This window comes from Carcharodon carcharias, chromosome 4, assembly GCF_017639515.1.
Source record: "Carcharodon carcharias isolate sCarCar2 chromosome 4, sCarCar2.pri, whole genome shotgun sequence".
Lineage (NCBI taxonomy): Eukaryota > Metazoa > Chordata > Chondrichthyes > Lamniformes > Lamnidae > Carcharodon > Carcharodon carcharias.
In genome coordinates, this window is record NC_054470.1 from 182,210,465 (window position 1) to 182,282,553 (window position 72,089).

The following is a 72,089-nucleotide window of genomic DNA, read 5'->3' on the forward strand; positions in this document are numbered from 1 at the left end:
ATAAGGCCGCTTAGCCCATTCCACCACCAGATTAGATCATGTCTGATCTTTATCTCAGGTCCCCCATCCTGATTTGTCTACTCTTTCAGAACAAAGAGGGTTAACACTGCAATAAAACACTCCTTCACTTTGGCATCCCTAATCAGCAAATACGCCGAATGATTTCAAATATTGACATTAAAGATTTACAGTGTGGTAATGACTAGATAACCTGTTTTTGTGATGTTAATTGAGGAATAAATATTGCCCAGGGCACTGGAGATAGCTCCCCTGCTCTTCTTGAAAATAGTGCCATGGGATCTTTTAAGTCCACCTGAGCAGGCAATTTGCACACAGCAATGTGAATAATGACCTGGACATTTGTCAGCTTTGTCTCAGTGTGTAGCACTTGTGCCTCTGAGTCACACAGTTCCAGTTTCCAGGCCCACTCCAGGGCTTGTACACAGAAGTCATGGCTGACACTGCAGTGCATTACTGATGGAATGCTGCATTGTCTGAGGTGCCATCTGTCGGATGAGATGAGTAATCAAAGGTCTCCCTTCTTAGGCGGTAAAATACCCCCATAACACGTTTTCAAAGAAGAGCAGGCACATTCTCCCCCACCTGGTGACCTGGCCACTATTTATCCCTCAAACACCATAAGAACACATTATCTGGTCATTATCACATTACTGTGAGAGTTTGCTGCGCACATATTGGCTGCTGTGTTTTCTACATCACAACAGTGACTACACTTGCAAAGTACTTCCTTGGCTGTAAAGTATTTTCAGATGTCCACTGGTCATGAAAAGCACTGTACAAATGCAATTTTTCTTCCTTTTTAAAATTTTTAAAAATTCATTCAAGGGATGAGGGCTTCGCTGGCTAGGCCAGCATTTATTGCCCATCCCTAATTGCCCTTGTTGGTTGAGGAGTAAATATTGGCCAGGACAATGGGAAAAAACTCACCTGCTCTTTTTTGAAATAGTGCCATGATGGATCTCTGAAAGGGCTTCAGTTTAACATCTAAACTGAAAGTGTGGTTATGGTGCCATGTCGATTGTTGTAAAAACCCATCTGGTTCACTAATGTCCTTTAGGGAAGGAAATCTGTTGTCCTTACCTGGTCTGGCCTACATGTGACTCCAGAACCACAGCAAGGTGGTTGACTCTTAAATGGCTTCTGAACAAAGGCAATTAGGGATGGGCAATAAATGCAGGCCTAGCCAGCGATGCCCACATCCCATGAACGAATAAAAAAAACACTCAAGAAACTTGATGCACCTCTTTACCACAGGGCTCAGTACCCATCTCTTCAGCACTCACACACTGGCTGCAGTGTCCACTATTCGACTGGATGTATTGCAACAACTTAGCAAGCTTATTTCAACAGTGCTTCCCAACTCCTTGAACTCAGCCATCAAGAAGGACTAGCGACAATATCATGGGAACACCATAAGATCCCTCCTCAGTCATACATTTGGATAAACATAGTTTTTGTTTCAGCATTTCTTAGTTAATTCTGAGAGGAAAATAAGCACCACAGGAATGATAGGAAGCTAGTCAGCCGGTTTGAAAGTGAGCTTCAATTTCTATAAGAAAACAACAATATCCAGCCGCCCTGGTACGAAGTTGATTCACAAGGACGGTAGCACCCATAAATGCACCCTATGGTGAAATATCCCGAGGGTCTTTGATACAGTGAATCGGCTGGTATGCTCTCTGGGCTGTTGTGCATCGGTCAGTAGAGGGCAGAGCATCTCTCCCTTCATCTACCCAACTATGAAAGAAAAGAGCTCACTCAGCTTTCCTACGCCTTGCGAGATTCTTTCGCTTTGGATGATGTGAAATGCTGATTGCCAGACTGTGTGTGTCTTTTTTTCCATTTCTCTCTACGATCCACATGCGTGTAATTGGCTTCGACAATGATAGAAACAGCTCACCAGACATGTCGCCATATTGTGGAAAACATGAAACAGCTGTAGCAAAAAAAAATGTCCGGACAAAGCTCTTGGTTGGTGATTGACACCCTTGCAGAGAATGGCTTTCTGCTTCCACACTTGCACGAACTGAAGCTTGTCCAACTTCACCTATAATCCTACCAGCCGTCAGTGTTATTTCGAGGCTTCAGGGAAACAGTTCAAAGTGAGCCCCTTCTTTCAGGCTCAGAACCAACATTCTGCAAGTCACCCCAGAGTGTTTAAAAGCCTAATAAGGTGAAAACAATCACAAAATAACTTGCAACGGAGGAGAGAAAGCCGCATGCATTGAAAAGAAAAACAAAATAGCCAGCTCACTTAAAATAGAAACACGTGGGGCAAAAGGAAATGCCCTCTTGTCAAATTTGGCCTTTTCTATCTCACTCGATTCGTCAAATGCCAGGCGGGGTTGTTAAATCGTAGAACCGCGCGGCGCAGGAGGTCACTCGGCCCACCGGGCCTATACTGGCTCACCGCAAGGGAGCCCCACTCCTCTTTCCCTATAGCCCTTCAAGTGTTTCCTTTTTAAATAGATGGGCTTCCTTCATTTCAGCGGCTAGACTGGCCAAGAGGCAGGTCTGTAAAGGAGTGAGGAACAAAGGCAAGCTTTCAGCTGGATGGATCTTAATTCTACCTTCCAAACCTGAACTGCAAAGCGGGTTCATTAAGCAGAAGATAATGCAAAGTATTACACATAACTCAGACCCCTCACGAGGGAAGGGGGGGGGGAGTTCATCATCTCTCCTGCTTGTGTGCATTGGCTGTTTCTTCCCAAAATTAAGTGATTGTTTCTTTTCTCTCAACACGATGCCCCCCCACCCGATCTTGGCTGTTAAAGTGAGCTAGCTAGTTATTTATAATCCCTGGATAGCTGGGGGGCGGGGGGTGGGAGAGAGAGAGACTGTATACCTTGGCTATAACCCGACCAGCACAAAGCCCCGATTGTGGCTGTCTTTTCCAACCCACACTGAGAGGGAGAGTCTAGGCGTCCACGTCTGTCCTCTTCAGCTGTAGGCACACACCACTCCAGAAAGGTAAGTGATCTTTAAACCACATATCCAAACAGATGCTCTTAAATATAAACCAATGTGTATTCAAAATCCTGAGTTCAGTATATGAAAAAAAGAGCAAAGCAACAATTTCTTAGCGGCTCATCTTTAAAGTAATGCATCTCTGCTCCAGCCAATTCTCTTTGAAATCTGCACAATTTAAGACTCTCTAAATGTTAAAGGCTAATTTGAAAATGAAGGTTATGGCTAGGAATCTATTCAATTATGCTCTTTTGTTTTTTTTAAAAAAAGTCTTGATTCCATACATGGGTTGCTAGTGAATGTGCTTTCCCCCCTCTTTAATTTCTCACAATAGAATATTTTATAATATAATTTTGTTAAATTTTATTTTTGCTTGCTTTTCGAGAAATCTGGATTTCTATATGAATTGGTAACGTAGCAACCACCCTGTCTGGTTGAGAACGATTGACTATACAGTGATCGACCCACACTGGCTTCCTGGATTGTAAGACTATCCGTGTTTAATAGATTCGCTTCCAGTTAATATAAGAATTCAACGACTTGTTTCGTCCGCAGACTCGCGTTTGAGTCCGTAGATGTGGAAATTGAATTCATTGAAATTATTCTTAAATTGATTTTTAAAAAAATATTTTAAGTTGTTACAAAAAATACATTGAAATTATACTTAAATTGATTTTTTTTAAAAATATTTTAAGGAAAGTTGTTGCAAAAAATACATTGAAATTATTCTTAAATTGATTTTTTAAAAAATATTTTAAGGAAAGTTGTTGCAAAAAATACATTGAAATTATTCTTAAATTGATTTTTTTTAAACATTTTAAGGAAAGTTGTTACGAAAAATATTGGGAGAAAAAAATAAAATCAACATTTTTTTTCTCTGGTCCAAACATTGCGAAGTCCCGGGTTGTTATATATCGGTGTGTCTCCGCGATGCACATGTCGATAAAGGACCTTGCCATGCTCTGCCCCACAGCCAGAGTGAAAGATGAAAAAGCTCATTGTTCTTCTGCTTTTGAGCTCTTTGCTCGTCATCCAAGCCATGCCCGCCAATCGTCTGTCGTGTTACAAAAAGCTGCTGGGTGGTCGAAGCTGCCACAACATCCCCGATGGGACCGAGCACTTGCGACCCATCGACAAGGGGCTGGTGGATCACTTCTGGGCGGGGGACGAGTGCGAGATCGTCTGCTACTGCAATTTCCAAGAGTTGCTCTGCTGCCCCAAGTAAGTCATTCTTCTTAAGCACCCTCCCCCCACACACACACACACACACACACCTGCCCTCGCCGTTAGGGGGAGCAGCGTTTACACACTAAAAGCATATTTGCAAACAGTGCCAGGAGTGAATGAGTCACTTACCAAACTAGTACACACTTTTATTCGCGCCGTAATGTACTGCGATTCGCTAATAAATACCAAGTCTAGATGAGGAAAGATACTGAATATTTTTCAGCTCGCTCTTCGCTGCAACGCCAGCAACATGTTTACATATGGTACCTTTTAACTCAATAAAAGACACTTCACAGGAACAAAGTTTGGCACGGGGCCACGTCATCGCGAGAATCGTGTCCAAGAATTTCACATGCAATGAATTACTTGTAAACAAATAACTTGCATGTATAAAGTGCCCTTCACGACCGCCCCAAAACGCTTCCCAGCCAGTGAAATGCCCCTGAAGCACAGCCACTGTTGTAATGCGGGAAACGCAGCAGTCCTTTGGCACACAGCAAGATCCCACAAACAGCAGGGAGATGAATGGCCGGATAATCGCAGAAGCGTGTGGCACGGAAAGAGGCCATCGTGTCTGTGCCGGCCGAAAAACGAGCCCTGGCCCTAACCTCACTTTCCAGCACTGGTGTCCTCGGCCCTGCAGGGTACAGCACTTATGGTGCAACTCTTTCGAGTACAAACACGTTTCTATCTATTCCTATTCAGATGAAGTTACATTGTTCCATAGCTTGCCATTGTGAGATTTGAACTCTTGATCTTGGGTTTACAAGCCCAGTACCATAACCACTTGGCTATTTAGGCCAAGCCAGCACTTAAGGTGTATCTCCAGACAACTTTTAAATGAGCTGAGGGTTTCCGCCTCTGTTACCCTTTCAGGCAGTGAGTTCCAGACCCCCACCACCACCTGGGTGAAAAAATATTTCCTCATCCCCTCCCCCTCTAATCTTTCTCCCAAAGACTTTAAATCTATGCCCCCTAGTCACTGACCTCACTGCTGAAGTAAATAGGCCCTCCCCATCCATTCTATCCAGGCCCCCCCACAATTTTGAACCTCAATTAAACCACCCCCCTCAGCCACCTCTATTCCAGGGAGAACATCTCTAGCGTATCCAATCTTGCTGCATAGCTGAAATAATGTGTTTTTATCAGTGAAGTTGGTTGAAGGATAAATGTTGGCCAGGGAACTGGGCAGAATCCTCCTGCTCTTCAAAATAATTCACTGAAATCTTTTACATCCAGCTAGTGGACGGACAGGGCCTCGGTTTAACATTATTACTGTTCGAGGGATTTTGCTCGGCACAAATTGCTTCATTATGTTAATTGACATAAAGTCAACGGCCCAGGTTTTGCAGTCAGTGACGAAGAAATGGACCTTGCTCTTCATCATGCTTAGAGCTGGACTCGGACTTTTCATGGTCTTTTGAGCAGGGAATTACAGGCCCAGAACTTCCAAACTCTGGGGGAGTCGTACCCAGGAGGTACCCTGGATGATGCGCTCGGGGAATCCCTGGAAGTCCCCATGCAAGGACTGCATGGGAATTGCGCAGCAAGTTTAAGCTTCTGATGGGCAATTACCCCGCACTGGGAACCATCTGAAACTCTGATTTAAATCGGACACTTTGGATGGTTCAGGCTGTCCAGGAAAAGTTAAAAGAAGTAAAACCATTTCTAACTCCTGAGTAATTATAGTACCGACCCTTCACCACCCCCCCACCCTCCCCTGCACCTCCACTAAACCACCCCCCCCAACCCTGACTACCCCACTGACTCTGTGATTAATCCCCATGCCCCCACCCCCAACTACTCTCCCAACCTCCCCAACTATCCCCCAGGCTATCCTCCCAAATCCCCCAACTAACCCCCATCCCCCCAACTAACCCCCATCCCCCAACTACCCTCCTGACCCCTAACTACCCCCCGCCCCTCCAATTACCCTCTCGACAACCCCCCCCATCCCCCCGCCCCAACCACCCCACAACTACTCCCCACCACAACTTCTCAAAGTGGCTGTGACCTTTAAATTTATCTGCTTTAAGGCAGCTAGTGCTGTAAAAAAAGGGCTGTGGCTCTCCCCCCCCCCCCCCCCCCCCCCCCCCCCCACCCCCCCAAAACCGGCTCTGCTACATTGCACTGAAGGCCTCGGGCACCGGTTGCATTGAATTTTCCTGAGGAGGCCCGAGTCAGAGGGTCGGGCATGAAACGTGCAACTGCAGTCCAGTGTAAGTAAAAAGGAGCGGTATGGCAGTCCAACTGTGATTGACCCTCCTCAGAATTCCTGGTCCACAGTTACAAGAGAGCCTTTTTCAGTGTGGCATCTTGTACAGGGGACCTGTGGCTTGAGAAGCAGGGCAAGCAACCTGCTGTATCTTCGGCCTGCAAAATTGTCACTGACATGCATAGAATTTAAAATTAAAATTATGTTTTTTTAAAAAAAATCTTGATTCCGTACATGGGTTGCCATTGAATGCGCTATTTCCTCCTTTTTAATTCCTCACAGAAGCAGCTAACACATTTTTACAATTTTTATTTTTGTTTGCTTTTCAAGAAATCTGGATTTCTGTATGAATTGATCATGTAACAACCACCTGTCTAGCTGAGAATGACTGACTATATCAGAAATATAGTTAATTCATTGTAGAATTGTACAGAAAGCAAATAGAGGGAAGGAAAGATAGAAATAGAGATAGAAAGGCAAAGTCAAAATAGTTTAATTTTTAAAGATCTCAAACAATAATTGCATTCTGAAAGAATGAGACTCTGCTCTTGTAAAATTAAACTTTAATACCAAAGAGATTGTTTGACATTAATTAAGACCTATCATGCTGTTAAAACTTCACTTACACTTGAAAGCATTAGCCCTAAATTTTTCCAGTTGTGTTTAGTGGGTAACTGGTGAGTAAATACCACAATCTTATACTATTACATGAATTTCAAGCCGAGTCTATTGTTGAGCTACCAGTGGAGCAAAGCCTGTGGAGGAGGAGAGAAAACCACACCTAGAGTACTGTGCAATTTTGGTCTCCATATTTAAGGAAGGATGTACTATGGGAGGCAGTACACTAGATTGGGATAGGAGGGTTGTCCTATGACGAGAGACTGAGTAAATTTTCTCTGGAGTTTAGAAGGAAGAGAGGTGACCTCATTGAAACATTCACGATTCCGAAGGGTAGACCCTGATAGCTTGTTTCCCCTGACTGGGGAATCCAGAACAAGGGGAACAGTCTCAAATTAGGACTGAGATGAGGAGAAATTGCTTCACTCAAAGGGTTGTGAATCTTTCAAACTCTCCACCCCAGAGAGTAGTGGATGCACCATCATTGAATACTAAGACTAAGAGAGAGACAGATTTTGGGCCTCTGAGGGAATCGAGGAATAAGGGGAGTGGGCATAAAAGTTGAATTGAAGCCCAAGATCAGTCTTGATTCTGTTGGATGGTGGAGGAGTTTTGACGGGCCATATGGTCTTCTCTGCTCCTTTTTCTTATGTTCTTAAATCAGAAAATGATTTCCTAATTTCTGTGTTTAAATGCACATGTACGGACTCCAGAGTTTGCTGTCCAATTTACTCCATAAGAGGGGTGAGGGGTGAGGGCTGATAGTCTCATTGTTATTCTTCAAGCAAAGTGTGGCCCTTGCATTTCACAGCCATTATCCACAAGCATCTTCAGTTCTCTGATTCTGACCTTCAGTACACCCTCCCCTTCCTTTATTCCTTCAACCATTCTCTCTTGAGTATTGCTGAAAGAAAAAAGGCTTTTTTCATCGAAGCTTTTGGTCTTGCACTCATCAGGACAATTTGCAAGAAAATACCACTGTCGGGGAAACAACATATTTATACTGTATGAGGAAAAAAAACGCTTGCTAGACTTGTGTAAGAGCGATGAGCTGCCGCTTGATATATATGACAGGGTTCATCCTCACAGCTTGCTGCGTCTGCATATGTATGGACTGCCCAAGACACACAAAAGTGATGTCCCTTTACGCCCTATCTTATCCATGACTGATTCTGCAGAACATGAATTGGCCAAATGGTTGGGTGAATCGTTACAACCAGTTTTGAGCATGTTTTCTACATACAAGGTGAAGGATTCCATCACGTTTGCGAAGAGCATACAGGACTTGCATATCAATAGTTATGTGCTCATTTGACATTGCTAGGCTATTCACCAATGTTCCACTTAAGGAAGCCATAGATATTCATGCTGCAGCACTATATCATGGCGTTCTAGACCTGCCACCATTGCATAAATCAGTATTCATTGAGCTTATGAACTCAGCAACTCACACAGTTGAGTTCAGTTTTAATGGCACCATGTATGCCCAAATAGATGGTGTTATCATGGGATCCCCTCTCGGCCCAGCTCTCGCAAACATCTTTGTTGGGTTCCACGAGAAATGTTTTCAATGGAATGAGAGCCAACCTCCTACCCCTCGCATATTTCCAATATGTGGATGAAACGTTTGCTATATTTAAATCAGCAGCTGCATGTAACAATTTCCTTACATGTTTTAATGGGCTCCATCCTGCGCTCAAATTCGCCTTTGAAATGGAGCAGTCAGATGAACTCTCTTTCCTTGATGTACTAGTTGAGAAGTCTGCCGGGGATTCTCTACTACTGCAAGCTTACCTTCACTGGTTAATACACGTGTTGGAACTCTTACAGTTCCATGCGCAATAAGATTGGTCTTATCAGCAACCTCATAAATAAGGCCCAAGCCATTTGTTCACCAGGCGAGCTTGACACTGAAACAGGGCACATCAATGGCATCCTGCTGGATAATGGCTACCTTGATCAGAGGTATTTCTCGCTGTATTTTGTGCAAGCTCATGAACAGGCCCAAGGCCATCACTTTCGGCCCTGAAAAGTGCCCAGTCTACCTCAGATTACCCTGGAAGGACAAGGTATCTCAAAAATGTGAGCAATAGGTGAAGCAAGCTGTTTCACGCTGCTGCTATGCAGTAGCAACACAAATGATATCCACCATTAACAGGATGCTGCCGTAAAGCCAAAAAGACATTCTGCCTATCACACAAATGAATAATGTGGTATATGAATTTCAGTGCCTGTGTGATGCTAGGTATGTAGGCCGTACATTCCAAAGACTGGCAGATCAAACCAAACAGCATGTCCCTTCATCTGTTCACAACAAGCAAGGTAGACTGTCCCCAACCAGCACGTGCTTGTAAATCTCAAAACACAGTGTCCAACATTAGATGTGATTCTGTGATTGGACAATATTTGCTAAATAATCCTCAGCATGGTAAGAAACAAACAATCACTCCCTCCACCACCGACGCAAAGTAACAGCAGTGTGTACCATCTACAAGATGCATTGCAGGAATACACCAAGCCCCCTTCAACAGCACCTTCCAAACCCACGACCACTAGCATCTAGAAGGACAAGGGCAGTAGATAGATGGGAACTTCACCACCTGGAAGTTCCCCACCAAGTCACTCACCATCCTGACTTAGAAATATATTGCCGTTCCTTCACTGTCGCTGGGTCAAAATCCTGTAACTCCCTTCCTAACAGCACTGTGGGTGTACCTACATCACATGGGGCAAGACTTTATGCATCAGCACGTAAAGTGACGCGCAGTGTCTTCGGGGGGAACTCCCGATGTCACCACGCCCCATTTAAATTTTCAGGAAGGCGGAAGCACAGCAAAATCAGCTGTGCACCCGCCGACCTGTCAATGGCCAATTAAGGCCATTGACAGGGTCAATTAAGTAATTAAAGGACCTGCCCGTCCAACCTTAAGGTTGTCGGGCAGGCCAGGAGCCCCGGCGGGAACTAGAAAAAAACATGAAACCTCATCCACGGGCGGGATGAGGTTTCATGTCGGCTTTAAAAAACTTAAATGAAGGTTTTGTAAAATTATGGACATTGTCATATGAGGGGACATGTTAGGGAAATTTTATTTTTCTATTTTTATTTTTTTTTACATTTACAGCCAATCTCCCTGAGGCAGCACTGAGCCTCAGGGAGATGAATGCGCTCTTTCGTGTGCATGTGCGAAAGAGCTCACTCTCGATTTTGGGACTTCCGCCGCCCACGCAAGGAGCACATAGCACTTCTGTGCAGATGTCACACTGGGTAGGCTTTAATTGCCCCGCCCACGTAAAATGGCAGCACGCCTCCAATCAGGGGCGCCGATTGGAAGCGCACTTGTATGTGCCCGCCTTTCAAGTTCCACCCCCCCCCCCCCCCACGATGGAGGGAAAATTCAGCCCATGAAATGCAACGGTTCAAGAAAGCAGCTCACCACCAGCTTCTCAAGGGCAGTTAGGGATGGACAATAAATGCTGGCCTAGCCAATGAAGTCCACATCCCAAGAACAATTTTTTTTTTTAAATTACTCTGACAACCAATTTAAGATAGTCAGTCAGGATGCAGTGTGGTGCATTTGTGTGTACTGGAAGCTACATATATTAATACACAGGGCCCTGTTCTTTGCAGACAGAAAGAACATGTACACACATTGTGCCTGTTTCAGCTAAACAAAATAAGTGATAGCCATTCACTGGTTCATTCCCCAGGGCAATGTCTTGGCCAATCAGATTCAAGCTGTCTGGTTTGAATTTCAAACAATGCTTGGCAGTGGGATAGAAATACAATACTGAGGATGCTGGAAATCTGAAATAAAGACAGAAAATGTTGGAAAAACTCAGCAGGTCTGACAGCATCTGTGGGGAGAGAAACTAAGTTCACATTTCGAGTCTGTATGACCCTTCTTCAGAGCTCTGGAGAAGGCTCATAAGGACTCACATTAACTCTGTTTCTCTCCTCACGGAAGCTGTCAGAGCTGCTGAATTTTTCCAGCATTCTCAGTTTTTATGTTAAATATGCTTGGCACTATCTGTCAGGCACTATCAACTGCAATCTCCATGGCAATGTCTCTACCAATTAGACCATTCACCAACCAATCAGCACTCTCTTCTCATACAGTATAAAGATGTTGTTTCCCCTGACATTGTTCTTTTTTTAAATTTGTTCATGGAATGTGAGCATCGCAAGCTAGGGCAGCATTTATTGCCCATCCCTAATTGCCCATGAGAAGGTGGTGGTGAGCTGCCTTCTTGACCTGCCACAGTCCATGTGGTGTAGGTACACCCACAGTGCTATTGGGAAGGAAGTTCCAGAATTTTGACCCAGCAGCAGTGAAGGAATGGTGATATATTTTCAAGTCAGACTGGTGACTGACTTGGACAGGAACTTCCAGGTGGTGATGTTCCCATGTATTTTCTGCCCTTGTCCTTCTAGATGGTAGTGGTCGTGGGTTTGGAAGGTGTTGTGTAACGAGACTTGATGAGTTCCTGCAGTGCATCTTGTAGATGGTACACACTGCTGCTACTGTGCGTCGGTGGTAGAGAGAGTGAATGTTTGTGGATGGGGTGCCAATCAAGCGGGCTGCTTTGTCCTGGATGTTCAAGCTTCTTGAGTGTTGCTGGAGCTGCACTCATCCAGGTAAGAGGGGAATATTCCATCACACTCCTGACTTGTGCCTTTGTAGATGGTGGACAGGTTTTGGCGAGTCAGGAGGTGCGTTTCTTGCCGCAGGATTCCAAGCCCCTGACCTGCCCTTGTAGCCACAGTATTTAAATGGCTAGTCCAGTTCGGTTTCTGGTCAATGTTAACCCCCAGGATGTTGATAGGATATTTTCTTGTAAATTGTCCTGATGAGTGCAAGACGAAGAGCTTCGTCAAAAAAAGTCTTTTTTTCAGCAATACTCAAGTTCTACACTATCAAATGACTATTCTCTCTTGGACCCTCTTTCCAAGTCTTTCCGCCTTTAAGAACCTTCTCCAAACCCATCGTTTCTGCCAAGCTTTCAGTCACTTCTTCATTTCTTCCCCAATGGCTAGCCAACTGCTCATTTACCTATTATGTTTTCTGTTCCCTTTGTAAGGTGCCCCAAGACTTTTTCCAGATTAATGTACTACATGTATGCAACAACCTGCGTTCAAGGCTTTTTGAAGCATTTTAAGGGTTTTTTTTTCTTTAATTAGGTAATTCAAATTGACAGACAATTAGTGACACAGAGATTACGGGAATACGAACAATGGACAACAATAACTTGTATTAATACAACACTCAACGTAGTAAAGGATCTCAAAGCCTGTCACAAGAGTATTATCGAACAAAAGTTGACACTGGACCATGTAAGGAGGTATTAGGGCATATGATCAAAAGCTTGACCAAAGAGGTAGGTTTTGAAGAATGACTTAAAGGAGGAAATAGAGGTAGAGAGAACGAGAGGTGTAGGGTGAGAATTTCAGAATATAGGGCCTTGAGAGCTTAAGGCACAGCCACAGTGGTGGAGCAATAAAAACCAGGATTGTGCAATGGGGAGGTGGTGGTGTAGTGGTGTAGTGACTAGACTAGTACTCTAGAGACCCAGGGGACTATATGTCATTCCAAACCCGGTGGAAATGTGGTTGACTCTTTTTTAAAAAAGCCTTATGACGGGTAATAAATGCCTGCCAGTGATGCCCACACCCCATGAGTGAATAAACAAAAAAGAAGCTAGAATTAGTGAAGCATGGAAATCTCATGGGTTGTGGGGCTGGAGGAGAATACAGAGACGGGGAGGCTGGGGGAGAATACAGAGACGGGGAGGCTGGAGGAGAACACAGAGACGGGGAGGCTGGGGGAGAATACAGAGACGGGGAGGCTGGGGGAGAACACAGAGACGGGGAGGCTGGGGGAGAACACAGAGACGGGGAGGCTGGGGGAGAATACCGAAACGGGGAGAGTAAGGGATTTGGAAAACTAAGATGAGAATTTAAAAATTGTGGTATTGCCAGACCATGTGCCTGAGCGGAGAGATGGTGGGTGAAAAGGGCTTGGTGTGAGTTATGGCAGCAGATTCTTGAATGAACTAAAATTTGCAGAGGGCGGGAGATAGGAGGTCATCCAGGGGTGTGTTGGAATAGTTAGGTCACGAGGTAACAAAGGCGTGGGTGAGGATTTCAGCACCAGGTGAGCTGAGGCCGGGTGGAGTTGAGAGTTGAAGATAGGGCGTCTCAGTGACAGTCTTTTTTAGCCTCAGAGAATTGCCAGGGAGAGCAATGGAGTTGGTGACAAGGGACTGAAGAAGACCAACAGGAAACCGGCCTGCATTCTACCCATTCTGTCGCACACAATTGCAATGCCTTGTGCATTGGAATATATGGCCCTCAAGCTGCATCGACGATCTGGGAGACAAAGAAAGATTAAAAATTCCACCTAATTTTAGAAAAGAAATCTGGGAAATTCCTCTCCGAACCCCTTAAACAATCAAAACCAGTCCAGGAGATCACTCTGGCCCAGATAATGCTCTGCAGCACCACTTTTTGTATCAGGTGACCTCAGCTCCAGCTGGAATCGGATCCAGCTCTTGCTTGAAGCAATTCAGCAAATAGACACCCACTGTATGAATTGGTAGCTTGTCCCAGGGGTTCACTATTCTCCAGGAGAGGACCAGTGGTCAGGAATCACAAAATTGCATTAGTGTCGGAAGAGCTGAGCAGTAAGTTTATGAAGATGAGAATGTCGGTAAAGTATACTGCCTTAACTAATCCTGTGATGAATAACCACTGTGTATTTATACCCTTAACCAACACATAAAGAAAATGGCATAGAGCTTGTTACAACATGCAAGGATTTGAGTGACACCTTGAGCTTCAAGAGTGAAATTCATGGAAATCCAAATGTCCTAAGTACATACACTTTACTGCAATTCGATCAAATGCTAAATGAGATCCCTAACACGGCAACTGTTCATACTTGAAATTAATTAGAAGCTGATTGAGTTTATTTAATAGCCTGTAAATACAATGCCTAACATGTTGCTGTGTGGTTTCTAACAGGTTGCAGCCATATCATGTATCTGTGTAGATCGTAAATAAGCAAATAGGAGATTGCAGATTTAATCTTGTTTCACTGAATTCTGTGAAATTGTATTTATTTAATGTTGAATTATTTTGTGGTCAGCAGAAAATGTAACTTGTATACTTTTAAATATCTAACTGAAGGTTTTTTTGGTCTCCAATTCCACAATGTCATCTTAAAGATACTTCCAGCACTTAACAACTCTGGCGGTGCTTGCCATTAACTTAACATTTTTAAATCATTTACTCAGATCCTACATTTTTAATAATGTTTATTCTTCCCATGGCGATGGTTTTCAGCAATTAAGGGATACTCTTAATTGATGTGTCAGTCTTGGGAGCCTCTGAGTGGGATGGTTGTGAGTTTAGGGTCCAATTCCAGGGGCTTTATCACACAACCGTAGAAGTATTGCACTGTTGGAGGTGCCAACTCTCTGATGAGACCTTAAACTGAGGCTCTATCCTAACACAAGAACATGGGACAGAAGCAGGAGAAGGCCATATAGCCTGTTCCACATTCATATGACCTTGAGCTTCAACTCCACTTTCCTGCCCACCCTAACCCTAACCCTAACCCATAACCCTTGTTTCAACTGAGAGACAAAAAATCTGTCTATCTTAGCCATGAATATATTCAACGATGGAGTATCCATAACACTATGAGGTAGAGAATTCCAAAGATTCAAAAGAATTCCATTGAGTGAAGTAATTTCCCCTCATCTCTGTCCTAAATGATCGACCCCTTATTCTGAGACTGTGTCCCCGTGTTCTAGGTTCCCCAGCCAGGGGAAACAATCTCCTTGGGTCTATCCTATCAACCCCCATCAGAATCTTGTATATTTCAATGAGATCACTTCTCTATCTTCTAAACTCCAGAGAATGTAGGCCCAGTTTATTCAGCCTCTCGTCATTGGACAGACAACACTCTCATTGCAGGGACCAACCTAGTGAACCTTTAGTATACTGCCTCCAATGCAAGTATATTGTCCCTTAAATATAGAGACCAAAACTGCACACAGTACACTAGAGCCATGTACAATTTTAGCAAGACATCTTTATCCCTGCGCTCCAATCCCCTTGCAAAAAAGGCCAACATGCCATTTGTCTTCCTAATTGCTTGCTGTGTATGCATGCTAACTTTGTGTTGTTTTGCATAAGTGCACCCAAGTATCTTTGAACATCAAAATTTACAAGTTTTGTGTCTTTTTCACAAAACTTCTGCTTTTCTATGAGAACCAAAGTGAATATTCTCAAACTTGTCCACATTATACTCCATCTGCCATCTTGTTGCCCACTCACTTAACTTGTCTGTATCTCTTGCAGCCTCTTTATGTTGTCACAACTTACATTTCTACCTAGTTTAGTATCGACAGCAAACCTGGAACTCCCTCCCTAACAGCAATGCCCTTATCCCATGAAAAATAATTTTTTAAAAACTTCGATACATTATTCTCTGTCTCTTTGTCAAAGACATTAATATAGGATGTAAATTGCAGAGACCCCAGTTCTGATCTTTGCCCTCTTGAGTAGACATAAAAGACCCTGTGGCACTATTTCAAAGAAGAGTGGATGATTAATGTCTGACGTCCTGGCTAATATTCATCCTTCAAGGCACTGCATAAATGCAAGTCTTTTTTTCTCTTTTGAATTACTTATCATTACTGAAGATGCAGATCTCTGTTTGTGTTACGTTTCACATTTTAATGGATCATATGGCCCTTAAAGTTGACATTTTCTTCAGCATCACTAAGCATTTTTTCACACCACTAAATAAATATATCGATCACATCATCCTCCTTCCAACAGTGCTCCATCATCCAACTGGGTGAGACCACCCTTGCCAGGTTTCATTCCTATCAATCAAGACGTAATCAAAGAATTACCTGCAATGGCTTCTCTTCCCACTCCTGCAGCATTATCCCTGGAGTTCCCCCAAAAGACCTATCCTTGGCTTCCTCCAATTTCTCGCCACCTCCCCCCGTGACAACATCTGAAAACATGTCAGGTTCCACATGTATGCTGATGAACCCAACTCACTTTCAACACTTTTGACCCCTTTGCTGCCTCTGATTTGTCACATTTCATCATTTTATATCCAATATTGATCGAGCAGGAATTTCGTCCAACTAAATAATGGGAAGATCTAAGGCATAGTCTTTGATCCTCATTACAAACTCAGCCATCAATTCCATCCCTCTCCCTGGCCACTGTCTGAAGCTGAACAACACCGTCCACAACCTTAAACCTGAGCTGAGCTTCCAATCTCATAGCCTTTCCATCTTCGAGACCACCAACTTCCCCTTCCATACCATCAGCTGTCTGTGCCCCTGCTTCAGCTGATCTCCTGCTGAACCCCTCATCCAAGCCTTTTTCACGTCTCGACTCAACTTTCCAATACTCTTCAAGCTAGCCTCCCACCTTGCACCTTCAGTAAACTTGACCTCATCCAAAACTCAGTTGCCTGTATATTAACTCGCACCAACTTGTGCTCGCTAATATACATTGGCTCTCAGTTCAGCAATGCCTCAATTTTAAAATTTTTGTTATCGTTTTAAAGCGGCTCAAAGGCCTTTCGCCACCCAATCTCTGTACCCTGGCCCAAACCCTTCCTACAAGCCTCCCAAGATTTCTGTTTCTTATGCATCCCCAACTTCAATAGCTCTACCAATGGTGGCCCTGCCTTTATCTGCATAGACCCTTAGCTCTAAAATTCCCTCCCTAAACCTCTCTACCTCTCTCCTCCTTTAAGATGCTCCTTGAAACCTACTTTTTTGACCAAGCTTTTGGTCACCTGTCCAAATGATTCCTTGAGAAGCTCTGTGTCAAATTTTATCTGATAATGCTCCTTGGAAGCATCTTGGCATGTTTTACTATGTTAAAAGAGCTGTGTAAATGCAAGTTGTAGAGCATAGTGTCAGTCTGTGGTTCGAAGAGGTTTCCCTCTTGCCTCAAACACAAATGTGCGATGCAGTTTAAGATTGGGTAAGTGATATGCTCACTCTCAGCACATTACATTCATTGAAATCTTCTTTGGCTTCTTGGATCCGGTGCAAACCTAGTTTTGTCAGTAATGTATTGCCCTCCAGCAAAAAAATCCATCAATAAAAAAATCCCTGGAGGTAAATAAATCAATGTGGCTATGTATACTGCTGCTTATTGCTGCTTATTGGTCAATATAACGGCAAAGAATTGGATGTGTTAGAAAAAAATGGTGCCATGCATTGAGAAAGAGGCATTTTTTCTTCCTTTCTGCTTTTTTCTCGCTTGACCTAAAGGTGCAATGTTTAAATTTCACTAACTTAATGCAACTGATACTACTCTCCCTCTCAGACTCTCCCTCCTGGTAAAATGACATGAATTATTGTTGTCAGTGTTATCATATGGCTTAATGCTGGTGGTTTAACAGAGGCATTAACCCCTTACAAAATTGCAAAGAAGAAGGAACTGTGTGACAAGTCAGAAGCATGTCATTGAAACTTAGACATTCACCAGAAACTTTATTTAAAAATGTTATTTGAATCTTTGGGCATATAGAATCATACATCATAGAAGGAGGCCACTTGTTCCGTAGTGCCGGTGGAGTTATCCAATTAGTCCCACCATCACAACCACTTCCCCAGCTCTTTGCTGATAGCTGTGAAAATGTTTTCTTTATCAAATATCTATCCAATTCTAAATTACCAAGCAGCACTGAAAAATTAAATCAAAGAAGCACTTCTACCCCACGTTTATACAATCAAGATCTGTCCTAAAAATGACTAAATTATATACTACAAGTTGGGAGTAAACCCAATGTCAAATTATTTCTGATGGTAAACAAAGATTTTTGGCTCTATGTGGGCATCAATCAGGTGCCAATAATGCAACCCGGGAACACTATAACACCACCACCACCACCATCAATGCCAACTATTATACACACACAGCCTTAGTGCTCTGACACCATCCAGTGTATTCCAGCTACAATATAAAATTTAAAGAACAGAGAGCAATGTTTTGATCATAGATAAGAATATATATTCCTTACAAGGATACATGAAGTAGTGCTCCCCCCAAGACCCTCGGGGAGTAGCTTAGAACACATACCGGAAGGCAGCAATATCAACCCTTGGTTTATCTCAGTTTGGATGGCAAATGGTGCTACACATCTTTTATAGAGCTTATACCCACCCGCCCTATATGAAAAAAGGACTTAGCAATGGTTAAGGGCATTGTAATGGTTATTCCCGGGGTCAGTAAAGGGGATGGTGATGCTTATGACAAGTTCACTTTTTATAAATCTGCTTCCAGCACTAAAGCAATTTGGAAAATACTAACAGATAGATTAGCCACATATGAAACGTCCTAAATCATAACATATCAATAATATATGCTCTCCACAAATAAAGATTTGCATGCCAAATGACTTCTTTCCATAGCAAATGTCTCCTGTCAACAGATTCAGCTTCAAAATGAGTTAAGCAGAATTTACCTGAATAATAATGAATACCGAGTAATGAGTTACCATGATCTAATACAATAGATTACATGATGCTACAAATTGAGTGAAGATGTATTAGTAGTTTATAATCTTACCAGTTAGTCATTTTTGAATGTACTACAAAATTATATTTCATTTGTTCTTATTTGAATGAGTAAATCAAAATCTAAGTTACTCTATTCTTACATAGGTATATGCTGTATCTCCTCCAATGCCTCAAAGATAATGTTATTGGGCTGGATTTTCCCTCTTGGCACACAAAACAGAATCCAGGACTGTTTCTGAATCCCAAAACTGCTTCCAGGCAGAAACAGTCTCTTATTGTGATATTCATAGAGGTGCTTCCTTGGTTGGCATGTGACCTTGAACGGAACTCTTGACATTTATCAGCTTTTCACATGACTGTATCAATCTTGTTCTGTTTCAGGGACATATTCTTTGGACCAAAGATTTCCTTTGTGATTCCTTGCAATTCTCAATAAAAGGAAATTTAACAGCAGCAGGAAAACCATTTACTATCTGCAATCAAATGGACGATGAAGTGCTTCCCTGTGTACAGAATGTTTCCCCTACAATTTTTCTAGAAATTTTTGTAGAATGTGACCCACAATACAAGAGGTGTTACTTTCTGTGAGTAATTGTAAAAATTATCTTCTATGTTTGTAGACCCAAAAAATGATATAGTGTAAGCATTAAAATACACTCAATCATTCACATGCTTCTTTAACCTAACCTTTCAATCAACAGCTTTTGTCGCCCATCTTACAAGATAGCTACACAATGTTATTTAACAGCAATTTTTTTTATTAAGAAATATGTTTAATTTCTGGATGCTAAAAGACCCCCCTCAGATGCACTTAAAATACTGATATTTATCCAAACTAATTATATAATTCTGCATTGATCCTGCACAGCTTGTTTTCCCAGCAACTGCTAATTCAAATTTATATTCAAGTACCACTTTCAAGAACTGATATTGTTTAAGTGGGGTATTAAAACTTAACATAAGACCCATTTAACACCCCATTTTATAGATTCTTGTACTTTATATTAAACAATCCTTTGTAATATGTTAACTGTTTTACATGATTTATTAAAAATACTTAAACAGCTCCAACTGGTCAAAGTTTATTTTATTGCACAAACATTCCAATTGGGGAGTTGAGGGCTATGAGGAGCTGGCACGAAAGAGGAGATGAGGCCTGGGGCAGATCAGCCATGATCTTATAGAATGGCGAGGCAGGCTTGAGGGGGCTGAATGGCCTACTCCTGCTCCTATTTCTTATGTTCTTATTAATTCTAGTTATAGTTTTTTTTCTCTCTCTATACACTTGCCTGAGTCCTAAGTGGAGGCAAACTCTTTTCCTAAGGCCACTACTTTTGGGATAAGGATGAGTTTGAGAAAACTGTACTAAATGTGGAGACAAGACATTTAGTGGAACAGTAGGACTGAGGCCTATCAGTGTTTTGGAGAGCAGCAGGGTAAACAATTTGACAATCCTAAACTGGACCACAATTAACATTAGTTTCTCTGGGAAAGTTTGTCCAGGCTTCCTGCTCTGGATTGCTATTGTGTGACCTCTACTGGAAATAAAGAGGACTGTTTCATGTTCATAAGAAGTTGGTTAAACAATGGAAAACCGCGTAGTGGTTCACAACTGACTTGGGATTGAAAGGATCATAAGAACATCAGAAATAGGAGCCACAGTAGGCCATTCGGCCCCTCGAGCCAGCTCTTCCATTCAATAAGATCATGTTTGATCTGATTGTGGCCCTAAGTTCACTTTCATCACCACCTCCTCCATCGCCACCATAATGCTTACCTCAGCTCTCTGTAAAAGTAGGCAGGTTTTGCTATTGCACAGCTTGTGCTGAGGCTTGAGTGCCATGAGGCAAGTGTACTAACTTTGGAATTTTGCGCAGGTGGGAATTCAGTGCAGAAAACAAAGGTAGTGCTGCTTTTATATCTTTTTTTCAGCCTCCAGAAGCTGGTCAGTGCTCAAGGCTTTAATTAGGTGAAAAGGTAGGTGATTGTTTCGCGAGGTTTTTTAAGATTTTATCCTTCTAAACATAGGCAGTAATTTAAACCAGTACTGGGGAGATCTAAGTATTGCATTAAATTTATAGCTTAATGAATTAAACTACTTCGTATAACTGCAGACAACAGTTGAGTGAAATTTCTACACTTGAAACCAAATTAGGTAAATTAAGCTCAATAAATGTGGTAAGGCAGGTGATGTGCTGCAGCTGCAGCATGTGGGAGCTGGTGGACACCTGTGTGATCCACGGCAACTAGACCTGCAGTAAGTGTCTGCAGCTCGAGGAGCTTCAGCTCCAAGTCCAAGCTTCGGACATGTCGATGCATGGGCGGGGGGTGGGGGGGCGGGGGGCGGGGGGGGCGGTGAAAGTTCGAGGAGGCAGCCACACCTCTTGGGCTAGGTACTTCAGATTTAGTCCATGGTCAGGGAGGTTGTGACTGTGAGAGAGGCAGGTATGGGGATCCAGAAGGTAGCAATGAAGGACCCTTAGCCCTTGCAATTGTCCAACAGGTTGCAACTCACGAGCATGAGAGCAGAGACTGCAGGGAGGATGAGCAACCTGGGCCATGGCACCATGGTGCGGGGAACCATTCAAATGAAGTAAAATGGAATGTAGCTGTAGCAGAAGAGAGTATAGTTAGGGGGATATACACTGTTCCCTGCAGCCAAGAGTGTGAGACCTGAAGGCTGTGTTGTCTGCCCGATGCCAGAGTTAAGGACATCTCCTCAGGGGAGAGGAGCTTGGGAGTGGGAAGGGAATGATCCAGCTGTTGTGGTACACATGGATACCAACAACATTGGTAGCACTAAGAAAAGAGATTCTGCTGAGGGAATATGAGCAGCTAGAGACTAAATTTAAAAAGTAGAACCAGAAAGGTAATAATCTCTGCCTTTACTACAAAAGCACCAAGCAAATTGGCACAGAAACTAGGAGCAAGAGTAGGCATTCGGCCCTTCGAGCCTGTTCCACCATTCAATATGATCGTGGCTGACCCTCAAACTCAACACCATATTCCCGCTTCCTCTCCGTACCCCTTGATGCTCTTAATATCCAAAAAATTCTCAATTTCTTTCATGAATATACTCAGTGACCCTACCTCCACAGCCTTCTGTGGTAGAGAATTCTGCAGATGGACCACCCTCTGAGTGAAGAAGTTTTTACTCATCTCAGTCCTAAATGGCCTGCCCTATATCCTGAGACTGTGGCCCCTGGTTCTAAACTCCCCTGCCAGGGGAGTCATCCTCGCTGCATCTTGTCCATCTATCCCTGTTAGAATTTTATACTTTTCAATCAGATCCCCTCTCATTCTTCTAAACTCTAGTGAATACAGGCCCAGTCGAACCAACCTCTCCTCATAAGACAGTCCTGCCATCAGCCCAGCGAACCTTCGCTGCACTCCCTCTATGGCAAGTATATCCTTTCTTAGGTAGGGAGACCAAAACTGCACGCAATACTCCAGCTGTGGTCTCACAAAGGCCTTGTATAACTGCAGTAAGACATCCCTACTTCTGAACTCAAATCCTCTTGCCATGAAGGCCAACATACCATTTACCTTCCTAATTGCTTGCTGCACCTGCCTATTTACTTTCATTGACTGGTGTACAAGGACACCCAGATCCCTTTGTACATCCACATTTCCCAATATATCACCATTTAAATAATACTCTGCCTTTCTGTTTTTCACACCAAAGCGTATAACTTCACATTTATCCACATTATACTGCATCTGCCATGTCTTTGCCCACACAAACAACTTATCTAAATCGCCATGAAACCTCCTTGCATCCTCCTCACAACTCACAACCCTGCCTAGTTTTGTGTCGTTAGCAAATATTGGAAGTGTTGCATTTGGTTTCCTCATCCAAGTCATTTATATATATTGGGAATAGTTGGGTACCGAGCACTGATCCCTGTGGTACACCACTAGACTGCCTGCCATCTGGAAAAAGACCCATTTATTCCCACTCTCTGTTTCCGGTCTGTCAACCAATTCTCAATCCAAGCCAGTATATTATCCCCAATCCCATTTGCTTTAATTTTGCCACCACAGGGACCTGAATATTCAAGGGCATTTAACACTTTAGAAGGACAGGAAGAAAGTAAAAGCATATGGGGTGACTCAGTTAGTAAAGAATAAGATCAGTATAGGAGTGAGAAATGATCTTGGTTTGGAGGATCAAAATGTAGAATCAGTTTGAATGGAGGTAAGAAATATCAAAGGAAAGAAGTCAAGGGTGGGAGTGGTTTGTAGGCCTCCTGACAGTAGCTACACTGTAGGACAGAGTATAAATCAAAAATAATGGGTGCTTAAAGGAAAGGTCCTGCAATAATTGTGGAAGATTTTAATCTTCATATAAATTGAACAAATTAAATGGGCAAAGGTAGCCTAGGGGATGAATTCATAAACCATATTTGAGACAGTTCCTTCGAATAATATATTCTAGGAAACTTGCTATTTTTGACCTGGTAATGTGTAATAAAACAGGATTAATTCATGACCTCTTAGCAAAGGATCCCCTTGGTAAGAGTGATCATAACATGATAGAGTTTCACAGATTGAGGAAAGAAATTTGGTTCTGAAACTAGTGTCTTAAATTTAAATAAAGGAAACTACAAGGCTATGAAGACAGACTGGACTAAAGTGGAATAAAAAAATAGGTTAAAAGATAAGATGGTAGAGAAGCAGTGGTAGGCATTTAAGGAGACATTTCATAACTCTCAACAATGATATATTCCATTAAGAAAGAACAATGCTATGAGAAGGATGCACCATCCATGGCTAACTCAGGAAGTTAAGGAAGGTATCAAATTGAAAGAAAAAATATCCAGTGCTGCAAAGTTTGGTGGTGGGCTAGAGGATTGGGGAAACGAGAAAGTGGTAACTTTTAAAAAAAATGATAAAGAGGGAGAAATTAGATCATGATAGAAATACAAAAATAGACAGTAAAAGTTTCTACAGGTAAATAAAATGGAAGAGAATAGCTAAAATAAGCATTGGTCCCTTAGAGGGTGTGACTAGGGAACTAATAATAATGGGAAATAAGGAAATGGCAAAGAAGCATTTTATATTTGTGTTCACAGTAAAAGACACAAAAGCAACCCAAAAATAGCAGAAACTCGAGAGGCAAAAAGGAGGGAGGAATTTAAAATAATCATGATTACTAGAGAAAAAGTTCTGGAAAAACTAATGGGACTAAAGACTGACAAGTCCTCTTGACCTGATGCCTGCAACATAGGGTCTTAAAGGAAAAGGCCGCAGAGATAGTGGTTGCTTTGTTGTAATCTTCCAAAATTGCCTAGGTTCTGGAAAGGTCCCAGCAGATTGGAAAGCCACAAATGTAACACTACAATTCAAGAAAGGGTGGAGACAGAGAACAGGAAACTATAAGCCTAACATCTGACATTGGGAAAATGCTGGAATCTGTTATTAAGGAAGTAGCAGGAGGGCATTTAGAAAATCATAACACAATCAAGCAGAGTCAACATGGTTTCATGAAAGGGAAATCATGTTTGACAAAGTTAGTAGGGTTTTTCGAGGATGTAACAAGCAGGTGGATAAAAGGGAACCAGTAGCTGTAGTGTATTTGGATTTTCAAAAGACATTTGATAAGATGCCACAAAAAAGATTCAAGAGTTCAAGGTGTTGAGGGTGATATATTAACATGGATAAAGGATTGACTAATGAACTGGAAACAGTCGGGACAAATGGGTAATTTTCAGGTTGGCAAGTTGTAACTAGTGCAGTGCTGCAGGGATTAGTGTTGGGGCCTCAACTATTTATGATCTATATTAATGACTTGGATCAAGAAGCAGGCTGTATTGTAGTAAATTTGCTGATGACACAAAGATAGTTAAGGAAAGCAAGTTGTGAATAGGACATATTTTGCAAAGGGATAGAGATAGGTCAAGTGAATGGGCAAAAATTTGGCAGATAGAGTGTATTGTGGGAAAATGCGTGATTGTCCACTTTGGCAGGAAGACTAGAAAAGCAAAATATTACCTAAATGGAGAGAGGCTGTAGAATGCTGCAGTACAGAGGAATCTGGGTGTCATTGTACATGAACCCACAAGAAGCAAGCAGGTACAGCAAGGAATGAGGAAGACAAGTGGAAAGTTGTCCTTATTGCAAGGGGGATGGACTATAAAAGTAGGGAAGTCTTGCTACAATTGTACAAGGCTTTGATGAGACTGTACTTGGAGTACTGTGTAGTTTTGGTTTCCTTACTTAAGGAGGGATATACTTGCATTGCAAGCAGTTCAGTGAATGTTCACTGGGCTGATTTCTGTGATGAAGGTTTGTGATATGAGGAAAGGTTGAGCAGGTTGGTGCCATACTCATTGGAGTTTAGAAGAATGAGATGAGATCTCCTTGAAACATATAAGATTGAGGGGGTTTGACAGGATAGATGCTGGGAGGATGGTTCCTCTTGTGGAGGAATCTAGAACTGAGGGCCACAATTTCAAAATGAGAGGTGTCCCATTTAAGATAGAAATGAAGAGGAATTTCTCCTTAGAAGGTCTTTAGTCTTTGGAATTCTGTACCACAGAGAGAGGCTGGGTTGTTGAATATTTTCAAGGATGAGTTAGACAGATTTTTCATCCTCAAAGGGAGCCAAGGACTATGGGGAAATGCAGGAAAGTGGAGTTAAGGCCACATTGAGATCAACCATGAACTTAACGAATGGCAGAGCATGCTCAATGGCCTACTTCTCTTACTTGTTAAAATTATTTATTCGTTCACGGGATGTAGGTGTTGCTTACAAGTTTCAGCTACACCATGAAGCCAAATAAAGAAATATCATGGCTTGGACCTTTGTCCAGCTGTTTTAACAGCTGAATTTAAGTTTAGGTTAACCTAAAGAATGGATTTTTTTTACAGCCAAAGCCTGAATTCTCCACTCCTACACCTTCCAATTTAACTGTAGGAGTATTTCTGCAATACACAGGCTCAGGTAAGTACTGGTTTAGTTTGGAGTACTGGCCTATTAATGAAGAGGGGTGGACATGGACATGTTTTTTTTAATATACGTTAATGGGATGTGGGCATCGCTGGCTAGGCCAGGATTTTTTGCCCATCCCTAATTGTCAACCACATGGCTGTGGGTCTGGAGTCACATGTAGGCCAGATCAGGTAAGGAAAGCAGATTTCTTTCCCAAAAGGACATTAGTGCACCAGATGGGTTTTTACCACAAATCGGCAATGGTTTTGTTGTCATCATCAGACACTTAATTCCAGATTTATTTTTGGATTCAAATTTCACCATCTGCCAAGGCGGGAATCGAACCCAGAGCACTACCCTGGGTCTCTGCAATACTAGTCCAATGAAAATAGCACTATGCCATGGCCTTCTGCAAGGGAGCCAAATTTTTTGTTTTCCTGCTTTAAGTAAGATTTTCATTTAATCTCAAGGTATCTCCTATTTCTTCCTCTCTCATGCTATTCTAGCATTGTCTTAAATGCATCTATGCTACTTACCTCAATTACTTTGTTTGGGAGTGATTTACACATTCTGCCCACTCTCTAGGTAAAGAGCTTTACCTTGAATTTATTAGTGAATAAATTATTTTTGGCCTCGAACACAAGAGAAATCAATTTCTTTAAGCTTGTGAAACAATTTGATACAGTGTATGTCAGGTCAACCTTCAGTTTTCTCTAGTAAAAGATTCCCAGTCTGTTCAGTCTTGTAGGTATAACCTTTCAGTCGTGATATCATTCCTGGTAAATCAACGCCTCTATATTCTTTCACACGGAGAACAGAACTCTTCCCACGTGGGAATGACAGGCCAGTTATCTGTCACAGGGAAATTGCTGGAATCTATTGTTAAGAAGGTAATAAAGGGGTACTTAGAAAATCTCAAAGCAATCAAGCCGAGTCAACATGGTTTTGTGAAAGGGAATATCATGTTTCACTAATTTATTGGAGTTCTTTTGAATAAGGAGCAAGCGTCGTGAATGTGCTGTGCTTAGGTTTCGAGAAGGCATTTGACAAGATGCCGTGTCAAAGGTTTCTATTCCAAGTTAGAGCTCATGGTGTAGGGGGTAAAAATTAACATAGACAGAGGATTGGTTAGCCAACAGGAAGCAGAGAGTAGGGATAAATGGATCTTTTTTGGGTTGGCAAGATGTGATGAGCAGATTGCCACAGGGATCAGTGCTGGGGCCTCAACTATTTACAATTTATATTGATGAGTTGGATAAAAGGACTGAATGAATGGTTGCTAAATTTGCTGATGACACAAAGGTAGGTAGGAAAGTAAGTTGTGAAGAGGGCATAAGGAACCTGCAAAGGGACGTAGATAGGTTAAGTGGCAGATGGAGTATAATATGGGAAAATATGAACTGGTCCACTTTGGCAGGAAGGATAAAAAAGCAGCATATTATTTAAATGGAGCAGGATTGCAGAACTCCAAGGTACAGAGGGATCTGTGTGAACTGGTATGTGAATTACAAAAGTTAGTGTGCAGGTACAGCAAGTGATTAGGAAGGCAGATGGAATGCTGTCATTTATTGCAAAGGGAATAGAATATAAAAGTGAAATGCTTTGCTACAGTTGTACTGGGTGTTGGTGAGACAACATCTCTGGGCACAGTTTTGGTCTCCTTATTTAAAAAAGGATATAAATACATTGGAAGCAGTTCAGAGAAGGTTCACTCGGCTGATACCTGGGGTGGGAGAGGGGGTGGTTATATTATGAGAAAAGTTTGGACAGACTGGGCCTGTACCCCTTGGAACTTTAGAAGATTGTGAGATGATCTTATTCACATATATATGATCCTGAGAGGACTTGACAGGTTGGTTGCTGAAAGGATGTTTCCTCCTGTTAGAGATAGAACTCAGGGACACTGTTTAAAAATAAAGGATTTCTCATTTAAGACAGAGAAGATACAAATTTCTCTTTCCTCAGAAGGTTGTGAATCTTTGGGACTCTCTTCCCCACAGACTGGTGGAGGCAGGGTCATTGAATATTTTCAAGACAGAGGTGGATAAATTCTTGACTAACAAGGGAGACAAAGGTTATCGGATATAGGCAGAATGTGAAGTTGAGGCCACAATCAGATCAACCACGATCTTATTGAATGGCAGAGTAGGCTCGAGGGGCAGAATGGCCTACTCCTGCTCTTAATTCATAAGTTTGTACATAAGTGGTGCCTAACCAAGATTCTATACAAGTTCAATATAGCTTCTCTGCTTTTAAATTCTACCACACTAGAAATGAACCCCAGCTGATTGGATCTTTTATGGCATTAACTTTTGATGCTATTTTTTAATGATTTGTGTTTCTATCCTTTTCAGGTCTCATCTGGGACATTATTCTACAATCAATGGTCACCCTCCATTGTAAAATAGGGGTGAAAGGATAATGGTTAAGCTATTGTACTAATGAGCCTCAGGGTTGTGTCCTAGGCCCAGCCACCTTCAACTGCTTCATCAATGACTTTCCTTCCACCATAAGGTCAGAAGTGGGAATGTTCACTGATGATTGCTCAATGTTCAGCATCATTTGTGACTCCTCAGATATTGAAGCAATCCATGTCCAAATGCAGCAAGACCTGGACAATATCCAGGCTTGGGCTGACAAGTGGCAAGTAACATTTGTGCCACGCAAGTGCCAGGCAATGACCATTTCCAATAAGAGAGAATCCAATCATCGCCCCCTGACATTCATTAGCATTACCATCACCGAATTCCCCCACCATCAACATCCTGGGGGTTACCATCAACAAAATAAACTGCACTCCACTATTTTCAGTTTGCCAGCCTTAAAATTACCAATCTTTCTTGACTGTTTCCTGTTTGTTAGCCAACGCTCTATCCATGTTAACAAATCGCTTCTAACGCCATGAGCTTTCATCTTGTGCAGTAACCCTTTACATGGCCCCGTATTGAGTCCCTTTTGGAAATCCAAATACACTAAATTGACTACTTTCCCTATATCCAGCCTGTTTGTTACATCCTCAAAAAACTTGTTAAACATGATTTCCCTTGCATATGTCGACTCTTCCTGATTGTATTATGATTTTCTAAATGTTCTGTTACTACCTCCTTAATAATGGTTTCTCACCAATGACAGATGTTAGACGAACTGGTCTATAGTTTCCTGCTTTCTGTCTCACTCAATTCTTGAATAGTCTTGTTATATTTACGGTTTTCCAAGATGCTGGGGCCTTTCCAGAAACTCTTTAATTTTGGAAGTTTACAAGCAGTGCATCCATTATCTCTGCTAGCAGTTCTTTTCAGACCCCAGGATGCAGGCCATCAGGCAATAGGGCTGAAGATTTGTGCTTCAGAGCTTGCTGCGCCCCTAGCCAAGCTGTTCCAATACAGCTACAACACTGGCATCTACTCGGCCGTGTGGAAAATTGTCCATGTGTGTCCTGTACACAAAAGTAGGACAAATCCAACCCGGTCAATTACCACCCCATCAGTCTACTCTCGATCATCAGTAAAGTGATGGAAGGGGTCATCAACAGTGCTATCAAGTGGCCCTTGCTTAGAACAAGTTACTCACTGACGCTCAGTTTGGGGGTTCTGCTAGGATTGCACAACTCCTGACCTCATTACAGCCTTGGTTCAAACATGGACAAAAGAGCTAAACTCGAGAGGTGAGGTGAGGGTGATTGCCCTCGACATCAAGGAACCCTAGCAAAATTGGGGTCAATGGGAATCGGGGGAAAACTATCCACTGGTTGGAGTCATACCTAGCACAAAGGAAGGTGGTTGTGGTTATTGGAGGTCAGTCATCTCAGCTCCAGGCATCACTGCAGGAATTCTTCAGGGTAGTGTCCTCAGCCCAACCAAGTTCAGCTGCTTCATCAATGACCTTCCTCCCATCATAAGGTCAGAAGTGGGGATGTTCACTGATGATTGCACAATACTCAACACCATTTGCATGAGCCAGTCCATGTCCAAATGCAGCAAGACCTGGACAATATCCAGGCTTGGGCTGACAAGAGGCAAGAAACATTTGCACCACACAAGGGGCATGTAATGATAATCTCCAACAAGAGAACACCTAACCATCATCCCTTGATGTTCACTGGCATTACCATCACTGAATCCCCATTATCAACATCCTGGGGGTTACCCTTGACCAGAACCTGAACTGGATTAGCCACATAAATACTATGGCTACGAGAGCCAGTCAGAGGCAAATAACTCAACTTCTGAATCCCCAAAGCCTGTCCACAATCTACAAGGTACAAGTCATGAATGTGATAGAAGACAATCCACTTGCCTGGATGAGTGCAGCTCCCACAACACAAGAAGCTCAACACCATCCAGAACAAAACAGCCCACTTGACTGGCACCCCATCCACAAACATTTACTCCCTCCACCACCGATGCACAGTAGCAGCATTGTGTACCATCTACAAGATGTACTGCAGAAACTCACCAAGGCTCCTCAGATAGTACCTTCCAAACCCATGACCACTACCACCTAGAAGGACAAGGGCAGCAGATAGATAGATGGGAATATCACCACCTGGAAGTTCCCCTCCAAGCCACTCACTATCCTGTTTTGGAAATATATCGCCGTTCCTTCACTGTCGCTGGGTCAAAATCCCAGAACTCCCTTCCTAACAGCATGTGGGAGTACCTACACACAATGGACTGCAGCAGTTCAAGAGGGCAGCAATTAGGGATTGGCAATAAGATGCCTAGGTCCCATGAATGAATTAAAAAAAATCCAGAGACATGTTCAAACCCCAGCATGGCAGTTAAACTCAATTAACTTTGTCACTTATTTATTAATTCTCAGTAATGTGACAATCTGGTTGTCAGAAAAACTCACCTGGTTCATAATTGTCCTTTAGGGAAGGAAATTGGCTGTCCTTACCTGGTCTGGCCTTTACGTCTCTCTAGACCCACAGAAACAGGGTTGACTTTTAATTGCTGTCTGAAGTGGCCTTGCAAACCACTCAACAGTCAAGGCAGCTCACTACTCCCCTCTTCTCACCAGGTAGTAGGGATGGGCTAAATGCCAGTGTTGCCAGCGACACCCATCAGTAAACTTTAAAAACCTTACAGGTATCTTGCAAAAGTTGACCTATGTGTTAGTAAAGCTTTTTGTCAGTTAGAGGATGGGTAACACATGAAAGTCTACATTTCCAATAAATGTCACACCATTTGCACTCGAGAGCAGGAAACCAGAATTCCATCCCCACAAGGTCGAAGGTTAATTATAGCACCCCTGTTTCAAATCAGCAAACTGAGCACAAGCTAGAAGCCACACTTGAGCAGTCTTGATCTCTAAGACTCAGTCATTCACTGCTTAAACCTATTTTACTTCTTGAGGCGCAGTCTGCAACCTTGAAGTAAAGGCAGCGTAAATTTTTGCAGCAGTCAAACAAAAAATAATTCACAAATTGCATCTCAATTTGGCTTGGACGAGACACTCAGAGCCAATTCAACTCGATACCACTCTTCGTCCACGATTGCAGCATGATGTAACCCAATAAACTGAGTGGGATTTAGGGCAATGAAAGTCTCAATACATTTGTTGACTCTCCAATGTTCCCCTTTTCTATGCTCAAGTAAGTAACTTTCTGCAATATTAGCTTGTGTTCTCAGATACTTTCTTCAAGCTTCATACTTTGGCTCAACATGAAAGTTATGATCAACAGCAATCATGGGAGTGGATGAATTGATCCCAATCCTCCTCTTAATGTCCATGCATGTGCACTTTTAACTAAGAATCACCAAACACCAGGAATAACACTCAGGATGGATATTTCCCTTCTTTAGCCAAGACATTATAAACCATTATGGTTCCCTCATTTCAATCCCAAGCAAGATCACTTAACAACACTGAGAATGAAAGCTGAGATCTTTTCACTCAACACGAAGGTGTACTGAGCCATGCAAAGGGATATTATAAGAACGTAAGAATACTATCGTTCTCACAAGGCAAGTTTCTAGAGTGTGCCCTACAACGGAGTGGGAAGAAAGCCAGCTTTGATCTTCAGACAGTCTCAAGCTACACAAGGGCCATCTCCCAGGGCAGCAGTAGGACTACAATTGTCCTATCAACAGTCATTAGCTTGGCTCACAACAAAAGGACAGCCAATGGTAAACTAAAGGGAGCTTGCAGCTCCTGTGAAACTATATCCTGAACCTGTCACCCTCTTGATTAGGGACAATTTTCCTAACTTTTCCAGACCCTAAGAGCATTGTGGGGGCATGTGGTCAAATGGGCTGCAGAGGTTCAAGAAGGTGGCTCACCAACACCTTCAAGGGCAATTAGCAATGGGCAATAAATGCTGACCTTGCCAGCAAAGCCCAAGTCCCATGAAGTTATTTTTTTAAAATCCTTGTAAAAGGTTACCATCAAGGTCTCCTGTTAAAATTGTCCGCAGAGTTAAGCTTTCTTGGGCTTGTAAAGAGTTGTCCGTTTGTGTCCTATAAAAGCCACTTGCCCAACCTGACCACAGCTACATTACTGAAGAGCAAGTGTTGGCTGAACTTTCCCTTTTGGTGACTGCTGTCCACTTCCAACAATCCCAATTATTTTAAACCCTCTAACTGAGCCCGTGTTTCCTTTGGAAGGGTAGGGAAGAAAAAGACTAAATACTTTGAATTCAACTTTTTGACAATCGGCTACATTCCCTGAGCTTGACAAATAACAAAAAAGCAATTAATTTGTGCACATCTGTTTAATGCAAAATTGACAATCAGGTCTTAAGTAGCCCGCAAGGTACAGCAGTAAACAAACCGATACCTCTGTAACCACACCCCCAACCCCACTGAAGCCGACAAGTGTAAATATTACAAAAAAATTCTGACAGTGTCATTGTACAGTACATTGTATATTTGTGCACACGGGGAAAATTAACACTGTAATCAATCTTATGATCCCGCTGCACAAGAAAGTTCAAACTTTACAATCGATCACTGTATTGCAGACAGGGCAAAAGTTCACTTCCAACTAGAATAAATGTTTTACAGCACAAAATAAAAGGATTAATAAGCGGTACGACATTCTTGATTGCGTGCTTTCTTTTTCCCCCCAGTTGAATTTTCTTGCTACGAATTCCCATGACAGCCAAGTTTAAAAAAAATAAAAACCGCGCTATGTGCGGTTGCCATGACATTACTGTGGCACAGAGCTGAAATTCCTGCACCTTGCAACTTTGCCCATCTCCTAAATGTGCAGGGTTGCACAGAATTGGAACCAGGTGGCTTCCAATAGGAAGGGGCAAAAAAAATAAAATCAAAACAGTAAAGAGGTCTCCAGTTCCTGCAGCACCTCCTCAAAGCACTTTTTTAAAGTGTCATTTTCTCTCAAAATGTGACCTCATTCAAGAGCAAAAAATAAAATACACAAAAAGAGAACCTGCTTTGTTTTTGTGGCTCTATTTAACTAACATATCCTAGATATTAAAATTCTGAGACTGCCAAATCATAATTGCAAATTGAAATCTTTTTATGTAAAAAAAACAAAAAAAATAATCACAGGCCAATTTCAGCTGCTGCTTTTAAAGAATAAAATGCTTAAGTACGACTGACTTCAGAAGCGGAACTCCTGTCCCTGCATGATCACGTGATCAATAAAAGCAGAGTTAATGTCTGTTTCAGTGAATGCTGCTGTCAGGTTTCTGATCATGCCTGATTTTGTCATTCTTCACCATGTAGATAAAATAGGCTAGAGTTTCCTTTTCATTGACTGGAATGGTCCTAAAATGACGACTGATCGTCTAGAAAAAGAAATTTTTAAAAATTAGAATATATCTGGCCATTTTCATTCGAAATGCATTACATTTCAAGCCTATTTCAGATACTTTCCTCCTGTGCGTAACCCACCGCTGCTTTCATAGACAAACCTACGCGACCCGTGAACTTAACCGTGACCCGCAGCATGAGATAATGGCTGCAGCACAAACAATTAATACTCTTTTTAAATCATTAATGAATGCATTGAAAATAGTACTTGGTCTCACCATCCCCTCAAGTCTCTCCGACTGCGGATAACATACCAACAGATCATAAAACTTAGCTGAAAAAGTATGAATCAAATTTATTAAGCAAGGTCAAAGATTAAAACCCACACTTCAGTAGGAACATAGGAATAGGAGGAGGCCATTTAGCCCCTGGAGCCTGCCCCGCCATTTATTGCTATGTGGCTGATCGGTGGCCAAATTCCAGGCTTCATTTAACTCTGCACCTCTTAAAACAGCTGAAGTCTTGAGGAACTGTCATCAAATGGATCATATAACCGTGAGGAAAAGTTTTATGCGAGACTGATCTCCCAGCAGCCTGATGAGGTTGTGAAACACACACAGTGAATGAGACGATCAGCCTAGATTATGTACGTTTTGGAGTATCAAAAGTTGCGCTCAAAAGGAGTCACCCGGAAAACAGACAAGTGGTTCACACTTTCGGGGCACGTCCAAACACAGGAAAGCCTCATTTACAGGACTGAGCAATCGTGAAAGCTCGTGTATAGAGAGCCCTAATACATAATGGGATTGTCACCAAAAGGAAACGTAGAAAGAAGAAACACTGTCTCACTCCTTAGGATTAAAGAAGATATTCACAAAATTGTACAAATTGCACGTGGTTAATTAATCACTCAATTACGAAGTAAACAGGCATTGTAAAGCTTAAGAAATAATGACAAGTTCATCATTTGGGGCAGTGCTGAACCACACAAACTGTGACACTCACATTTGAACCTTGGAGCATGTTAGGCTAGCTCAAGGATGATTACATAGAAACATAGAAACTAAGAGGAGTAGGCCATTCAGCCCTTCGAGCCTGCTCCGCCATTCATTATGATCATGGCTGATCATTCAACTCAATAGCCTGCTCCCACTTTCCGCCCATGTCCTTTGATCCCTTTCGCCCCAAGCGCTATATCTAACTCCTTGAAAATATACAAGTTTTGACCTCAACTACTTTCTGTGGTAGCGAATTCCACAGGCTCACCATTCTCTAGGTGAAGAAATTTCTCCTCATCTCAGTCCTAAATGGTCTACCCCATATCCTCAGACTGTGACCCCTGGTTCTGGACTCCTCCACCGTTGGGAACATCCTTACTGCATCTACCCTGTCTAGCCCTGTTAGAATTTTATGGTTTCTATGAAGATTCCCACTCATTCTTCTGAACTCCAGCGAATATAATCCTAACCGACTCAACCTCTCCTCATATGTCGGTCCCACCATCCCAGGAATCAGCCTGGTAAACCTTTGCCGCACTCCCTCTATAGCAAATACATCCTTCCTCAGATAAGGAGACCAAAACTGCACACAATATTCCAGATGTAGTCTCACCAAGGCCCTGTATAATTGCAGCAATACATCCCTATTCCTGTACTCGAATCCTCTCTCTATGAAGGCCAACATACCATTTGCCTTCTTTACCGCCTGCTGCACCTGCATGCTTACCTTCAGCGGCTGGTGTGTGAGGACACCCAAGCCTCCTTGCACATTCTCCTCTCTCAATTTATAGCCAGTTATTAATCTGCTTTCCTGTTTTTGCTACCAAAGTGGATAACCTCACATTTATCCACATTATACTGCATCTACCATGCATTTGCCCACTCACTCAGCTTGTCCAAATCACACTGAAGCATCTCTGCATCCTCCTCACAGTTCACCCTCCCACCCAGCTTTGTGTCATCTGCAAATTACATTTATTTCCCTCATCTAAATCATTAATATACATTGTGAACAGCTGGGGTCCCAGCACCGATCCCTGCGGTACCCTACTAGTCATTGCCTGCCTTTCGGAAAAAGACCCGTTTATTCCTACTCTTTGTTTCCTGTCTGCTGACCAGTTTTCTATCCATCTCAATACACTACCCCCAATCCCATGTGCTTTAATCTTACACGCTAATCTCTTATGTGGGACTTTGTCAAAAGCCTTCTGAAAGTCCAAATAAACCACATCCTCTGGCTCCCCCTCATCAACTCTACTAATAACATCCTTAAAAAATTCCAGTAGGTTTGTCAAGCACGATTTCCCTTTTGTAAATCCATGCTGACTCTGTCCAATTCTGCCACTGTTTTCCAAGTGCTCAGCTATTAAATCTTTAATAACGGACTCTAGAATTTTCCCCACTGCCGATGTCAGGCTGACTGGTCTATAATTCCCTGTTTTCTCTCTACCTCCCTTTTTAAATAGTGGGATTACATTAGCTATCCTCCAATCTGTAGGAACTGTTCCCGAGTCTACAGAATCTAGGAACATGACCACCAATGCATCCACTATTTCTAGGGCCACTTCCTTAAGTACACTGGGATGTAGGTTATCCTATGTGGGGATTTATCGACCTTCAATCCCAACAATTTCCCCAAGACTATTTCCCCACTAATACAGATTTCTTTCAGTTCCTCCCTCTCACTAAACCATGTGTTCCCCAACGTTTCTGGTATGTTATTAGTGTCCTCCTTTGTGAAGACCGAACCAAAGTATGTATTTAGTTGGTCAGCCATTTACTTGTTGCCCATTATAAATTTCCCTGTTTCTGACTGTAAGGGACCTACATTTGCCTTCACCCATCTTTTTCTCTTCACATAATGTATAGAAACTTTTACGGTCAGTTTTTACGTTCCCTGCAAGCTTGCTCTTGTACTCTATTTTCCCTTTCTTAATCAATCCCTTGGTCCTCCTTTGCTGAATTCTAAACTGTTCCCAATCCTCAGGTCTGTTGTTTTTTCCAGCCAATTTGTATGCCTCTTCCTTGGATTTAATACTACCTCTAATTTCCCTTGTAAGCCATGGTTTGGCCACCTTTCCTGTTTTACTTTTGCACCAGACAGGAATAAACAATTGTTGCAGTTCACCCATGTGCTCTTTGAATGTCTGCCATTGCTTATCCACCATCATCCCTTTAAGTAACGTTTCCCAATCCGTCATAGCCAACTTGCGCCTCATACCATCGTAGTTTCCTTTATTAAGGTTCAGGACCCTGCTCTCAGAATCAACTACATCACTCTCCATCTTGATGAAGAATTCCATCATATTATGGCTGCTCATCCCCAAGGGGCCTTGCACAAGTAGATTGCCAATTATTCCTTTCTCATTACACATTATGAGGACACTTGAGCTGGTCTCAACAGCTCGATGCTAGGGACGGGAAAATAATCAGTGTACTGTCAATCTAATTGTCAGCTCAGGGTCCTAGGATAGTGATGTGTGTGGACATCCAATGAGGGCAGGAGCATTCACAACTCTGAATCCCAAAACTGGCAGTATAGTGGTTATAGTTTTTTTTCTTTCATGGGATGTGGGTGACACTGGCAAGGCCAGTATTCATTGCCCAACACTAATTTCCTTTGAATTAAGTGGCTCACTAGGCCATTTCGTTGCTGTGGATCTGGAGTCCCATGGAGGCCAGACCAGGTAAGGGCAGCATATTTACTTCTCGAAAGGACATCAGTGAATCAGATGGGCTGTTATGACAAATGAAGATAGTTTCATGGTCACCATTACTGAGGCAAGCTTTCAATTTTATATTTTTAATTAATTTATTGATTAATTGAATCTAAATTCTACCAGCTGCCTTGGTGCGATTTGAACCTGTATCCCCAGAGAATAAGCCTGGGCCTCTGGATTACTGGTCCAGTGACATCTCCACTATCTCCCTTTGGATGGATCAGAGATCAAGAGTCTAAATCACACCATGACAGTTTAAAAACAAAATCTGGTACCATGTCCTAAAAACCCAACTGGTTCATTAATTAACATCCATTGGGGAAGGGAAATGGTCATCCTCACCTTGTCTGTCCCCACACGATTCAAGTCCCAACCAGTGACTGAGACTTAACTGGACTTGGAAGTGGCCTGCTGAGTCACTCAGTTGCAAAGCACCACCAAATAAGAGTTCAAGATGGTTCACCACCACTTTCTCAAGCAACTGAGGATTAGAGAATAAATACCATCCTTGTCAGTTACACCCACATCCCCAAAAATGAATCAAAATAAGTCCACTGATACTCAGTGCCTATGTTTATAAAGAAAGAATGGGCACTCCCTAGGCTGTTGGTATTTGAGTCACAAGGAAATGGCAGAAAGTGAACGTCATGGGGTGGGTGAACAAAAAAAGGGAGCAATTTAAAGTATGACTTGCATTTTACATGATGCCTTTTACAACCTCAGGACGTCCCAAAGCCCTTTAGAACCAATGAAGTATTTCTGAAGTGTAGTCAGTCACTCTGATAATATCAGAAGCACAGCAGCTAATTTGTGCACAGCAAGGTCCCGCAATCAAAAATGTGATCATGATCAGATAATTTGTTTTAGTGATGCTAGTAGAGGGACAAATGTTAGTCAGGGCACTGGGGATAACTCTCCTGCTCGTCTTCAAAATAAAAAAGCGTGGGACTGAGATGAAGGGAATTTTTTTTACTCAGAGGGGTGCGAATGTTTGGAATTCTCTATTCCAGAGGGTTGTGGAAGCTCAGAGATTGACAGATTTCTAGAATACCAATGACGTAAAGGGGTATGGGGATAGTGTGGGGGAAAAAGGCATTGAAATGGATGATCAGCCATAATTGTATTGAATGGCCAAGCAGGCACAATGGGCTGAATGGCCCACACTTGCTCTTATGTTCTACATCCGCCTGAAAGGGGCCGCTGTTTATCACCTCATCTGGAAGATGGAACCTCAAACAGTGCTGCACTCCCTCAGTATGACAGAATGTCAACCTAGATTTTTGTGTTCAAGTCTTTGAAGTGGGACTTGAGCCCACAACTCCTGACTCAGTCTACATTAGTAATTTAGCTTGGACATATTTCACAACATTAATATTGTATTTTCAATGACCAAGACAACACTTGTAACGATTTGAACTGGTAAATGATAAGATAAAAGCAAAATACTGCAGATGCTGGAAATCTGAAACACAAACAGAAAATGCTGGATAACCTCAGCAGCTCTAACAGCATCTGTGGAGAGAAAAACAGAATTAATGTTTCGAGTCCATATGAATCTTCTTGAGAGCTCTGAAGAATAGCTCCACTATTTACCTTCAGCCACCTAGGGTACTGAGAAAACTATTAGAACTAAAGGCTGACAAGTCCCCAGGACCTAATAGACTTCATCCTAGCATCTTAAAAGTAGCAGCTGTGGAGAAAATAGACGCACTGGCTGTAATTTTCCAAAATTCCCTAGATTCTGGAAAAATCCCATCAGGTTGGAAAATAGCAAATGTATCCAACTGCAGGCCAAGTAGCCTAATATGTCATAGGGAAAATGCGAGAATCTATTAAGGAGGTCAAAGCAGGGCACTTAGAAAATTTTAAGGCAATCAGGCAGAGTCAACACAATTTTGTGAAATCATGTTCAACTAATTTATTGGAGTTCTTTGAAGTAGTAATGAGCAGCACAAATAATGAGGAACCTGCAGATGTGGTTTACTTGGATTTCCAAAAAGCATTTTGATAAGGTGCCACATCAAAGGTTATGACACAAATAAGATCTCCTGGTGTAGGCAGCAACATATGAGTATGAATAGAAGATTAATTCGCTAACAGGAAGCAGAGAGTAGGGATAAGTGATCATTTTTAGGTTGGCAAGATGTGACAAGTGGAGCGCCACATGGATCGGTGTTGGAGCCTCAACAATTTACAATTTATATCAATAAATTGGATGAAGGGGCTGAGTATATGGTTGTTAAATTTGCTGATGACACAAAGATAGATAGAAAATAAGTTGGGAGCAGGACATGAGGAGTCAACAAAGGGATATAGAAAGGTTAAATGAGTGGACAAAAATTGGGTAGATGGAGCATAATGTGGGAAAATGTGAACTTGGCCACTTGGCAGGAAGAATAGAAAAGCAGTATATTATTTAAACGGAGAGATTGCAAAACTCTGAGGTGCAGAGGGATCTGGGTGCCCTGGTACATGAATCACAAGAAGTTAGCTTGCAGGTATAGAAAGTGATTTGGAAGGCAAATGGAATGTCATTCATTGCAAGTGGAATGAAATTTAAAAGGAAAGAAATTTTGCTACATTTGTGCAGGGTGCTGGTGATACCACATCTGGAGTACTATATACAGTTTTGGTCTCCTTATTTAAGAAATTGCATTTGAAGCAGCTCAAAGAATGTTCACTCGACTGATTCCTGGGAACAAAGGTTAGATAGGTTGAGCATGTAACCGTTGGAGTTTAAAGGAATGAGAGGTGATCTTATTGAAACATACAAGATCCTGCGGGGAATTGACAGAGTGGAGGCTGAGAGAATGTTTCCCCTTCAGAGAGAGACTAAAACAGAACTGTGGGGGTGGATGCAGGCACAGGGGTCTCCCATTTAACACCGAGACAAGGAGAGGTCTTTTCTCTCAGAGGGCTGTTAATCGATGGAATTCTCTTCCACAGAGAGGAGTGGTCATTGAATATTTTTAAACCTGAGTTAGATCGATCCTTGATTGACAACACAGTCAAAAGTGTATAGAGGGTGGAGAGGAAAGTAGCATTGAGGCCACAATCAGATTAGCCACATTCTTATCAAATGGTGGAGCAGGCTCAAGGGGCTGAATGGCCTACTCCCTCTCCTAATGCATATGTTTGTGTGCCCAAGTCCTAGCTTCGGAACTTTTCTCTCTATCTCTCTCTCTTTAAAATCCATCTCTTTGACCAATCTTTTTGTAACCTGTCCTAACCTCTCAGGTGTCAAATTTTGTTTGATTATTGCTACTGTCAAGTACCTTGGGATGCGTTGCTATGTTAAAGGCACTATATAAATGTAAGCTGTTGTGGGAACCTTTCCAGTGACAGGAATTACACAGGGAGAATCTTAATTATTTGAGGTGAAGTAATGCAGGGTTTCTCAGGGGCAGCACCCTTGGCCCAACATTCATTAGCTACTTCATCAATGTTCCTCCTTCTGTCACAAGGGGTCTTCACAATGTTTAGTCAGAGGAAATTGCTGCTCATCCAGTATTGGATGTCAGACTTGCAGCCTGACCATTCAGAAAGCGGGAAAATCAAAAAAGGTGATGGGAAGGCGCAGCTGGATGTCATGAGCGTACTACTGTGAAAACTAATGCTATTTTCGGGCAAATTAGAAGAAATCAAGAGCACAGCGCTCAGAAAGTTTATAACAAGGATACTAAACCCAGAGAGATTCAGCACAGATTCATCAGGGTGATACCAGGGATGGGAAATTATTAGTTACAAGGGACTTGGGATTATGAATGTTGAGGAGATGAATGTTAACAGGAGATTGAAGAGTGACCAATTTAAAATGGCCACATAGGTAATAAGAAATAATTTCTTTATAGAGAGCTCTGTTGAAGCAGGGAATGCTTTGCTGCAGGAGTGGTCTCGGAGACACCACTGCACCTTTCAAGGGAAAAATGGTTAAGTTTGTGAACAGATAAGGAATTCTCTCTCTAGATTGCTGTTGCACAGCCACAAAGGACCAATTGGCCGTCTCCTGTTAGTAAACTTCTCCAGTTCGAAGACTGGCCAAATGCCTATATCCCACTTCATTGGTCACATGCAGCCCATACTTTCATATTGTATCCTGCCATCTCAATGGCATTACTGTCGCTGATTTCCCCCACCATCAACATCTTGGCGGTTGCCATTGACCAGAAGCCAGACTGGACCAGCTATATAATTACTGTTGCTACAAGAGCAGGGAATTCTGCAGCCGGAAACACACAAGAACACAAGAATTCGGAGGAGGCGGCCATGCTCTGCCCCCCGAACCTGCTCCACCATTCGATAAGATCATGGTTAATCCAACTGTGGCCTCAACTGCAATTTCTTTTGGCCTTCTGTAGCCCTCAAGTAACTCACCAACTGTCTCCCCAAAAGTCAAGAGTGCATTGGAATACTCTCCACTTGCCTGGATAGCGTGGGTCCAACACACAGGAAGCTCAACACCATCCAGGACAAAGCAGCCTGCTTGATTGGCACCCCACCCACCAACAGTGTGCACCATCTACAAGATGCAATGCAGCAACACACCAAGATGCTACTCTTGACAGCAGCTTCCAAACCCACGACCTCTAACATCTCGAAGGACAAGGGCAGCAGATATATGGGAACACCGCCACCTACAAACACACCTCCAAGCCACTCGTGATCCTTCACTGCTGCTGGGTCAAAATCCTGAAACTCTCTCCCTAACAGCACTGTGGGTGTACCTACACCACATGGGCTGCAGCGGTTCAAGAAGGCAGCTCACCACCACCTTCTCAAGGGCAATTAGGGATGGGCAACAAATGCTGGCCTTGCCAGTAAGGTCAACACGCATGAAAGAATAAAATAAATCACTACCATTGCTGTCCACACAAGGCTTGAGTTGCAATACCCAAGAAAAGTTGATGTCAGTAGAGAATTTCCATCCAATCCATTCATTTTTGTCACCTCTCATCCAGTGATTAAACAGCCTCGGTAAAGATTATTCCTCCCCCCCCCAGAGTAAGTATTGAAACAAATGGATTGAAGGGTGATGGAACAGACAGCACACAGCCTACTTTCCCAGTCTATTTAAACAGCACCTCTGTGAGCTACGTCAAACAGGGTCTATTTAAAACAGAGTAACAACGAACTACGGCAAACAGAACGTACAATTGAAACTACAACAAAATATCACGATAAAAGCAGGGTCATTCTCCTGGAAAATGCAGTCAGTGGAGGATTGCTACACGATATAAATTACAAGCATAAAATCAAACCTAGTCACTTAACTTCAGGGATGATGACGAGGCAGTTACCCAATTACATCTAATCTGTTGGCACCATGTGCAGTCTTATATTTTACCTGCTGAGTGAGCCATACTAAAAATTCATATTTTAAAACCCATATTTGTAAAGGGTCAACTCTAATGATTGCTACTGAGCATGTGCATAGGGAGCTACACAGTGATGACACTCACTGAGGGGAATTGAATGTAAAGCAGCTCAGAGTAGCTCCACCTATGTCTTGATCTTATCCAACCCATGTAAATAGTTAGCATGTAAATAAATGGTTTTGAATAAAAGGCCATTGCCACCAGCAATGAGTAAGGTGTCAATGAATCCCAAGGTAAACCTACAATAACAGAATATTGGGGATTTGAACAAAGGGAAAATTTACGAACATTGTGTAATTTTGCAGCACTATTCACAATTCAGCATATGGACTTGGCAAAGCAATTTTAATATAAGCATCACCCATTCTGCCATCCGCTTATTTTGCTAGCACCAGCTAACAACAGGCAAACAAATACTTTGGAACAAAATGAGGATGCATAATACCTCAGCTAGCTGAGCTTTATTTAGTCCAGGTCTGGTCTGTAGTTTGAAGTGTCTCTTGTAACGCCTCAGTGTGTTTACTTGCAATTGAAACAAATCAACCTAAAATTAAAGAAATAAAAAAAAAGGTTGAACATCTTCCAGGCAAATCAAGTTGGCAATCAAAACATAAATTGAGAAATCATCTCGAAATACAGAATGTTGATTGACAGTGTGTGTGGGAGGTTATTTCAGAAGGTAAGAATTGAAAAACAGTAAAAGCTTATGGATGTGAACAAGACTTTCCACCCCAATTCTCCCATCCACAAACATCAGTTGCAGGCTGTGACATCTCCCATTGCAAGCTCTCAACTATAACTACCTAAAGTAATATGTCTAAAGAGAACAACCTAGAACTGACAACATAGGAAAAACTACTGATCAAAGTGCATTAAATTCATGTTCCAGTAAATCTACATTGGTTAGAGGAATGGTTGCAGGAAATCCTATTCATTGGGACTGCAGCGGTTCAAGGCGGCAGCTCACCACCATCTTCTCAAGGGCAACTAGGGATGGGCAATAAGTGCTGGCCCAGCCAGTGATGTCCACATTCCATAAACGAATAAAACAAAACATGACTATAGGGAAAGTCTGAGGTTGAGGGTCTAATTGGACTGCTCTATCAAAGAGCACGATAGCCCAAATCTCTGTCTCTGCTGTAAGTTTTTACGATTCTGCATATGTTGATAAAATACTCTATCAGATCCCCCCTGCCCCACTTCATTTATCTCCCTCTGAAGAGGCTGAGGTTAGCTCCTTGGCTGCAGCTGCCTTTTGCATTGCATAAGTGGCCATTTTCTCTTCCAAGCCTGGACAGGACAGTGATCACCCTCGGACTATCTACACATGATAAGGAAGAGCAGGACGGACAGCATGCATGCAGTTCCGACACATCTTCACCAAGGTTCCCACGCCAATGCACATCTAGCCAGTCACAAGGAGAGGCAAAGTTTTTGACTTTCAGGAACACAAGTACAGGTCAAAGGTGAAACTCAAATGCCATGCTCAGGTCAGTTAAAAGGAACAATTCCGTTCCTAGTATTAAACCACAAATCCTTCTGGCCAGGGTACCTCTGGTGACATAAAATAGGTTTAGCTATCAAGTAGGTCTAGAGTGTTACTGAATTATTGCAAAAAAGAGAAAGGCTTGGCATTTATATCATAGCTTCCACTGCCTCAGAGCATCCCAAAGCACTTTTTTTTTTGTTCGTTCATGGGGTGTGGACATCACTGACTGGGCCCTTGAGAACTGATTAAATGTCATTTCAGGGGGCATTTGAGAATCAACCTCATTGCTGTGGATCTGGAGTCACATGTAGGCCAGACAGCATATTTCCTTTCCTAAAGGACATTAGTGAAGCTAGATGGGCTTTTCCGACAATCGATAATGGTTCCATGGCCGATGTTAGATTTCTAATTCCAGATTTTTTAAGATGTAATTCAAATTTCACCGTGGTGGGGTTTGAACCCGGAAATTACCCAGGGAATTTGGAGTACTAGTCCAGTGACAATACCAATATACCACCACTTCCCCTGTGATACTTAATTGGATACTTCTAAAGTACATTTACTGTTGTAAAATATGGAAACATAGCTGCCAATTTGTGCATAGCAAGGTCCCACAAATAGCAAAGACCAGATACATTTTATTTCAAAGTGAAGTTGGTTGTAGGATAAATATTAGCCAGGACACAGAGGAGAATTCCACTGTTCCCTTTAAAATAGCGCCATAGAGTCTTTTATGCCTATCAGAAGGGGCAGACGAGGCTTGGGTTTAGTGTCTCATCTGAAAAAACAGAGCACATCGGAGAGTGCAACACTCAGTGCTGGACTGGAATATTGAGCTAGATTTTGTACTCTATTCTAGGGTCTGCGATTTGAACCAATAGCCTCCTGATACAGACAAAGTGATTCTATCACAGCTGATATGCCCTTAACTAAACCAAACCGTATAAATCTACCGCTTTTGGGAAGAGTTATTCAAAAGGTTAATTTACAAATGTTTAATTTTACTCAAACTATGGACTGTTACAACATTAATGAGTCAACAGTAATGATCCCTCTGGAAACAACTTGGAAAGAAATTGGTCTGTGATCAGCATCCACAAAATATATTAGCATGAGCCAGTGCCTCTTTGGAATAGTCACCGTGGCTAAGACTCCAGGGACCTGAACACAACCTACACTGACTGAAAGAATGCTACACTGTCAGAGATGCTGTCTTTTGGACGATATATTTATTACAAATCCAAATTTTATAAGGTTGTTATGATTTGGGACTCTCTCTTCAGTTTAGCTTAAAACAGAGGAATGGGGTCATGATACCTGCTCTAAATCATGCCTGACATAGAAACTAGGAGGTGCAGGCCATTCAGCCCTTGGAACCTGCTCCGCCATTCAACATGATCATGGCTGATTCTCTATCTCAATGCCATATTCCCACTTTCTCTCCATACCCCTTGATGCCCCTAATATCCAAGAAATTATCAATTTCTTTCTTGAATATACTCAGTGACCCGGCCTCCACAGCCTTCTGTGGTAGAGAATTCCACAGGTTGACCACCCTCTGAGTAAAGAAATTTTAACAAGTTTGGGCAGCTTGGTTGGTAAAGATTAAAGGTAGGTTTAGGTTGTTTTTACTGGGAAGGTAGTGCAAGATGTTCACACTTGTGAACAATGGCAAGGGCTTCTGTGGTAACTGTGTGTAGGTGGTTAGTCTCCAAGTCTCAGAGAGGTGATAGGAATGTCAGGTTTTATGAACGGTTATACTTTAAAACTCTCTATTTAATTTCAAGATAGATGGGCTTGGGGGTTTAGAAGATAGTTGATCAGCAAATTTACCTGGATACAAGGCCAATGTGATTCACATTGCCATGGAGATCAGCTTTGAGGGGGAAAACTAGCCATTAGAAAGCTATCATAGTAGCGGCGTACAAGGTTTTCTTAAGATATCCCTGACAGGCCAGTTTGCAAGAACCTGAGAAAGCAGAGGACTAGAAGTAGCCAATCAGAATGTGGTTGGAAGCTTGAGGTTGGATTGAGGAGATCAAGTTCATGAGGATTTAAACAAGAGTGGAAGGTTTGCCTAGGTTTGGCAGCAGGAAGGAATCTCCAGGATAGCCCTCACTGTGAAAATCAATTCAGGGATTATAAATTATCTGGCTGGAAAAGGGAAATGGAAACAAGGCATTGGAAGCTGAGAATAGCTTTGGACCAGGTCCTACAGATTGCAGAGTCTACTTAAAGGACAGAGTAAAGTGTAAACTTGACAGGAGATTTTCTGCCATCTTAAACGTTAAATGGAAAAACTTTTGTCGTTCAGGGTATAAATTAATGTCACACTACTTCAGTTGGCACTGTTGCTTTTAGTTTGTTTATTACAGTAAAAGTCTTAAAATTGAAATCTTGACTCCAGGGCCACAATTTCAAAATAAGGGGAAACCTACATAGGACCGAGATAAGGAGAATTTTTTTAAACTCGGGGATTGCAAAATCTTTGGAATTCTCCACCCCTAAGGGCTGTGTATGTTTAAAGTAAAGATTGATAGATTTCTAAATATTGATGACATAAAGTGATATGAGGATATGTGGGGAAAAAGGCATTGAAGTGGATGATCAGCCATGATCGTAATGAATGGAGGACCAGGCCCATTTGGGCTGAATAGCCTACTCCTGCTTCTATGTTCCCAACTTACTGCCTGATCCTTTCAGTCAGGGGAAATTTGAATAACGTTTTAAAAAGTTATCAATCTCTTCGGGTATTGTAAAACATTAAACTAAGGCCCCGTCTCCTCCCTCAGTGGATGCAAAAGATCCTGTGACACTATTTCAAAGGAGGAGCAGGAGGAAGTTCCTCCTGGTGTACTAGGACAAGATTTATCTAGCAACCATCATTAAAACCGAAATACCTGGAAAAACTCAGCAGGTCTGGCAGCATCGGTGGTGAAGAATAAAGTTGACGTTTCGAGTCCTCATGACCCTTCAACAGAACTAAGTTAAAATAGGAGTGGGGTGAAATATAAGCTGGTTTAAGGTGGGGGGTGGGTGTGGTTGTAGGGACAAGCAAGCAGTGATAGGAGCAGATAACCGAAAGATGTCACAGACAAAAGAACAAAGAGGTGTTGAAGGTGGTGATATTATCTAAAAGAATGTGCTAATTAAGAATGGATAGCAAGACAGGCAAGGTACAGATAGCTCTAGTGGGGGGTGGGGTGAAATAAGATTAAAAGGGCATAAAATGTATAGATTTAAAAATAATGGAAACAGGTGGGAAAAGAAAAATCTATATAAATTATTGGAAAAAACAAAAGGGAGGGGGAAGAAACAGAAAGGGGTGGGGATGGAGGAGGGAGTTCAAAGTCTAAAGTTGTTGAACTCAATATTCAGTCCGGAAGGCTGTAAAGTGCCTAGTCGGAAGATGAGGTGCTGTTCCTCCAGTTTGCGTTGAGCTTCACTGGAACAATGCAGCAAGCCAAGGACAGACATGTGGGCAAGAGAGCAGGGTGGAGTGTTAAAATGGCAAGCGACGGGGAGGTCTGGGTCATTCTTGTGGACAGACCGAAGGTGTTCTGCAAAGCGGTCGCCCAGTCTGCGTTTGGTCTCTCCAATGTAGAGGAAACCACATTGGGAGCAACGAATGCAGTAGACTAAGTTGGGGGAAATGCTGCTTCACTAGAAAGGAGTGTTTGGGTCCTTGGACAGTGAGGAGAGAGGAAGTGAAGGGGCAGGTGTTGCATATTTTGCGTATGCATGGGGAGGTGCCATAGGTGGGGGTTGAGGAGTAGGGGGTAATGGAGAAGTGGACCACGGTGTCACAGAGGGAACGGAATGCCGCGGAGGGGGGGGGTGGGGGGTGGTGTTTGTGTGTGTGAAGGGAAGATGTGTTTGGTGGTGGCACTAGGGCTATCTATACCTTGCTTGTCCTGCTTTTTACCCTTAATGTCACCTATTAGCACATTTCTTAGCTAATATCACCACTGTCAACACCTCTTTGTCCTGTTGTCTATGACATCTTTTGGCGATCTCCACCTATCACGGGCCCTCTATCCAGCTCTGCCTGTCCCAACCCCACTTAAAACAGCTTATATTTCACCTCTCTTCTATTTTTTTCTTAGTTCTGTTGAAGAAACGTTAACTGTGTTCCTCTCCGCAGATGCTGTCAGACCTGCTGAATTTTCCAGGTATTTTTATTCTGGATTTCCAGCATCCGCAGTTTTTTGCTTTTACATAAGAAAAAGCTCATTCTATTTGTGATAACAAGCATTATTTTTAAACTAGAGGGGTAAAGTGAAAGAAAGTGACAAATACATAATAAATCTTAAATATCACATCCCCGCAAGCATTGGAAAAAGAGGGGCTTTGGAAGGTAGCACTAATGCATAAATAGACATATCTCGTACAATCACCACCTTTCTCTTCTTCTCAGGGTCAAATCAGATCATATGCTGAGGCATTGTTCCCATGCATGAAATCAAATATGACTAAAGGAAGTTTACCAATAAATTATGCAGGAAAGCCCTTGGGCAGGAAATCTGGAGGGAGTAAGTTGTGGAAATTTATATAAATAAGGCCTTTCAAGTGGCTTATCCAGCGAGTAACCGAATCAGAGGTCAGCAAAAGCCTAGCTTCAATCCACACCTGTGCATTGTTTGCCACTTTTCATATGGGCAGTGGTTGGGTTACAATTGGCCTTGGAAGTCCAAGATGCATAATCAAAGCAGGGCACTACAATTGGCCTTGATGTCCTTGGTTCAGTGCACATGTTCCTAATCACTCATCCAGTGATCTCAGTTGGGCGTGTACGCATCCAGCACATTGAACGCAGACCTGATTGTACTTGGTCATGATGCCTACCCCACACTGGGCAGACAGATGCTGTTCACCACTGGCGTGAACGATATCCACCTGGGTAAGGTACCAGAGGGCAACTTCCATTTGTGAATCTTGGCAAGGGATCAGCATATTGAACAGCTGGAAATTTAGGTATAGAAATTCAATGTAAAAAGCAAGTAAAATTTTAAAACTTGATTATGAAAAGTCCCTAAAAAAACCACTCTAACTCCCAGCATTGGACACATTTACCTCTGGGGATTCCGCATCGTGATCTGGTGAATCACCCCCATCATCATCACTACCTTTCCTCTTCCTCTTATTTCGCACACTTTGTATGAAACTTTTGTGAAAGTCACATATGTACAGATGTCGAACCTGAGAAATAAGTGTAAAAAGAAAGCAGCACAAGTTACAACACACTGTAGTCATAAGTTCATAAGAAATAGCAAACTCATTACAGAATGCTGGTGAGGCAGATATAGCAAGAGAGCAGTGATGGCTGAACTTGAGTTAAGATCAGTTTTCCCCAAGTTTACAATGAAGCAGTTCCCGATACCTACAGTTCACCTAGTTGGACTCAAAACTCTTTCATGGCCAACTACAAACTGTCCTGATTGGTTTGGGAGGTTATGGGGAAGGAAGGGCAAGGAGAGTCTCTTTGGGATTAAGTTGACTACAAAAGACACATGCCTGATATTTCTCCACAGCAGTCTAAGTTATCATATATCTCGGCCATTGAGGCTTGCAACATTCCAGAACACTGCTGGCTGACTAAACAAGCTGGCTCATTGATGGGACATGAAGGGTAGAATTACCATTAGGGACTGGGCTCTTTCCACTCCAATAGCCCTGCAAGTTAATGAATGAATAAATGACTTGCATTTATATGGTGCTGCCCATGGCCCAAGGGTGTCCGTAAATGTTTTACAGCCAATTAAGTACTTTTGAAGTGTAGTCACTGATGCAATGTAGGAAACGCAACAACCAGTTTGCACACAGCACAATCCCAACAACAGCGATGACCAGGTAATCCATGCTTGTGATGTCAATGGAAGGATAAATGTTGACCAGGGCACCAGGGATAAGTGCCCTGCTCATCTTCAAAATGGCACCATGGAATCTTTTATGTCCAGCTGTGGACAGACAGGTCTAATGCCGCATCTGAAAGATGGCATCTCTGACAATACAGCACTCCCTCAGTGCTGAAAAGGGTGATCAGCCTATATTTTGGTGCTCACGTCTCTGGAGTGGGACTTGATCCCACAACCATCTGGCTCAGAGGTGAGTGATGCCCACTGAGCCAAGGCTGACCTTGTCCTAACCTGCTTACTTATATACTTTGTCAGAAAGCAGTTTGGATGCATTTGAGTGGCACTTGCCAACCTACTTAGGTAAACGGGTTGCGCCCCTGCAGCAGGAGTGTGAACTGCACATTTGGGAAAACATAAATGCTTGTGCCTAAAGCAAACGGAGAAAGACACACAACTAGTGATGATGGGTTATCTCACAGAGCACACAGATTTAAATTAATTAGCAGAGGAGTGGGAAGCAAGGCGACAAAAGAATTTCATTTTTACGAAGCAAGTTCTGATCTGGAGTGGAAGCTGATTCAATAGTAACTTTGAAAGGGGAACTGGATACATACTTAAAAAGAAAAAAATTGCAGTGCTATAGGGAAAGAAAAGGGGAGCAGGGCGAATGGTAGATATTTCAGAGCTAACACAGAGCAAGACCATTCGACCCAATGTATGTTTTATGATTCTATGTCAACTCCTCAGTGGTAAAAGTATAGGATTTCTAATAACAGAAATTAAACAACATTGGTTAAGTGTTTTCAAAAACTTTTCAACTGTTTTTGAAAACTTTGAAGCTGGGTAACAAACCTCAAGTCAAGTTTAAGGTTTTACTCCAGTCATCGTTCAAAATTTAAAACAAATAATAAAATTTCTAGGTCATGAATCAGATGGTACTTATTTCAAGAATGACCTAGTAAATGACACTGTAGCAATAAAAACAAGTACAGTGTGCCACATAACACAAAGCCAAGATTCCTCATACACAGAGGTGTCAGCATTGACTCAGTGGCAACACTCATATCTGAGTCAGTAGGTTGTGGGTTCAAGGCCCACTCCAAGTGACTAGAACACAAATCTTATTCTAGTCATCGTCATCTCCAGTGCTTGGCAATCCTACTCACTGTGTTGACAACTATACTGGCCTTTGCAACTATAGCTGCAGCATTGTTGCTGCAATTATTGTGCACTTGGTCACATAGTTGCAACAACCACCTATATTTATATATGTAGTACCTTTAAATGCAGTAAAACAATGCTTAACAGGGAGCGTCATCAGGCAAAAATTGACACCAAACCACATAAGGGGTAATTAGGACAGGGGGGTGAAAAGTTTAGGCAAAAGAGGTGGGCTTGAAAGAACATCTTAAAGAGTCAATGCTGGAGAGGTTTCGAGTGGACATTTCAGAGCCTAGGACCTAGACAGTTGAAGTCACAGCCACCAATAATCAGACGAGAGAAACCAGGTATCATCAAGAGGTTGAAATTGAGGAACGGAGAAGGTAATAGGCTGAAGATTACAGAAACAGGAGGGGCAAAAGCTGGTTAGGAATTTCAGCAATCAGGAGCAAAAACTTTGTGACGGGAGCCAGGCACACAGAAAATTGAGCAACATCACAGATAGAGGTGGTCCCTGCCAGTGCTGCTTTGCAACTAGTCACTGAAATGTTTACAAGTGATGTCCCATTTTCCTTATTGCTTGCATAGGTAAAGAACTCTTGTTCACTGGCAATTGTTCCTTCCAATATTACTCAGTACTATAAACACCTCACTGCAACAAAAAAATATTATGCTCTCTCACCCTGGACAGACCTGCTGCCAAATCTAGCCCCTGTGAAGTAGCGGTTGGCCTCAAAGTGCTTCACAATCAAGAAGTTAACACCAATAGTAATTAAGCTGGAGTTCCAATTGCCGATGCCAAATCTATATGTGATAATACTGTCTGCTCTGAATATGAAAAACTCTCAGCACACAGTTCTACGAAGGAAACTGCCCCCGTGACTGCTTAGCTCCCACGTTCAGACCAGTCCTTTCCGAGCCACTACACAATAGAGCAGGAAGTTGCCAGGATTGATCCGTGGTCTAAGAGTTATTTGATCTCCAGTAGGGAAACTTGTGGTGATAAAATTGATTACAACAAAATTTGCACTGCAGTTGGAGGTGGATGGAGGGAGAGCAGAGGAATGAGACTAACTGGACAGTTCTACCTAAAAGCTTCCCTCCATTTGCATAGGCTGAAAGAGCCTTGCAGCACACCGAGACCGGTTCACCCCAATATGCTAGATAGAAATGAGAAATAAGTGGGCATTCTTGATTGCTATACAATGCTGGAAAGTGCACAACTCAAATAGATTCATGTGTGATTGTGATGCCCTCATGAACAAAAAGCTTGCCCCCACTGACTATCCCTACTCATAACAGAAACTGCTAGCATAGGGGAAGCTTCCAAAAGAGTCTCGCTGCCCAAGGAAGCTGGTGTCAGGTCAAATCAAATGAAATCAAGAAAAGCAAATTTCCCCTTTCTCACCCTGCTCCAAAACACAGCTCATCACATCGCACAAAAATCATCTCTCATCTAATACACTCTCCAACCCAGCAATTCAGCAAGGTGGCAACCATGACTCAGTGAGCATCACGCCCGCATCTGGGGCGGGAGGGTTGTGGGTTCATGGCCCACTCCAGAGACAGGAGTATATATCCCAGACGGGCACTCCAGTACAGAACTGAGGGAATGCTTCACAGCCACCATTGAGCCAAGGTCTATCTGGCCCCTCGGGTGGTCATTCAAGATTCCATAGCACTCCTCAAAGGTCAACGGCATTGTCACCAGTGCCCTGGTCAATGTTCGTACCTCAAATCAAAATTGCTTTCTATGGGACCTTGCCACATGCAAATCAGCTGCAGTGACTACACTTCAAAAGTACTTCAGCGGCTGTGAAGTACTTTAGGGCAGCCAGAGGTCAAGAAAGGAACTGTATAAATGCAAGTTCTATTGTTTTTTTTCCATTGTCTCTGGTGCCCTACATTGGCTCTTTCTTTGATTCCCCATATAGCATCAACTCACCCAGCCTCACTACAGTTCCATAGCCCACATTCAGTTCAAACAGGTGGTAATTCCTCCTGTGAGAACCTAGGCTGTGCTTCAGCGGGCTGTTTGACCAGGAGAGCAGCACAAGCCAAAATATATTTTTGCTTGATGCTTGTATAGACACTCCAGCTCATTCGGGCAGGGAGTTTGGGGGTGGGGAGGGGAAATGGGGGTCTCAGATGAGGAGGCATAGTCAAAAAATTAGAACCAGATCTTTCAAGGGCTAAGTTAGGAAACACTTCTACACAAAAACAGTGGTAGAAGTTTGCAACTCCTCTGACGTAAGAACTCAAGAGTAGACTGCACAGCCCTTCGAGCCTGCCTCACCATCATGACTGATCATCTGCCTTAATTCCACTTTCCCACTCTCTCAGCATATCCCTCAATCCCGAGGCATCAAAAAGCTTTCAAAATCTTCCCCAGCCACTTGTAATTTTAAATTTGAGAATGATAGATTGTTATCCAAAAGCATTAAGGGATGTGAGGAAAAGAAACATTTATGAAGTTTGGTCTCAGTTCAGACATGAACCCAGTGAATGGTGAAACAAGCTAAATGGCCTCCTCCTATTCCTATGTTCCATTAGGGTCAATGGGCATCCATCCAGGAGCCAGCCCCTGGTTGATATCCCTTTCTCTTAAGCCAGTCGCTCAGTGCAATGGTTAAGACCCCACCACCTCCCTCGGTGACACGAGTTAAAAGTAGAAGCAATCGAGAATTAAAGCCGGTGCTTTCTTGACCTGTTACGATGTCCTTCCAAAACTGGGCTGCTCCAATTTTACCAACTCTGCAAATGCAAATGTAACGTTCTTGCCTGGGCAACGACTTGACTCAAGTCAGGCCGGCGTTCACTCTGTCGCCACAGATTCCCCAATGTTAAACTGTAGGTCACAGCAGACGTACAATTGACGCGAGTTTGAACACACCATGTGGAAAAGCTGCTCTTTTACAACCAGGATATCAGATAAACAGAGTTAACATATCCCGACCGGACGTTTTAATTTTTAACTGAAAGATTCTCTCGTTGGCAGGTTAAGTCGTAACAGCGTGTTGAAATATACTATGTTTCAGGCCTTTGATGGACCTCATGACAGTCTTGTTTCACATCAGCTTATAACTGCTGACCGCAGATACTGGAAATTGTTCGCCCTCTCTCCTTTCCCACCCCGCTCCCCAATCATCCTTTATTGACAATGCTACTTTGGTCACTTTGCGGAATATAAAAGGCGGGGGGGGGGGGGGGGGGTGGTGGAGAGAGGGAGAGAAGAGAAATAATTAAGAATCAACAGACTTACGTTCTTGTCGGTTTCCAGTTTGAGTTTCTTCTGTGAAATACTTTTCTGGATCCTCTTGCTGAAGCTGGCGTTGCCGGCAGGGCGGTTGCACCTCTCTCCATCATCAACCAAACAACAAATGTGGCCAAATCCTGGAGCCCCGGCGCCGCCATCCCGGCTGTCTTCCTCGGTACTAAAACCGTTCATTTTTTTTCTCTCCCTCTCTCCTTATGAAAACCCTTTTCTTGTTTCCCTCAAACACCCCCCTCCCCCTTTCAGAGAACGGGTCTATCAACTCAACGCAAGTGTGTGGGTTCGAGACCGGCGGCAGCACTTAGTTCCACAACGAACAACGAAAAAAGAACTCTTTCTAAAATATATACATATATATATAGAATTCAATATGGCAGAAAGTCTCTCTTTAACGCCGGGTTAAAGAACTCACATTGCAACTTTCGCAGTGGGAGGGAGGGGGTTTAATTCTTGTTTTTAAACAAAAATTACAACTCTCCAAGAAGCTCACAATGGCCGAGCTGCTCCATGCAAAGCCCTTTACAACAATTATTCGCTTTCTTGCGCCGATAATGCGCGTCTTTGTAGAAGAGAAATAAAAAAAAGGGGGGGAGCGGGGAGGCTGGAAGAGAAAAAGAAAATTATCCACCAGGATTAAAGTATGGTGTTTTCATTCAGCCTTGGACACGTACAATACAAACCTCGAGCTTAAATGGATAATAAAGCAGCGCACCATACGTATTACACACGCTTTTTTCCCCCTTTTTAAAAAAATGGTAAGGGGAGGAGAATGGAAACAAAAACACACACGACAACAGCAAAATATAATAAATTACATTGACGTCCGCCCGCTGCAGGAAGACTTTGCCTGCAGTACTTGGGCTGCTTCTGGCGAACAGCTGTTGCCATGTACCAACGTTCCAAATGGAATCAGGAAATAATGCCCCTGCATTGATACATTACCAGCGTTCCAAACCCGGGGAGGGGAGGGGCTGACCGCCTTCGCCGCCGTGCACCACGGGAATTGTAGTTCCTTGCCGTGCGACGCCGCGCACATCACGTGCCCCTACCGGCCGGTGACGAGAACTACACGTCCCAGAATGCCGCGCTCCGCAGCTTGCGCAGGCGGGTAGTCTCAACGCGGAAGAAGTGCCTGTGTGTGTGTGTAAAAGGGGGAAAAAAAACAAATGAGCGCAGCATTTTTTTTTCAAATTTTTTTTTGCTCAGCAGCTGACGTCTCGCATTTCACTCGGGCGAGTGTCGTGGCCGTAGTAAGAAGCAAATTAACATTTTAAAAAGTGTGCAATTCAAATTGTAAAAGGTTGCAGCAGTGCACTAATTTGTGATAAAGCAAACTGAACCTAATAACAGTGCCAACAAGCGCCTTTCTTAAAAATAAAAATTATCGGGAGTTCCTTTTTCGATCGAATGTTGTACCGGTGGAGTTGAAATCGCTGCTACGTTATTTAAGCCTGTGTGCATGTTCCAGTCCACTTTCTAACCATTCTACAGTCTCTTTACTTTGTTCCGCACCAGACAATATTTTAAATCCTAAACCTTGGTACTTTAACAGGTTACATGATTCAAGACTTTCTGAAGCTGGTCGCATAAATCTTGTGCCTATCCCGAATACTTGGCAACTATAGAGAGGAACGAGGTTGTACAATTTACACGTATATTTCTCCGAGATCACGTGTGAACCCAGTAAGTACAGTTTAGAGGCTGGCAACGCAAAAGTTAAGTTTAAAAACAAAGATCCTGCCCCAGAGACGTAGTAAATTACGATTGGATTTAAAAAAATACTATTGTAAAATAGAGTGGTGAAAGTCAAGGCGACTGAGTGACAAAAAGCACAATGGCTGATCCTGCAGTAGGAAGAGGTCTGGGCCTGCAATACCATACATAATGGATTACAGTTCTTGGTGTGACGTTAACAGGAAGCGTTGAGCACAGGGGAAGAAAAACTCGCTGCGAGACATTCACAGTGCGTTCTAGTACTGGGGCAGCCGCCTCTAATTTATTTCTGGCTGTCGTTTAAGAGAGAACTCAAAATGTACAGAACAAAAGTTGAATAGAAAAAAAAAACACGTGTATGATAGACCCCTTCGTTTGCGCCAGTGAAACAGAAACGATTGGGACTTAGGACCCTATTTGGCGGAGAGTACAGTACCAGGAGGGGAGAATAGATTCCTTATCCGGCAAAAACTCGCCAGGCTCCTTCAGCAGCACCTCCCGAACACACGACCTCCAGCACCGAGAAGGACAAGGTCATTTAGGTGCATGTGAACACCATTACTGTCAGGTTCCCCTCCAAGTTAATCAACAAAAATAAAATTTATATGGCGCCTTTAGCGTAAAACATCCCAAGGTGCTTCACATGAGCATCATAAAACGGTGTGTGACACCAAGACACATAAAGATATATAAGGTCAAGTGACCTAAAGTTTGGTCAAAAGGTTTTAAGCAGTGTCTTAAAGGAGGAAAGCAAGGTTTAGGGAGGGTATTCCCGAGCTTGCAGCCAGGGCAATTAGACGCACAGCCTCCAATTAAAATCAGGAGTGCACAAGAATGAGAAGAGCACAGAGATCTCAGAGGGTTGTGGAGCTGGAAGAGATTACAAAGATAAGGAGGGCCAAGCTACAGAGAGTTTTGAACACGATGAGAATTTTAACATCAAGATATTGTTTAATCTGGGGCCAACGTGGTCAGCGAGCATGGGGGTGATAAGAGGCTTGCTGCTCATTAAGACGGGCAGTACAATTTTGGATGTCCTCATTTACAGAGGGTAGAATGTGGGACATGAGCCAGGAGGTTGGAATAGTCCAGTCTAGAAGTAACAATGGCAGGAATGAGGGCTTCAGCTGCAGTTGAGCTGGGGCAGGGTGAGGTCTAGTGATATGGAGATGGAAATTGGTGGTCTTAGTGATGGCAGAAATATGAAGTTGGAAGCTCTTGGGATCAAAAGTGACCCCAAGATTGCAAACAAACTGGCTTAATCTTAGATTGTCGCCAGGGCGAAGGATGGAGTCAATAATTAAGGAACGGAGAGGCTGTAAACAATCTCCCAGTCTTCATAATATTTATTTGGAGGAAACTTCAGCTCTTCCGTTATTGTATGTCAGATAAGCAGTCTGATAACTTAGCAGCAGTAGAGGAGTCAAGACAGCTGGTATTGAGGTTAAGTTGGGTGTTATCATGATACGTGTGAAAAGTAACAGGGCTTCGGATGATGTCACCAAGAGGCAACGTAGATGAGAAACAGGAGAGGGCCAAGGATAGATCCAGAGATAACTGGGGGAGGTGGGGGGACAAGAAAAGCCATTGCAAGTGATTATCTGGCTACAATTAGCTTGATGAGAATGGAACCAGATGAGAGCAGTCCCACCCAGCTGGCTGACAGTAGAACGGCATTAGAGGAGGATTGCGTGGACAACCATGTCAAAAGCTGCAAAAAGGTTGAGAAGCTCAAGGACAAAAAGTTTACCTGTGTCACAGTCACATAGGATGTCATTTGTAATTTTGATAAGCGCTGTTCCGGTAATGTGACAGGGGTGGAAACCCAATTGGAGGGATTCATATGGTGATCATATATTATCATTCATTGTGAGGGAGCAAAATCCTGGAACTCTCTGCCTAACACCCCCTTTCTGTTTATGTAACTTAAAATCCAGTTACACTGGCAGACAAATTTTAATCAACGTCAGAAACTTTGGAAAAATGCAACATAGTGTTCCAAAATCTGTGACTAAGAGAAGTAGAGAAGCAGTTTATATACGTACTTTTTCTTGCAGCCAATTCCTGAGACTAATTTCGCACAGTGTAATCCAAAGTGACATTCTACAACAACAGCCAGAAATGTCTACATACCCCCAATACAGCAATTATTTTTCTATAAAAACTTCCAGAGACCGTAAAAGTGCATGCTTCTAAGCTGAATGAACTGGAGTGATATCACCAGGACATCACTGCAGGAGTTCCTCAGGGTAGTGTCCTAGGCCCAACCATCTTCAGTTGCTTCATCACTGACCTTTCCATCATAAGGTCAAGAGTAAGGATTTTCGCTGATGATCGCACAATGTTCAGCACCATTCACAACTCAGATACTAAAGCAGTCCATGTCCAAATGCAGCAAGACCTGGATAATATTCAGGCTTGGGCTGCTAAGTGGCAAGTAACATTCACACCACACATGTGCCAGGCAATGACCATCTCCAACAAGAGAGAATCTAACCATCTCCCCTTGACATTCAATGGCATTACCATCGCTGAATCCCTAACCATCAACACCCTGGGGGCTTACCATTGAACAGAAACTGAACTGGGCCAACCATATAAATACTGTGGCTACAAGAGCAGGTCAGAGGCTGGGAATTCTGCAGTAACTCACCTGATTCCTCAAAGACTGTTCACTGTCTACAAGGCACAAGTCAGGAGTATGATGGAATACTCCCTACTTGCCTGGATGAGTGCAGCTTCAACAACACTCAAGAAGCAGGACACCATCCAGGACAAAGCAACCTGCTTGATTGGCACCCCATCCACTGCCTTCAACATTCACTCACTCACCAACACATAGTGGCAGCAATGTGTACCACCTACAAGATGCAAAACAGCAACTCACCAAGGCTCCTTCCACAACACATTTCAAACCGATGACCTCTACCACCTTGAAGAACAAGGGCAGCAGGACACCACTACCTGGACGTTCCCCTCCAAGTCACACACAATGACTTGGAACTATATCACCATTCCTTCACTGTCACTGCGTCAAAATCCTGGAACTCCGTTCCTAACTTCTTAACTGTGGGTGCTCCTACAACACATGGATGCAGCGGTTCAAAAAGGCAGCTCACTACCACCTTCTCAAGGGCAATTAGGGATGGGCAATAAATGTTGGTCTAGCCAGTGACAGCCATATCCCCTCGCCCTTAGCAGAGCCACCTAAGTTAAGTTATGACATTTAACACTAAGGGAGGTGATTCAAACCAATTCAAATTCATTATTACATCACAGAATATCACAGTGCAGAAGAGCCCCTTCAGCCCAGCGAGTCTCCAGTGACACATGTTTGGAATTTTATACAAAACTGTTCATCATTACATTGCGGTGTACAGTCAGCTGCTGCATTTCCTATGTTACAACAATGATTACATTTCAAAAGTATTTCATTGGATGCAGTGTGCTTTCAAACTTTCTAAGGTTGTGAACAGCTTTATAGAATTGCACTCTCCTTATTTTCACCATGTACACCCTGTCCAGAATATTGAACAGTTCTACGTACAGACCAGATTATTTTCTGGGAACAAACTGTTAAATTAATTCTCAAACTTCATAGAAAGACAACTTCCAATTAAAATAAAATTCATCACACCTCAGTAACATCATATAGGGTCTTCACATACAATGAATTACTTTTAAGTGCATTGTTCATTTTGTAGCCAAATGCCACTAATTGGCATACAGTAAGATCTCACAAACACCTAATCTGTTTTTAAGAACATTGGTTGAGGGGAGGAATGTGGACTAGGATGGTGGACAAACTCCTGCTCTTCAATACTGCCATAGGATCTTTCTAACATCCACCTGAACCACCAGAACAGGGAGACAGGGTTGGTTCAACATCTTATCTGAAGGGCAGCATTCCAAACAGTGCAGCTTTCAATCACTACACAGCAGTGTCAGATTTCAATGCTCAAACTCATGATATCAGGTAAGAATCCACAACTTTCTGTTTCAGAACTATTAGCTAAAGTAGACTGACAAACCTGTCACGTACCATATATGAGGCATCTGACAGAGCACACTGGCTGTTTGTTTAAGGGACAAAATTTTGAGTCCAGCCATGGGTACCTTCACTGGTTCTGTCATTCCTTTAAGTGCATCTATCAACTTTTATTTGAAGGACTTGACTCTCACTGCCCAGTATAGCATAACACAGGGAGGTAACAATGCATTCCCCTCTTGACATACATATGAATGGATATAGCATTTTTCAAACATGCCCCTATGTGTGGCTGTCCAAACCTTATGATGGTGGACCAAAACATTTGGTAGGACAAGGCCAGATGTGAATTGTTAATCTGTTATTTCAGACAGCAAATCAAAATATAGAACAACAGTTATGATCGGATTTAATTATTCAGATCAATACAACTTGTCTTTGCATATTTATACAAAGTAGTGAACACTAGTAGTTTGTCTTGCTGAGCTTAAAATAATTTCAGGCCATTATAATCACAGAATGATACAGTACAGAAGGAAGCAATTCAGCCTATCGTGCTTATGCTGGCTCTTTTAAAGAGCTATCCAATTAGTCCTACTTCCTCTTGTTCTGATAAGAGCTCATGGACCTGAAACATTAGCTCTATTTCTCTCTCCATAGATGCTGTCAGACCTGCCGAGTGCTTCCAGCATTTTCTGTTTTTATTTCAGATTTCCTGTAACCCCATTATTTTGCTATAGTTGAAGTCCCACATCCCTTCTCTTTCGCTGTACCCCTGCAAATCTTTCCTCCTCAAGTATTTCTTCAATTCCCTTTTTGGAAGTTATTTGTAATTCTGTTTCCATGGCTCTTTCAGCAGTGCATTACAGACCACTTTCCTGCATTCAAACCTTCTACTTCCTTGCTACTTCTGTTTTATTTAAAATAAGATTATTAAGTCTTATCCATGATATATTTTTCTACGAATGGTATAAATAATTTTCAGATATTTTTACAAAAATTTAAAATAAAAAGTCACCTAAAAATCAACATTTAAAATCCAGTCAGTCCTACATTACAAAAAAATGTCAAAATATTAATGATAAAAGGGGGAGGCGATGGTGTAGTGGTATTGTCGCTGGACTACTAATCCGGAGACAAAAACAAAAATAGCTGGAAAAACTCAGCAGGTCTGACAGCATCTGCGGAGAGGAATACAGTTAATGTTTTGAGTCCATATGACTCCTCATCAGAACTGTTCTGATGAGGAGTCATACTGACTCGAAACGTTAACTATATTTCTCGCCGCTGATGCTGTCAGACCTGCTGAGTTTTTCCAGCTATTTTTATTTTTGTTTCAGATTTCCAGCGTCCGCAGTATTTTGCTTTTATCTTAGTAATCCGGAGATCCAGGGTAATGCTCTGGGGACCAGGGTTTGAATCCCACCACGGCAGATGGTGGAATTTGAATTCAATAAAAATCTGGAATTATAAATCTGATGATGACCATGAAACCACTGATATAAAAATCCATCTGATTCACTAATGCCATTTAGGGAAGGAAATCTGCTGTCCTTACCTGGTCTGGCCTACATGTGACTCCAGAGCCACAGCAATATGGTTGACTCTGAAAAAGCCTAATTAGTCACTCAGTTGTAACAAACCGCTACAAAGTCACAAAAAAGGAATGAAACCGGATGGACCACCTGGCATCGACCTAGGCACCAGAAACAACAATGGCAATCACAGCCCCTGCAAAGTCCTCCTTACCAATATCTGAGGCTGGTGCCAGAATTGGGTGAGCTGTCTCACAAATTAGTCGAGCAATAGCCTGACATAGTCATCCTCACGGAGTTATACCTGATAGATAATGTACCAGATTTCACCTCACCTTACCTGGGTATGTCCTGTCCCACCAACAGAACAGACCCAGCAGAGGTGGCAGCACAGTGGTATACAGTCGGGGGGGAGTTGCCCTGGGAATCCTTAACTTCGACTCCGGCTAGGTAAGTACCTGGCAGGGGAGAGACCTTCATCGCGTTTCTGCCAGGGAAAGAGCAATGGCTATAACCAGTCAAACCCCTTACCATGGGGTACCTAACACCATCCGAGTCATGGTGAAGGGCAGCGAGAAAGGAACAGGAATGGATAGGACCTTCTTCACCAAGAGGATCCTATTCAAGCTGTGTGTTTTCGAGGCTGTGGAGATCTACTGCCTACAGGATTTCCCCAGCGCTGGTTTCTTTGATGTGACCTTCAAGCAAGTGGCAGCTTGCGTCAAACTCCTGAAGGTGTTTGAGGAAAAGAAAGACCTGCCAGAAATGAAGATCCTGACGGCGGAGCCGCTCTTTGCTCTACCGTTGCAACGAGAACGGGTTGCGACGGTGCATCTGTACAACCCCTACGTCCCTGTCGCTGACGTGCTCATCTTCCTTACCAGGTACTTCGATAAGGTTGGGAGCTGCACTGAGGTTAAAGATAATGTAAACATGTAAACGCCAGGTTAAGGTAACGCTCAAGACCAACAGTAAGGGAGCCGTTTTCCACCCCCCTTCCAGATTCGCTATCGGGGGAAGCCGTGGGTACCTTGTCTACGCTGGGCAACCCAAACTTTGTCGCTCATGCGGCAAGTCTGGTCTTGTGGCGGCCAACTGCAGTGCCGTCCTCTGCAAGAACTGCAAAACGGAAGGGCACCAGACAAAAGATTGTAAACAGGCTAAGTGCTGCAACCTGTGTGGCGAGGCAAGTCACCTCTATAAGACCTGCCCCAAACGTTGCCGTACTTATGCACAGGCAGCTAAAGCCAACAAGGGGGAAGCAGAAGAAATGCCTCGTGTCACTCCAACCACCAAGGCCCCCAAGGAGAACAACGGGACAAAGGTGGACACAGAGAGAGACAAGGTGGAGGAAAAGATTGGGGCAACAGACAGCCAATCAACAGCACTGCCCCCTGAACCTCCCACTCCTCAAGAGAGCGAATCAATGGAGGAGGAGGAGGCAGCAGTGGGAAAGCAGCAGGGGGAGTGGCAGCTGGTGAAGAGAGCCAAAAGGAAGAAGGGGCTAAAAAGAAACCAAGCCACTTCCCAGACAAGAGTCAAGAGGCGTCTCCTATCCGACACGGATAACAAGAGCAGCAGCTCTTCGGATGAAGAAGGGCCAGGGCGGCGCCAACAGAAGAAGCGGCAAAACGCTAGGGAGTTGGAGGATGAGACACCCGAGCTCCAGAACATTGGAGACAATGAGGAGACCAGTGCACCCCAACTTGGCCCACAACCCGAAGAGGCCAGTGCACCACAACCCCAGGAATCTGGGAACAGTGAGGCGCTCAGCGCACCCCAGCTCCGGGAAGCCGGGAGCAGCAACGGCCCAGAGGGGGAGAGGATTGGAGAAGCTTCTCCAACAGAGGACATGTCAAACCCCGCTCTCTGCACAGACCCCCAGATGCCACCCGAGCAGAACATCTCTAATGGGGAGGTTCAGGACGCTTTCCTCAGCCCATCCCAAGTGAAGCAATTTGAGCACACCACGGGCATGAAGGAGTAGACCAATGGTCTGGAACTCTCAGAGACAACAGGTTTGGTAAGCGACTAACTGCTTTAAAATGGGTGTAAAGATTGTATCCATAAATGTGCGTAGCATTAAATCTACTACGCGATGTGTTGCGACCTTGGATTACCTTGCCAAGGTCAAAGCTGACCTGTTGTTTCTGCAGGAGTGTGCAATACCGCACCTCAGCTCCTACAGGCAATGGTCACGATGGTGGTCCCACGGGCCATCGATCTGGTCGGGAGGAAACGACTCTCGTTCCTCCGGCCTGGGGATTCTGCTGCGGGGAGGCAGCTTCACCGTCTCCCAGGTTAAGGAGGTGGTGGGCGGGCGCCTCCTCGTAGCAGACGTAATGTATAAGAATGCTCCACTCCGGTTAATTAACGTCTACGCCCCGTCACAAGGGGCTGAGCGGCTGGAGGTTTTTCAGCAGCTCCCACTGCTGCTGTGACCTCCAGGCCGGTCATTCTGGGCGGTGACTTCAACTGCATCATCGATGCGGCTGGACGATCCGACAGGGCCGACAGCTGATTGGATGCTACATCCAGATCCCTGATGGAAACAGTAAAGGATGCCAAGCTGCACGACGTCTTCAGCAACCCTGCAGACGGAGCGCAGCATAGAGACACCTGGTCGCGGCCTGACGGGTCCGTCTGTTCCAGGATAGATTTCCTGTTTGTGTCCCGTGCATTCACAGTCAGATCCACCGACGTCAAGCCGGTGTTCTTCTCTGACCACTGCCTCCTACTGGCTGACTGTCACTTAGAGAAGGACCAGAGGGTTGGCAGGGGGGCATGGAAGCTAAACGTGCAACTGCTGACCCCAGAGAACATTGAAGAGCTCAAGAGGGATTACAAAGGTTGGAGAACCATGAAACCCCACTTTGAGTCACTGACACACTGGTGGGAAGCGATCAAGGGAAACATCAAGAGGTTTTTCGTCCTCAAAGGCACCCAGAAAGCTAGAAAGGAACAGAGGGAAATGTCCCGACTCCAGAAAAACATGCAGAACCTGCTCTGGCTGCAGTCGATGGGGGTCGATATCAAGGAGGAACTCCAAGAGGTGAAAAGCCAGCAAGCCTCGCTCTTTGCCTCGGAGGCCTCCAAGATCATCTTCTGTTCCAGAGTCCGCTCCATGGAGCAGGATGAGACGTGCTCACGTTTCTTCTTCCAAAAGGTACACAGAGAGAGCTCTGTGATTAGCAGCCTGAAGGAAGAAGATGGCTCAGTAAAGTCATCACCGTCCGACATTTTGAGGATCAGCAAATCCTTCTATGCTGGATTATATGACGTGAAGCCCACAGACAGCACGGCCTCCCAGTCCCTCCTGTCCTCTATCACGGAGGTCTTAGACGACAGTACACGGGAGAGTCTGGACAAAGCGCTAACTCCTGACGAACTGACTGAGGCCCTTGAGTCCTTCGAGAAGAGTAAAACTCTCGGAAGCGACGGCTTGCCGGCGGAGTTGTATTCGGCTCTGTGGGACTGGATCGGCCCAGACCTGCTAGAAGTGTATGAGAGTATGCTCCTGGCTGGCAGTATACCAGAATCCATGAGGAAAGGCTTTATCACCCTCATCTACAAGCACAAGGGGGAAAGGGAGGAAATTAGAAATTGGCGACCCATTTCACTGTTGAATGTGGACTATAAAATTCTGTCCAAGGTCATCGCCAATCGGGTCAAATCCGCTCTGGAATTGGTGATCCACCCTGACCAGACCTGCACTGTGCCGGGCAGGAAGATCTCTGAAAGCCTCGTGCTGCTCAGGGATACGATTGCCTATGTACAGGACAGGGGTGTGGACACCTGCCTCATCAGCCTGGATCAGGAGAAGGCCTTTGACAGAATATCGCACACCTACATGGTGGATGTGCTCTCCAAAATGGGGTTTGGGGAGGGAATTCGCAATTGGATCCAATTGCTCTACACTAACATCAGTAGTGCAGTCTCAATCAATGGGTGGGAATCAGATAGCTTTCCTATTAAATCTGGAGTCAGGCAGGGCTGCCCTGTCTCGCCTGTTCTTTTCGTGTGTTGCATAGAACCCTTTGCTGAGTCCATCAGAAAGGATCCGGGCATGAGAGGAGTGACGATCCCAGGTAGTGGAGGCACTCAGATCAAAGTCTCCCTGTACATGGATGATGTCGCCGTCTTCTGCTCGGATCCGTTGTCGGTGCACAGACTTATCCACATCTGCGACCAGTTCAAACTGGCCTCGGGAGCTAAGGTAAATCGTGGGAAGAGCGAGGCCATGTTCTTTGGGAAATGGGCTGACCGATCCTTTGTCCCCTTCACTGTCAGGGCTGATGGCCTGAAGGTGCTGGGGATATGGTTCGGAGGGACCAGGGCACGCGTTAGAAACTGGAAGGAGCGAGTGTCTATGGTGAAAAGGAAACTGGGCATGTGGGAGCAACGCTCCCTCTCCATTGCGGGTAAGAACCCAGAACTCAGGTGTGAGGCACTCTCGCTGTTGCTGTACGTGGCGCAGGTCTGGCCCATTCCACACTCCTGTGTGGTGGCGATCACCCAAGCCATCTTCCGCTTTATCTGGAGGTCGAAAATGGATCGTGTCCGCAGGGACACGATGTACAAGCCTCTAGATAAAGGGGGAAAAAACGTGCCCAACATCGCCCTCATACCTTTGTGTGCGGCTGCATCAAGCGGTGCGTAGACCCTCAGTATGCAAACACCAAGTGTCACTACATGCTGAGGTTCTACCTGTCCCCGGTGTTGCGAAGGATGGGTCTGGCCACGATGCCGCGGAATGCTCCAAGTAGTTGGACCGTGCCGTACCACCTGTCCCTCGTGGGAAAATTTATGCAGAGAAACACCTTTGACCACAAGTCCATTAGGCAGTGGTCGGCACGTAACGTCTTAAAGGCCCTGCTGGAAAAGGAGAGAGTGGATCCTGTGGGATGGTTCCCTGAGCAGACTGACAAAGTCATTTGGCAGAATGCCTCATCACCAGAACTTTCCAACAAACACCAAGATGTAGTTTGGCTGGTGGTGAGAAAGGCCCTCCCTGTAAGATCCTTCCTACACGCCAGGAGTCTCACCCCCTCTGCACGTTGCCCTCGAGGTGGCTGTGGTGGGGAAGAGACCGTTGTTCACCTCCTTGTAGATTGTGTCTTCGCGAAGAAGGTCTGGGGAGAGATGCAGTGGTTTCTGTCGAGGTTCATCCCGAACAGTTCTGTGACAGAGGACTCTGTGCTCTACGGGCTGTTCCCAGGGACACACACCGAGACAAACATCAACTGCAGCTGGAGGATCATCAACTTGGTGAAAGACGCTCTTTGGTCTGCCCGAAACTTGTTGGTTTTCCAGCGCAAAGAGTTGTCCCCGACCGAGTGTTGCAGACTGGCACATTCCAAGGTCCAGGACTACGTGCTGAGGGACACAGTTAAGCTTGGGGCAGCCGCCGCAAAGGCGCAATGGGGAAGGTTCGCTGCCTAAGACCTTTCTGCCACAGTGCACTGGGGGGCTGGGAACTGTAAAGAGCCCCTCAGGCTGTACAGATTAAAATGAATGACTGCCAATGATTTAAATATTCATTGTTTGTTCTGATACACCTTGTGATTCATGTTGTAAAAGTTGAACCTGTTTGTATTTTTGTAATGGTGATTTGAAATGGTTCGAAATGTTTTTGAAGATTTATGAATAAAGTATTTTGTTGCAAAAAAAAAAGTCCTTAACTTCGACTCCAGACCCCATGAAGTCTCACGGCATCAGGTCAAACACGGGCAAGGAAACCTCCCACTGATATCATGTACGGCCCTCCCTCAGCTGATGAATCAGTGCTCCTCCATGTTGAACACCACTTGGAGGAAGCACTGAGGCTGGCAAGGGTACAGAATGTATTCTGGGTGGGTGACTTAATGTCCATCACCAAGAGTGGCTCGGTAGCACCACTACTGACCGAGCTGACCGAATCCTAAATGACATAGCTGCCACACTGGGTCTACGGCAGGTGGTGAGGGAACCAACAAGAAGAAAAAACATATTTGATCTCATCCTCACCAATCTGCCTGCCGCAGATGCATCTGTTCATGACGGTATTGGTAGGGGTAACCACCGCAAAGTCATTGTGGAGACGAAGTCCCGCCTTTACATTGAGGATACCCTCCATCATGTTGTGTGGCACTACCACCATACTAAATGGGATAGATTTCGAACAGATCTAACAGCTCAAGACTGGTCATCCATGAGGTGCTGTGGGCCATCAGCAGCAGCAAAACTGTACTTAAACATAATCTGTAACCTCATAGCCCGGCATATCCCCCACTCTACCATTACCATCAAGCCAGGGGATCAACCCTGGTTCAATAGAGAATGCAGGAGAGCATGCCAGGAGCAGTACCAGGCATACCTAAAAATGAGGTGTCAACCTGGTGAAGCTATAACACAGGACTACTTGCGTACCAAACAGCATAAGCAGCAAGTGATAGACAGATCTAAATGATCCCACAACCAATGGATCATATCTAAGCTCTGCAGTTCTGCCACATCCACATCTAGTCATGAATGGTGGTAGACAATTAAACAACTCACTGGATGATGAGGCCCCACAAATATCCCCATCCTCAATGATGGGGGAGCCCAGCACAGCAGTGCAAAAGATAAGGCTCAAGCATTCGCAACAATCTTCAGCCAGAATTGCTAAGTGGATGATCCATCTAGGCCTCCTCTGGAGGTTCCCAGCATCACAGATGCCAGCCTTCAGCCAATTCAATTCACTCCATGTGATATCAAGAAATGGCTGAAGGCACTGGACACTGCAAAGGTTATGGACCTGGACAATATTCCGACAATAGTACTGAAGCCTTGTGCTCCAGAACTTGCCGCACCCCAGCCAAGCTGTTCCAGTACAGCTACAACACTTGGATCTACCCAGCAATATGGAAAATTGCCCAGGTATGTCCTGGAAACAAAAAGCAGGACAAAATCCCACCTGGCCAATCAGGCTAATTACCGCCCCATCAGTTTACTCTTGATCATCAGTAAAGTAATGGAAGGTGCCATCAACAGTGCTATCAAGCAGCACTTGCTTAGCGATAACCTGCTCACTGATGCCCAGTTTGGGTTCCGCCAGGGCCACTCAGCTCCTGACCTCATTGTAGCCTTGGTTCAAACATGGTTCAAAAGAACTCCCGAGGAGAGGTTAGAGTGACTGCCCTTGACATCAAAGCAGCAGTTGACCGAGGGTGGCACCAAGGGCCCTAGCAAAACTGGAATCAATGGGAATTAGGGGGAAAACTTTCCACTGGTTGGAGTCATACCTAGCACAAAGGAAGATGGTTGCGGTTGCTGGAGGTCACTAATCTCAGCTCCAGCACATCACTGCAGGAGTTCCTCAGGGTAGTGTCCTAGGTCCAACCATGTTCAGCTGCTTCATCAATGACCTTCCTTCCATCATAAAATCAGAAGTGGGGATGTTCACTGATGATTGCACAATGTTCAACACCATTCGCGACTCCTCAAATATGAAACAGTCCATGTCCAAATGCAGCAAGATCTGGACAATAACCAGGCTTGGACTGACAAGTGGCAAGTAACATTCAAGGCACACAAGTGTCAGGCAATGACCATCTCCAACAAGAGAAAATCCGACCATTGCCCCTGGATGCTCACATTGTATAACAATCACTGAATTCCCCACTATCAACATCCTGGGGGTTACTATTGAGCAGAAACTGAACTAGACTAGCCACATAAACACTATGGCTACAAGAGCAGGTCAGAGACTAGGAATCATACGACGTGTAACTCATCTCCTGACTCCCCAAAGCCTGTCCAGCATCTACAAGGCACAAGTCAGGAGTGCGATGGAATACTCCCCACTTGCCTGGATGAGTGCAGCTTCCACAACACTCAAGAAGCTGGACACCATTCAGGACAAAGCAGTCCGCTTGATCAGCACTGCATCCACAAACATTCACTCCCTCCACCACCAACGCACAGTAGCAGCAGTGTGTACCATCTACAAAATGCACTGCAGGAATTCACCAAAGCTCCTTCCACAGTACCTTCCAAACCCACGACCACTACCATCTAGAAGGACAAGGGTTGCAGATAGATGGGAACACCACCACCTGGAAGTTCTCCTCCAAGTCCCTCACCATCCTGACTTGGAAATATATCGCCGTTCCTTCACTGTCACTGGGTCAAAATCCTGGAACTGCCTTCCTAACAGTATTGTGGGTGTACCTACACCACATGGACTGCAGCGGTTTAAGAAGCAGGTCACTGCCACCTTCTCAAGGGCAACTAGGGATGGGCAATAAATGCTGGGCCAGCCAGCGAAGCCCATATTCAGTGAATGAATTTTTTTAAAATGATCATTCTGGGGTTTAAATAGTTTTCATATGTACATATGACAGGTAGAAAATAATGAATTTGATAAAACTGATACTTTTTTTTATCAAGTAGATAAAGTGTATGCGTTCAAATTTTTTAAAAAGTCTCCACATTCCCAACATGATGGGAAGACTTGCATCAAACAAACCGTGCTATGTGCTCAGGATTTGGGACCTGCCAACACACTGAGAGTGAGGTGTTTATTGATTGCTAAAACAAGCTAATGAATTGCTTGTTGTTTAAAATGCTGCTTTTCCCAAACTTTTGTCTCAGGGAGCCTTTAAAAAAAATCTTGTGTGGGTACACATTGCTTTTAAACACAACTACCAATTGTAATTATCTTCTCTAAAGCTTGTGGAAAATAGTAAAATAAAATTATTGCAGACCAAAAACTATCAAACTCAAAACATTGGGCCTCAACTCCTTTGGAGCCACTGACATTTTCAGGGGGAAAAAAAGACTAGAGCAGGTGCAGGAAGCTGCTTCCTGAAAGAATTGGAAGTTACACTTAAATGCAGAAATATGGGTGGAGATTTCCTGTGCATACATTTCCAACATTTGTTCAAGCAGGACACCCAGCATACATAAAGTTCATCTCAAATAGGCATCCACAGTTTGGGTCTCTGAAGTCAAGCAGAAGTTCATTTAAAAGGGCACAATTTTATAAAGTCAAGTAAAGTAATTATCCATAGTCCATGAGGAACCATAGGCTTCTCTCTCTGTTAGAGAGAAAGAGAGAATGGAGAGAAACAAGTTTTATAAAGCTTGAGGGGCACGACTCTGCATTAATCACGGGGCAAGGCAAGGAGGCAGCTGTCCATGAACTACCACAGCCAGGGATTGAACCCATTGTTGATGTCATTCTGCACCACACTCTAGCCAACTTGCAAACTGAGCTAACCTTGTAAAATTTGCTCTGAAGTGCCATGTGAGAAGGTACACTTGTAGAGAGTGAAGGTTGGACAAAAAAGAGAACGTCTGTCTCCAGCCTACATTCAGTCATTGCAACTTGTATGCAGCATAGGAACTTGGTTATAACAGATTTACAAACAAAAGACTCCTTGAACAGATAACTATCTTGACGATGTGCAGAATGAAATTACAACAGCAGGGAACTTTAAAATGAATGTGAGCCATATCTTTCAAGCAAGCAAGTATAAAAAAGGGACTTGGGACTGGGTATTGACAGATCTTAAAGGTAACATGAAATTAAAAGACCATGGGGCAGCAGGTATCTCTAAATATTAAAAAAATATGAACCTACATATGCCTCTGTCAGCTTTTCCCATTAAAAATTCCAATATATTTATAGTGGAAATTGTCAATGTTAAATTGTGATGCTGTAATTACATCTTTCTCCACCTCCGCCTCCAATTGAGGCACTTTATGGAAGGGTGTAATTATAGAATGACAAGTTTAGATTGGTTGTTTCATAATAAATATAATAATAACAAATATAAAATAAGGTTGTAATGTACAACTTTAAAATAGAGACTAAATTATTTCTGCAAGGCTTGATCCAATTAATACTGCCACCTAACCCTGCTTCACCTAAAGAATCTCTTGTCACACTTCTGTGGCTTCACACACAGGAAATCTACTAAATTAATTTTCCCATGTTTGTGGCTTATGGCCAATCTCCCCAAAACTGAAATGCCCTCCAGGGAAGCAGGATGGGAAAGTACTAAATGAAAATTGTGGGTAAGATAGGCTGATGATAAATTAAACACCTTACTTAACAGCATTAGAATAAAGAGTAGTTCAAAAGTAAGTGGAATCAGGCAAGGGCGTGTAAGGGGAGAAATGCAAGGCTGACTAAGATAGGCTTAGAGTGCATGTGTGTAAATGCATAGAGCAGGTAAATAAGGTTGGTGAGGGAAAGGCATAAGTAACCAGATGGGACTATGGCATAGTGGTAACAATGGAGATATGGCTTAATCAAGAGGAGGAATGGGTACCTAATATTCCTGGATACCGTGTATTCAGGAAAGTCAAAGGATTAAAAGGAAATAGGGTGGCAGTATTGGGAGAGCTACTGTTTGCAGCACTAGAAAGGGATGATGTACTGGATTCAAAGACAGAATCGGTTGGTTAGGATTAAGGAACAATTGGGGAGCTATTATACTGCTGGGCGTATACTATAGGCCATAAAATAATGGGGAGGTGATTGAGGACCAAGTTTTCAGGTAAAATGCAGAAAGATACAAAAGACTTTAGGAATAATAGGAACTTTGGTTATTTTAATGTAGACTGGGAAAATGAAAATATGAAGGGGAAGGAAGGGCAGGAATTTCTGAAATGTATACAAGAGAACCCGAGCAGTATGTTTCCAGCCCAATGAGAAAGGAAGCAAAAATAAAAGCAAAA

The 72,089-nt window shown here is 43.4% G+C and overlaps 2 protein-coding genes across 3 annotated transcripts; one reads left to right on the forward strand and one right to left on the reverse strand.

The window, feature by feature from the left end:
* The first annotated feature begins 2,461 nt into the window (after positions 1 to 2,461).
* LOC121277143 (scrapie-responsive protein 1-like) lies at positions 2,462 to 19,682 on the forward strand. 2 transcript variants are annotated; one of them, XM_041186217.1, is made up of 3 exons: positions 2,462 to 2,991; positions 3,962 to 4,209; positions 18,998 to 19,682. In XM_041186217.1, the coding sequence occupies exons 2-3, from the start codon at positions 3,974 to 3,976 to the stop codon at positions 19,050 to 19,052; spliced, it is 291 nt and encodes a 96-aa protein (XP_041042151.1). In that variant the 5' UTR covers positions 2,462 to 2,991; positions 3,962 to 3,973; the 3' UTR covers positions 19,053 to 19,682. The 2 variants fall into 2 exon arrangements, with proteins under 2 accessions (XP_041042151.1, XP_041042152.1); XM_041186218.1 differs by lacking the exon at positions 2,462 to 2,991 and having other exon boundaries at positions 3,877 to 4,209.
* Positions 19,683 to 32,250: 12,568 nt separating this feature from the next.
* sap30l (sap30-like) lies at positions 32,251 to 55,158 on the reverse strand. The gene is made up of 4 exons (XM_041186856.1): positions 54,132 to 55,158; positions 48,927 to 49,052; positions 42,810 to 42,908; positions 32,251 to 33,306 (listed from the first exon to the last, which is right to left on the reverse strand). The coding sequence occupies exons 1-4, from the start codon at positions 54,315 to 54,317 to the stop codon at positions 33,184 to 33,186; spliced, it is 534 nt and encodes a 177-aa protein (XP_041042790.1). The 5' UTR covers positions 54,318 to 55,158; the 3' UTR covers positions 32,251 to 33,183.
* Between the last annotated feature and the right edge of the window lie 16,931 nt (positions 55,159 to 72,089).

Coding starts and splice junctions, on each gene's coding strand:
- sap30l (XM_041186856.1), bottom strand. CDS start 54,317: ATGAACGGTTTTAGTACCGAGGAAGACAGCCGGGATGGCGGCGCCGGG. Junction 49,053..54,131: donor AACTGGAAACCGACAAGAAC/GTAAGTCTGTTG, acceptor CTTATTTCTCAG/GTTCGACATCTGTACATATG. Junction 33,307..42,809: donor ATAAAGCTCAGCTAGCTGAG/GTATTATGCATC, acceptor TTCTTTTTCTAG/ACGATCAGTCGTCATTTTAG.
- LOC121277143 (XM_041186217.1), top strand. CDS start 3,974: ATGAAAAAGCTCATTGTTCTTCTGCTTTTGAGCTCTTTGCTCGTCATC. Junction 4,210..18,997: donor GAGTTGCTCTGCTGCCCCAA/GTAAGTCATTCT, acceptor GTTCTGTTTCAG/GGACATATTCTTTGGACCAA.